The 55,500-nt window shown below is 40.8% G+C and overlaps 3 protein-coding genes across 6 annotated transcripts; 2 read left to right on the top strand and 1 right to left on the bottom strand.

Moving 5' to 3' along the window:
• The first annotated feature begins 13,931 nt into the window (after window positions 1-13,931).
• lgi3 (leucine-rich repeat LGI family, member 3) lies at window positions 13,932-24,226 on the top strand. Its single transcript, XM_005926975.3, has 9 exons — window positions 13,932-14,693; window positions 15,469-15,540; window positions 16,152-16,223; window positions 19,807-19,878; window positions 20,020-20,091; window positions 20,388-20,557; window positions 20,667-20,831; window positions 20,927-21,017; window positions 22,151-24,226. The coding sequence occupies exons 1-9, from the start codon at window positions 14,491-14,493 to the stop codon at window positions 22,878-22,880; spliced, it is 1,647 nt and encodes a 548-aa protein (XP_005927037.1). The 5' UTR covers window positions 13,932-14,490; the 3' UTR covers window positions 22,881-24,226.
• A 246-nt stretch (window positions 24,227-24,472) lies between these two features.
• On the top strand, window positions 24,473-28,171 carry chmp7 (charged multivesicular body protein 7). The gene is made up of 10 exons (XM_005926974.3): window positions 24,473-25,081; window positions 25,170-25,341; window positions 25,660-25,845; window positions 25,942-26,075; window positions 26,222-26,270; window positions 26,386-26,505; window positions 26,589-26,687; window positions 27,451-27,508; window positions 27,607-27,822; window positions 27,902-28,171. Exons 1-10 carry the CDS (start codon window positions 24,819-24,821, stop codon window positions 27,955-27,957), a joined length of 1,353 nt encoding a protein of 450 aa, XP_005927036.1. The 5' UTR covers window positions 24,473-24,818; the 3' UTR covers window positions 27,958-28,171.
• Window positions 28,172-29,620: 1,449 nt separating this feature from the next.
• Window positions 29,621-38,496, bottom strand: ccdc92 (coiled-coil domain containing 92). Of its 4 annotated transcripts, none has more exons than XM_042222807.1 (5): window positions 37,691-37,800; window positions 37,321-37,508; window positions 34,534-34,706; window positions 34,007-34,048; window positions 29,621-31,471 (listed from the first exon to the last, which is right to left on the bottom strand). In XM_042222807.1, the coding sequence occupies exons 3-5, from the start codon at window positions 34,667-34,669 to the stop codon at window positions 30,663-30,665; spliced, it is 987 nt and encodes a 328-aa protein (XP_042078741.1). In that variant the 5' UTR covers window positions 34,670-34,706; window positions 37,321-37,508; window positions 37,691-37,800; the 3' UTR covers window positions 29,621-30,662. The 4 variants fall into 4 exon arrangements, with proteins under 4 accessions (XP_042078741.1, XP_042078742.1, XP_014190563.1 ...); XM_042222808.1 differs by having other exon boundaries at window positions 37,321-37,511; window positions 37,691-37,767; XM_014335077.2 differs by lacking the exon at window positions 37,321-37,508 and having other exon boundaries at window positions 37,691-37,796.
• Window positions 38,497-55,500: the final 17,004 nt, after the last annotated feature.

The following is a 55,500-nucleotide window of genomic DNA, read 5'->3' as shown; positions in this document are numbered from 1 at the left end:
GAGAGAGAGAGAGAGAGAGAGAGAGAATGGTCTTTTCATTTAACTTCAAGGATGGTCACAACTGTAAATATTTCTGGTTGTATGCCATGCTTGTTAATATCAGAACATTTGCTTCAGTCATGGACTTCCACCGTGCGTACCTTCTCATGTGATGAACTTGTTTCCTACTGTAAATGTTTTAACAGGGGTTACATTTGCTGCCATATAACTTCTGACAAAAGGGTTGCAGAACACGTATGTCATCGTAAAAAAGAATTACATTAAATAAAAATGCTGTTGATAAACAAACTAGCGGTGCTTTCAGCGGTTGAACTCTACTCCATAAAGTGCTCTATAAATATCAACATTTTTATGCTGGTGATGTAAATTATGTTTACAGAGATGGAACGATGGCCACTTCAATCTCCCACCCAGTTAACACGGGTTGCTAAGGTCTGATTAGATATGATAATGCGCTGCTGACATCAGAAGAAATGTTGGAAAGTGCAGAGAGCCCACAGCCAGCAGTAAACATGTTATTTATGGCGGTGTGAATGGCTTGGCAAGTGCTGTTGCTGGTCTTCCATCCATCAGCCACACCAACCTTGGTGCCCGTGTCTGCCTCTGGCTTCCTGCCACTGGCTGATGCATCACCTGGATTGCAGTCTCCATGCAACAGGCTAAAATCGGCAGCACGGCACGGCTCATTCGAGCCTTTTTAAAAGCCTGCTCTTACAGTTCGGGTCACTGCCGTTAGCCTCCATGGCAATACTGTGCTACTGCAAAAATGTAGAGCAGTTTATTTGGTAATGGATTAAAAATCTATATTAGTTTTATTCAGATGCTTATTAACAGTTGAACTGAAATGCTGCCATTTATGATGGCTTTCAAGGATACCACCTCATCTTACTGGTGACGAGGTAGTATCTTTGTGCCCACTTCAAGGATTCAAACACCTCATTGTTTTTCTGACAAATTTCATTCACTCCTGGAAAACTGTCCTTGTATCCATGTGCTGTGGCTGAGGTGATCCTGAAGAGCTGCATTTAAGAATATAAAGAACGTGCAAGGATTGTCATTATAACCTTCTAATGGTGCTGAGTAAGGAGCAAGGGTGCCATTAGGTGAAGGGCATTATCGCGTTCTAACAGATGGCACAGGAAGAGTTTTGGTAAATCATCCATACTCTGGTAAAGCAACAGTTAAACTCTTCAGCGGATGACTGTGATTTACGATCGCCATTAGAGCGTGTCCATATTTTGCTCTAATGACACACGGGAAGATGTTTACCGCTAGTGTCACATTCTTCAGTCATAACAGCTAACATCTAATTAAATGGCTTCTGAGATGAGTGAAGAAGGGGTTTGCTATATCCTGTGTTTGCCTTCGCGGACTGATTTGGGGGGGGAATACAAACTGATTTGGGAATACCGGAATTTAAACCATCTAAGCACTGCCCAGCTGGAACTGGCATGTTAAAACTCCAGCAACACTGTTGCACAATTCTGGACAGCCTGATGAAATGCCTCCAGTTACACCAGCTGCTTATTTTGAAGACTTTTTGCTGCAAACATCCTGTCCTTCCAAAAACAGATTAAGTACTCATTTACACTAACTGCCCTCCTCATTAGGTATACCTGCTCGGTCACTGATTAACACAAATGTTTAGCCAATCACATGACAGCAACTCAATGCATTTAGGCATGTAGGTCAAGACAACCTGGTAAAATTCAAACAAAGCATTTGAATGAGGAAGAAAGGTGATGTAAGCGACTCTTACATCACCTTAGCCAATTTTTCCTGCACAACCTCTCAATCTCTATGGTTTACAAAGGATGGTCCGAAAAAGAGAAAATATCCCAACTCTGGGAGAAAATGCTTTGATGAAGTCAGAGGAGAATAGCCAGACTGCTCCAAGGTGATAGGAAGGTAACAGTAGCTTAAATAACCACTACATACAGCCAAGGTATGAAGAAGAGCATCTCTGAATACACAACATGTGGGCTACAGCAGAAGAAGACCACACGGTGTCTGGTAAGAACGGGCAGCTACGGCTACATTTCACACAGGTTCACCAGAATTGTACTATAGAAGATTCAAAAAAATATTGGCTGCTAGAATAAATCTTGATTTCTACTGCAAGATGGGGATGTTAGGGTCAGAATTTACCCTAAATGATATGAAATCATGGATCCATCCTGCCATGTATCAGTGGTTTAGGCTGGTGGTTGTGGTGTAGTGGGGTGTTTTCTTGGCACACCTTGGGCCCCTTAGTACCAAATGACCATCATTTAAACACCACAGCCCTATCTGAGTATTGTTGCTGACCATAACCATCCCCTTATGAGGACAGTGTACCCATCTTCTGATGGCTGATGCCATAACGCACTTTGCCACAAAGGTCAAATAATCTCAAACTGGTTTCTCGAACGTGACGGTGAGTTCTTTGTGCTCACGTGGCCTCCACAGTCACCATATCTCAGTCCAATAGAGAGCCTTTGAGATGGTGAGCGGGAGATTCGCAAGTCAAGTCTGCTGCAACTGTGTCATGTCAATATAGACCAAAATCTCTGACAAAATGTTTTCAATGCCAAGTATTAGCACTACCACCCATTAGCCATGTGTTAGTCGAATTACTAAACTAAAACAAGATTTAACCCATTAGCCTTATAAGGTAAATCTAACTTTTTAAAACTGTGAACTTTAAATTTGATTCAAAACTGCAGAGTCTGTCTGCTCAGAACCTCTTTGGAACATTACATTTCTTTTACTTAGCTGAATACTTCAGTTAACAGCATACAGACACAATAATGTGTGGGCCTTTGTGAACATAGCCATCACATCTTGAAACTGTATACATTCTCTGAAAGTCAGTAATATAAGCAAGCTGACTTTTGCGCATATTCCCTTGGTGGCCTGTTAGATGAATTGCACCGCGCTCTTGTTTACCAGAGACGGTTTGATTTATTCCAGCTCGGGATTATCATCAGCAGGAGGGGGGGGGGGGAGTCTGATCATCGCCATTAATCTCCACCCTGTGTGTCCCTTCAGCAGAGACAGATGACCTGCCCTTCACCTCTCCGCCACCTTTGCGGAAGAGGAGATGCCATGTCGATCGGATCATTTCTCAGCTTTGCAGGGTTGGGTAAGAGGGTCCTGGGACTCATGGCCCTGATGATGCATGTGTGTGTTTCTGCTTTCTTAAGCCTCTGGGAAACAAGGGACTGTGACACATCAGGTTCTTCACAAATGAATTGATTATTTATGGGAGCTGTCAATGCACACGAAAAAAAAAAAGACTGATAGAGGGGTTGAGCAGTACAGTACTGGAACTCATGAATATCATTCTGGCCAGCATCCATATGCAAGGTGAAGGAGACGTGTCTCTTGTCCTGACATTCCTCCTTATGCCAAGTACATAAAAAAAGGAGCTAAGACAGTTCAGGCACTAAGTGTGTGGGTAACCGCAGCAGACAGGCTTAGCTCCAGAGCACCACAGATTGATTTCAACATGGACGTGGATTTTAAATTTTCTTGTTGTTTGCTCGCTGTGACAGATTCCCCACCCTTGGAAACAATAGTGAAGATGGCGTACAGCTGTTTTGGGTCTTTATGTGACCGCTGTGGTTTCGGGTGTTGTTTGCTTTTTTCTGCAGAATCAGAAATCTAATATTGATGTAAATATTTTGTCAACAGATTGTGAAAGCACGTAAGCCTTCTCCTGGCCTTCTCAAGTAGAAATGACAGTCAGAGTCCTCATCCGTGCACTTTGGTTGTTGATGTTCCAGTATCCATGGAGGATCGGGGCCTCTGTTTGTGAGAAGACTTGTCTTTATGACAGGTCCCCGGTGCCCCAGCCGCTCTCGGGGACAGACATGACAGACGGGGGTGAGCCCAGGGCACGCCCTGTCACTCACTGCGTGTTTCACTATTTTCTGTCTCTACATCATAAAAAACATTAGGAAAAAAAGGTTCATGGGGAAGTATCTGTTTCCTATGTGGTAATTACAGTTATAATTATGTACTGCAAGGTATCATTAAAAAACTATTTCTCATCTGGTATAATAAACACAGGGAGAATGTCTAAAGGCTGTTTTTGTGTTTTGACTTTTCATTTAGTAACTAAGCATTCCTACTAGTACTAAAAAAGAAGGAAAACTGTGGGATAATATTGAGACAGGGCTTTTTAATAGCGTCAGTTATTATTTAAATACTGTTACACTTGAAATACTTAAATGTTGGCTAAATGGATGAATGGATTGATAGATGGACAGAGAAGGAAATGATAAAAATAATAATATAATAAGAAAAATAAGTTAGAACAAAAAAAAATGCTGGAAAGTTTTCAAATGTCAATAAAATGGCTTAATGATTTGTACTATGTATGCAAACACATCAAGACAGCCTGCTGAAGCTCAAACAGAGCATCAGAATATTGAATGTGTATCCTAAAACTGTGAAACGTCCTTTCAAACCCAGATTAAGACTATTTGAAATACTAGCACCTTTGGGATGTGGTGGAAAGGCAGATTTGCATCATGGATGTGCAGCCAGCAAACCTGCAGCAACTGTGTGAAATCTCTGAGGAATGTTTCCAGCTCAATGTTGAATTTTTGCCACAAAGAATTAAGACAGCTCTGGAGGCAAAAGACAGTCCAACCCAGCACTAGCAAGGTGTACCTAATAAAGTGTCTGGTGATTGTAGGTCTGTTGCCTCCTGCTCTTTAAGTATCTAAATATCCTGATAACTCTGGAGAAATACGCCTATAACAGCACTTTCCTGCAATTTCCAGTCTGACCTTTTGAACCAGCATTGTTTACATAAATGACCCAAAATACACACTGCTGCATGTAAAATGACAGCAACACACTGTATTTAAACAAAAAATGTAAAACACTGACAGTATTCATTTAGGATCTGCTACAGTGTTTTTACTATATCTATATATTTCATCTATTTTTAACAGCTTCCTGATATTATTTTTAACTGCACACAGGCTGTAAAATAAAACCAGTCTCCTGTTAGCCCATTTTTCAAAGCAGTTATAAAGTGCTCCGTGTGTGGGCTACAGCACTTTATAATAATGCCGTGATTTACAGTATCACTTTGATGTATGGATCGGGTACTTACTTAGTCCTTGGCGGTTGTTACTGGTACTTAAATGTAGGTGCAGAGGATCACAACAAGACTAATGGCAACAAGTGGATGAGTGCAGGGTTTTAAAGGTAAGGAGAGAGAATGTTGTACACTCAAAAAAATAACTCTTCAAATGAACATAAAAAATCATGGAAAGAATTTCCACGTGATTAAATTGCTTTATTTTAGCACTATGCAATTCTGTTACTCCAACTTAATGCACTCATGTTGGACCAACTTAATTAAAGATTGATGAATCAACGTATTTACTGCATTTTGATCCAATATATTTCAATAGTGTAGATCCAACTTGAAGAGTTTTGTTCCAACTCAATTCAGTAAGTTTTCTCCAACTAATTTACTAAATTTGGTCCCAGGTTAAGTTAATTGAGTTGAACCAACTCATACAAATTAAGTTATTCCAACACGTCTTTAATGCTAATAGAAAGCAATTTAAGCACATGGAAATTCTTTCCATGATTATTTTAAGTTAATTTAAAGAGTAATTTTTTGGAGCATTTAACAAAGTCTAGAGTCTGGTTAACATAGATTTCACTATTACATATCTAAAAGGTAAATAAAAATTTGTCATACACATCTTTTTGTTTTCTCCAATTTATTGAATTTATAGCAAATTTCACATAACGTATAAAGAATACATGAAATGCAAGTGCAAGTTACATACCAGAAAAAAAGTAGTGGACAAAGCAGAAAGTTAACCTGTTAAAACAATTTTTTTAACAACAATGAATGGCTGAATCAGGTGATTTTCTGATGACCAATACAACTACTTTGAAGGTCAACAGATGCACTTTCAAAAAAGAAAGAGCACCAATTTTGTGTTTTCTCAAAATCAATAAAAAATGCATGGTATCATCTATCTGCAATTATTTTAGGTTCATGGTCCAGATACATGGTGTAGCTGTTGTGATGGGAACATTTCTCAACGAGAAAATAGTGTTTTGAGAACCTGTACTTTGTGTGCTGTTGGATAGTTCGTGTGCATCTAATTCCATAAGAATCTTCTGCAGGACCTCAAAGGTGTACCTGAGTTCCCAGAGGGTAGCTCAGGTTCAGTGAATAGACCAGACCAAGCAACATTGTCACTGCAAAAACTACATTGCCCAACTCACCCATCACTTCCACCCCCTCTAGAACAATGATAACATCCTGAGGGTCATCGCCAGGCTCCGCATTCTCTGATCGAAAGACACAGATGCTAAAGACTGTCTCTGATATGGCAGTGGCGATGCTTTTATCAACTTCCTGTAACAATAAAACAAACAAACAAAAAAGATAAGAATTTCTCACTAATATCCATTGCAAACAGTTTTAAAAGTAAATATCTGTTTTACATTAATGTAAAATACCTAAAAGCTTTATTCATTCAAGCTTTATAATAATGTAAATGTAATCAAAAATGACTGCCCGATATTTTTCCTGACTCAAGAGAAGTTCATTCAATACCTCAACAATGTCCTGTCTTTCAAAATCTTGTGATAGGGGTGACTGTGGCACAGGAGGTAGAGCAAGTTGTCTACTGGTTTAATCCCTGGCTTCTCTAATCTGATACTAAAACTATCAATGGGTAACATACTGAACCCCAAGTTGCTCCTGATACATCCATTGAAGTGTAAATGTTACATAAAAATCTTGTATGAATGTGTGTATGAATGAGGTTATTATAATGATATTATAATAAGGTTAGTATAAAACACTCAAGAATGGTGCGTGTAGTATCCAGTGAGAAACATAAAGCTCTTACTTTTCCTATTTTAAAAGGTATTTTTTACAGCCACCGGTAATTTACAGGAAAACCCCATCCCCTGAAACTTTTTGTATGTAGTTCAAGCTTATCTTTGATCATCTCCTTAGTTAAGGATACAGGCAAGTTAACATACCAGGTAATTCTTCACCAGCTTCTCAGGATCTTCATTCAGGTACACGCAAAGACCTTTGGCGATGTATTCTCTTCTGATTTCAACAGCATCAGTCTTTATACACAGAGGGGGAAAAAAACAAATATATACGGAAATCCATCTCAACGACCTAGCAGTGGGATTAAAGAACTTTTAGTTGAATTACCAGGAATTTGTGAGAAATACAGAGGCTATTGTTTTACAGTCTTAATCTTTTCAAATAGTATTTATGCATTTTAGACAAGTCTGTCATTTTAATATTGTTTTTTACTTTGTGTATTAATTTAATCATGCCATACCCCCAATTCAAGAAAGTTTAGATGATGTGTACATAAAATCAGAATGCAATGTTTTCTTGGTCTCAAAACTATGTCACTTACAAATGAATACATTTGTAAGTGACATAACATGGGAATGTGATCATTTTTAAGAAAAATATTAGCTCACCTTGAATTTGATGAACTGGCCTGCCAGCTCTCCAGACCTTTCACCACCTGATAAGATTAAACATTTATTATCTTTACAGGAGGGAACTGCAAGTCTCCAAGTTTATTAAGTAGAAAAATATTTAATTTCAAAAAAATTAAAAAACAGGAAAACACATCTGTTCATGTTTTGTCTTTCCTCCTGAGTGTACTAAAAACACATAAATTGTTAAATAACCCACTGTCCATCAGTTGCAACTTACAAACTTACAAATTTCAACAACCCACACGTAAAATGTAAATTTATCACAACAGTCTCTGTGGTAGAGCCAAACTAGCTTATGTGCAGAGGTTAAGTTATAAGCAATATCTATATTTGGAGTAGCTAAGTCTTTCATATTAGGCTATCATGCTAGCATGACATTGTGCTATATTCTTGCACTAACGTGTTAGCTAGCTAGAATGGCATAAACAAACAGATATTTGTTTTTTTTTTTTTTAAAAACAAAAAAAACAAATGTGAATAAATAGAACTGAAAAGAATCGACAAACTAATGATACCTTTGTGCAAAAAGTATTTTCATCAAGATGGATGAAGATAGATTCACTCTTACCTTTCCAAGATGACCACGAAGCAAACCATGTGCTTTCCTGCCTCTTGTTGTTTAGAATCTCACGTGATCTTGTGATATCGCGAGTCTTTAAGGCAGCTAACCACTCTTGTTAGATTTTATCATGTCATATCAACAAGAATAAATTTAAGAGGTGCTAAGTTGGTAAATTTCATGTAGATCTTATATGATTTTATTACGTTCACCTTAGAAACATAAATTCATTGTGTTTAAATTACATGTTAGAGTCTTGTAAATGCAATAACCACCAAATTTCACTTTTTTGAGTGTAAGTACCGGGTATGCCTGCACTATGTGACAGAAAGCTGGGAAGCATTATTAGTAGTTTTTCAAGTGTAAGCATTAAAGTCACTATGATTTGAGTAACTTTAGTCATAGTGTATACTTTACCAAATAAAGCCTGCATTAAAAAAAAAACTGAAAACAAACAAACAAAATGCAGTCTTTTGTATGTCTGTCATGATTTGTGCAAAGAATATTCATGGCGTCTTGAGGCACAGGTGTGGTCAGGTAAATGAGATGGGTGAGTGTGTTTGTTTGGTGTTAAGCTTGCAGAGGGGTGGAGAGGGGGTAGTGGCAGTGGTGCCTGCCTGACAAGGTGTGTGTGTGTGTGTGTGTTGGCGTCCATAGAAAAACTGACGCCTACAGGCATGGTCCCGCCTCTTTCCCACCAGATCGACTTTCTTCAGCACAGGAATGAGACACAGACACCTCCTCCAGGCTGAGACATATAATCTGGGCCTGTCAGGGCCTTTATCAAGCGAGATCAACTGGCGTGCCGAGTCTTCCTCCACAGTCCCCACAGGCGGCAGGATACCTGCACACGCATTCCTCCGACACATCCCTGTCCCAAGAGGCGTATCGCTTGTCTTTTATGGCAGCTCCGCTCGAAGGGCGGGGGTACGGGGTACAGTTGCTCCTCTGCATTGTGAGGAATGGAAACCAAGACAGTAGCACAGTCTTGAGTTTAAGAGGATTTTCCTGACGCTCAAGGTCTCAATATGACAGACTGATGATAAACTGAAAAATATGTAGCATTTTCTTGTCTGCAGCCGGTTTCCAGTGAGAAGACAATGACAACATGACGAGCTGATTGTAGGAGGTTAGCTCAGCAAGCCTTTTACGGGTCCACCTGAGAGAGCTTAGTTGTTTCAGCACCAAATACCCCCCCCCCACACACACACACACACTCACACTGTGAGTGACCAAATGAAAGAGGGTATGAATCAAAGCTGCGGCGTCCTCGTACAGAAGACTCTAATCATATCACTTGCCCCTGAGCCATATGTCTTTGTACTCTCTTTAATTGAATTGAGCCTAGGATGAGATGGGCTGACATACCTTCCAGCGACTGTGCCTCACTTAGAGATAGCAGGGCAAGGAATTAGAGCAATTTGGAATGGTTGTTTTCTTGGCACAGTTTGGGAGGAAACCTTGAAAGTATCCAGCCTGCTTGTGCTCTGTCCCTTGCTTTCCATTTCACTGGCTTAGTTGGAGTAGTAACACCTGACTGAGAGCTCTAGCTTTATTGTCTTATATAAAATGATTATCAGTTTTACTGGCATGTTTGCGACTCTGCGATTGGCCGTCGAAGACAGGTTCAAACGTGATATATTCGTGTGGCCTTTTGTGACAGACACTTACTAACTTATTGAATTTTTGGTCACGTGTGAATGCATCAATGGCTCCTGACTCACCAGGCCTGACGTCAGCTTGTCCTCAAATTCGGCCAACTCAGTTACTGGCATGAATCGGCCAACGGCCTCATGGAGACACCTGAAGATGAAGTTAATGATTTAATGCCTCAGAATCACCTGTTTATTTGTGCCCTTGTCTATCTCTGTTAATCAACTCGTGTAAAGAATTCCAGAGGAAGTGCACACGCTGCGCCGTGTCTGCGTGTGCGCACGTTTGACTGAAGCCTTGACAGTTTTGTGAATCTGCTGCCTGGAGCAGCTCTGATTTTCCCTGAAAAGAACTGAGGTGAAGCAAATTTCACCTCTCCTCCTACTCAGTTTTTTTTCTCTTTGCCTTTTCCTGAACAGTCACCATGCCAAACCATGAAAACCAAACAGAAATTGAAACAGAGTGACAGAGAGGTCTTTTCAGGCTGCTTGGCACATAATCAGAATGGGATGTGGGTTTGAAACGGAGGAGAACGGGGACGCTGTTCAAGTTGTGACGTAAAGTTCCAGTTGTCCAAATAGGGTTGATTCCCGGTAAGGCAGGGCTTTGGGGAGAAGAGGTGAAAAGTCTGGATTTTAGAACACCTTCGTGCCAGACAGCAGAGGATATAATGGGATGGTGAGAGTTTGGCAGACGAGAACACTTGTAATGTTCAATGACTAATTTTTGCCAAACTCAGCAAGTGTTCCTCTTAATGTTGAGCTCTCAGAGTGAGTGGTAACTTGGCTGAACTTTCCTTGATTGCCCGAAGGGCTGATATGAAACAAAGCAGTTCAAAAGGCACAGCTGTTAATTCCATATAATTCCTGACTGAGAGATGTGCTAAGGGTGCACTGCCTGTAGAAGCACAGTCCTCGAAGTTTATCCTCGGGGCTGTTAATGCAGTTACAGAATAAGCCTTGGATTATTCATGTTCTACTCGTCTTATGAGAAAAAAATATCAAATTATTTATTTCTGCTGGCTATAACTAACTAATTGAAACAAAACTATGAAGAATTAAAAGTGAAAATGATGCGACAGTGTGCAACTTTTTTCTGTTTAATAGTGTTTTATAGACAGTTTTTGCTCAGTGTTTGCTATATAGGCCACAAATGTTATGCACAGCTTCATTTGAACTGCTTTAATCGCAGCCAGAAACAAGCAGACAGGGATATATTCCTCTGGAATAGGCAGAGACCAAAAGGAGGGCTAAAAATGGGTAGAGATGCGATATTAAACAAATGATGACACACACACAAAAGCTGTAGTATTATTTGCTTCTTGTTGAGATTCACAGTGCTGTGTAACACTCTTGACCCACCCCTCGTTTCTTTATATTTTGCTAGGGAAATAGGAAGTAGGTGCGGCAGTTTACTGAAACATGCAAACATACACGGATTTCCATGTATGTATACAGTATATATGTGAAAAAACAGAGTTTGCAAAGTTCTAATAAGCTTGAAAGTCAATATTAGGTATGACCACGGTTATTCTTCAACACAGCCACACTGCTTCAATAATACGTGTGTGTATTTTTCTATAGGTATGCTTTTCCTGCATTAGCAGTATGTTGGGATGATTAGCATGCTGAAGGATGAAACCACTGCCAATCTGACACTTATTGGTACTACATGGTTAATCAAAATCTGACTGCACAAACTATGACAGAGCCTCCACTGTGTTTTACATATGGCTGTAGACACTGCTGTACCTCTCCCCTGACCTCCTCTGTAAATACTGCTGACAATTTGAATGTTTTAAAAACACACTGCACTCCACCCTAAAATCCCGAGCCACGTTTCTGGCTAATATGTCCTCGTGAGTAATCTTGTTGATAAGAAAATAATATTTTAAAGCTGTCAGACTGTGTTATCTTTGGCATTTTTTTCATGGATTAAACTAAAGAATTTGGAATAAATAATTTAGTCTGCTAACAACAAAGATACAATTTAAATTAGCTTCTTTGCCAATCCCTTGATTTAGGTGCCTTTTTTAAATGCTTGATTGATCCACAGGTCAGTGTTAAGTGGCTTGACAAACAAAAAAGATTCCTTTGAGAAAGGGTCAGATACAAGGACCGGACTGACGATGAGTGAAAAAGCAGCCAATATCCAAAGATCAACTTTGCAGTACACCTGGAGAACTATTGCTCAACATCACTTCTCAAAGCAAAAGAAATGAGGGGTGACTTTTTTTTTTTGCACAGTACTGTAGATTGTAAGCTCGGTGCCACTTTGATGCACTTCTAAAACTGAGTGATACTTTGTTCTAAGCCAAACTAAAAGCCTGCTGTGGGTACACTCACATCATGACTAAAGCTGACTGGAAGACTTCTCATCTATGTCTTGGCAAACAAAGCAATTCAGTGTTAAATTTTTTAAGGGTTCATTGTTTAAGACACTGAAATCATGCATGCTCTGATGTCATGATCGACTGAATTCACACAGCACATTTTTCCAAAACAGTATTTAAAACCGAGACCTATGATTTACTAAGTACACTTGTATGGGGAGAATTTTGTGGATTAAGCTCAGCGGCATTTCAGATTCCTCCGCATGGGCAATGTTAGGGTTTCCAGCTGCTGTTTCATGCTCCCTTCTTTATGCCATGCAATTATGCTGGTTCCCACCGGAGGTTTCGGATTGGGTGGAGCTCTGCAAGGACTTAACTGCTCCTGACTTGGCATAACTTGCATAAATCTACAAATACAGTTAGCACAAAAAAAATGAGACAAGTGCAAACACGCCACATGGAGTACAAAAGAAAATAAACAATAAAAATAGCTACTGTACAGGAAATGGCATTCCTAAACTGGATGAGGCACAAAAGAGACACCACCCAACTTTGTAACTGCTTCTCGAAAGCTGTTGCTGCAGCTTCACGAGTTTGAAGATTTCTTTTCAAAAACACTACACTCTTTAGAAGCTGCTCATAGATATGAATCAGACTGTCCCAAGGCAAAACAAATATATGCCCCATTCAGACATTTTTTGGTATTTTCTGCTTTTGGACATCAAGTAATGGGTTTGATTGTGTTTCATACAGTAAATCAGAAGAGAATATGGGACTGAAAAAACAAAAGCAAAATCACACTTTTGGTTACATGTGTCTGTTAAGAGTTACCCTCTACTTAAAAAAAGTACAAAGAGCTGCTGCTTTGAATCAGATGATTAAAACCACATGCTGTGCGTCTGGGTTGGGAACAATGCGCTGAGACCTGGACAGACAGCACGTCGCAGGGTCTCTGCACTTGTGACAACAGAGTCGTTGTGCAGGAAAGCTGGTAATGCCTGGCACTGAGGTTGCAGCCCCTGCCACCAGCTACTTGGCCACAGTGCAGCTGACAGCCCTAAACATGCTGTACATTTTATTGACAACAGCACCACCTAGTGTCTGGAGGCAGTACTGAGTTTGACAGGGTCTAATTCACGCTGGCAATTTGATGTTTATCAGATATTAGATGATTATCTTCATAATCCTGTTGCTACTTCTTTTGATAAACAAAATGAAAATATTCTAGAGAAAAAAATATTTGTTTTTGTAGAAAGGCACAAAGAGAGACTCTTATAGCTCCCATTGTGCATTTTATTGCATTTAGCAGCATGTGTTTTACAACATTTAAGCAATCAAGATTTCAATTTATTATTTAATTGAAAACGCTTTTTTGAACATCTAAAGCTCACCTAAAAAAATAGGTGATGGAACTTACTTTTAGGGTAATTGCTGTGTAGACAGTGGTTTTAGTTGTGTCAACACAAATAAATAGTACATTTTTCTTATATTTGTAATTGCACATTTGTTTATTCTGATCCCCATTACCTGCATTATGTATTTGAATATATTAAAGCAACGTGTATCACCATATAAACAATCTGTAGCAATAACACACAAAAAACAAGGGTTTGTTTTTCAGCCATTGTTGTTACTGATTACACTTTTTCCTGTTTACTTACACATTTGACTGCCGAGATTGAGAAACTCATTTCAGATTATTTCATAACATAATAATACACTTCTGTATATTGGGTAGCATTCATATTCTCCTTCTCACTTTTTTCTTCCTTCTTTTTGAGTCATGTTTATTTTAATACCTTCAAAATAAGAGAAATCTCAGCACTGGCTGCTGTTTAGAAGCAGACAGAATAAAAACACCCTCCCACACATACAACCACTGACACATGAAGTCATGCACGCACATATTGCCTGTGTCTTTGATGCCTCCTTGTCTGCTCTCCTGACTGCAGAAGCTTGACAGGATTCTGCACCTGATGAGACGTCTTCTACAAGACCCTCTCATCTTTATCCCGTCTCTCCCTGCTGCTGCCGCTGTTTTAGAGGTTTTCTGCATGCGTAATAGTAAATAATTCACTGTCAGCGGCACTGCAAACAGGTCCTGGTGGAGAGAAAGCAGCCTCGCTCATCATTCCTGCAGTGTGCATCCTGGCAGCAGCTCCTGACAGGGACACAGAAAAAGACTGCACAGATCCAGGGAGGCTGCAGAGCACCCACGCCCACCGAGGATACACAGGCTTACCCTTATTCGCCCTCCTTTCTACCTTCCTTTCCTCTCTCACCCACATCCCATCTTATCTCTCTCTCTCTCTTTCTCTGTCTTTTGTGCGCTTGTGTTGTAGGCAGGCTGACCACCGCCTCTCAAACACGCCACTTGCTACTGATCTAAAACTTTAAGAAGAAGCTCACTCAGACAGCTCCCCTTTCCTCCCGACCAACGATGCTGGAAATCGGACCAAGATGGGTGAGGCTAGCCTGCTTGTCGGTTCTGTGTCTGTTTCTCTGCCTGCCGGGGCAGTCAGACAGCAGGAGAGCCCCAAAGATACCCCGCTGCCCTGCAACCTGTTCCTGCACCAAAGACAGTGCCTTCTGTGTGGATACCAAGGCTATCCCCAAGAGTTTCCCCCCTGGAATCATCTCTCTGTGAGTTCTCTGTTTATATGTTTCCCTCTCGCTCAGCAGAAGCATCTTTATCTTAACCTGTGTGAAATCTCGGCAGTCTGCAGGCTGGCACCGACGGCTACATCACTGATGTCACCCTGCGTTATGTAAGGATGCATGAAAAACCCCTCGCTTGCCTTTTAGTTACTTTAAAGTGAACAAAGGTGCGTCTCCTGCTGATGTTTTCACAATGCAGCACGCCTCTGCATTGGCAGTATTATGTAACAGTGACAATAATGTCCCTTTACGGCGAAGGCATGGTAAACTTAGTTGAGGGAGCATGGCAGTAAAAATCCTATCAAGCTCCAGGGAGGAATACTAACAATAGCTCCCCTCTCTCACTGCAGGAGACCTGCTTCTCCTCTGAGAGATTTAATCTTGAAGAGGGCACAGAGAGCTGCTCGGTAAATGGAGCACAAATAATGAGGAGTGAAAGCTTGACTGGGGCAAGGTTATGTTTCACCGAAAAGGTTACAAGGCGCTGATGATGTTAACCCCCATCACTGGTGTTTGACTGTTGGGTCAAGGGAATTGAAGAGCACGGGCTGGTGGTGGTGCCCTCATTTAGTAAGAGAAAAAAGTAAAGTTCTGTTGGCCTATCGAATGATGCAGCCACGACTGCAATTCAAGCTGCAAGCACATGACAGGCAAAGATGACAGGCTTATAAAATGACAAAGAAATATTAAGAATATGGTGTTTTCAACCCTTAGACACAAGCATGGCGTGTGACACATCTGCTGTTGTTTGTCTACACAGGACAATGGTGAACGCAGCCTTCACTACGATCCCTGAGGGAGCCTTCTCACACCTTCACTTGCTGCAGTTCCTGTGAGTTGCCTGACCACGCTACACCCTTAAAACTGCACAACATTGCAAACTTTTGACTCACAAGCTCTCAAGCAACCAGTGTACAGCTATTACCCCCTTTATAAAACGCACACACGCTGTCACGGCGCTTTGTCACACAGGTACGCTTTCATACAGCACGCGGGCATCTTTTGTTTAGCAGGGACAATGAAAGGACTTGAGCCACTGTACTAGAAATGAATGGTTATTGAAAACAGTGGTGACAGCGCAAGTAATAAGGGTTAAGTGGCTCTGTATCAGTGTCATTGCCAATGACTGACTCCCTTCACTTGTGCTCTTCTAAACAAAAGGGCCTTTATGTCCTCAGATGCAATCATAAGTAAGGCGCTCGTGTGCACATCTGCATTTGTGCGTCTCCTTATAGTCCTAATGTGTTATTGTTCAAAACATTTGCCTTGCATTGAGATTTACACACTGAAATTGTGACAAATCGTTTTAGGATAGCAGGACATTGGCTTTTTTTGGTTGTTTTTTTTAACACTTTAAATGGCAACCAGCTGCTTTGTGTCTTCTGTTGTTGGACATGTAGAACTCTAACAGTAAGGTGATTTAACTTTTCCTTCTTTGCGCAGACTCTTGAATTCCAACACCTTCACTACTATAGCTGATGATGCTTTTGCTGGTCTGGCTCACCTGCAGTACCTGTGAGTGTCTCACTTTCCTCATTTGCAAATTACTTTTATTTTATTAATTTAGTCTTTAAGGCAATAAAATTCATTGTAGTATCATATTTCAGTTTACTGTCTTATACGCACTGATAACAAAAATAGTATCTTTGGTTTTTGTTTTAAAACAAGAGTTTGTATAGTACAGAGCAAAAATCTCCAGTCACCCCTCATTTCTGTATATTTTGCTTCCAGATTTTCTTGTGATTTCCCAAAGTGGTCTTGATCAATAGTTCTCCAGGCTTTCTGAAAGTCTTTTGAAAGTTTCTTTGTTTTTTTGGACATTGGCTGCTTTTTCTCTCATTTTCAGTTCAGTCCTTGTACCTGAAATATTTTGTTTTCTTTGTTTAGTGTTTTATTACCAAACTCACTAAACAATTTTGCTGACCTTTATGTAGTTACTCACAAATATAATTTTAATATTAATCTTAATAAAGCTATTGATGCTTCTGGACAAGATTTTATTTTCACCCTGGATAGCTTCAATCTTTGTTAGATCTGTTTGAAAATGTGTTCATCTTCCTGCCCACATTAAGGGCTATACGCTCGATTTAGTCTGCCGTTCTGGGGTCACACCTTTTCATTTTAATGCTGTGGAGTTTCCCATCTCAGATCAAAGCTTACCCTCTGTGACAATATTTTGCCTCTAAAAAATCTCAACAGAAACATGATACTTCCCCCTCAAAAGCATTAATCTCACCACACTCACCAGTTTAATTATTTCCTCACCCTTTATTTCTGCTGCTGCTTTGGTAAATGACTATGATTACAGTTTAACCTGTGCATTCAACTCGCTGGATCTATTTAAAACCCGCACTGTCAGAGTCTTCTTCATGATAAACCTCTGAGCTCTGCCAGCCTAAACCTGTGGGATGACTCAAAAGGCTGTCTAAGAAAATTGAATTGCCTGTGCATGTAGATTGGCTCAATACTTACAGATACTGCCTAATCAACAAATTACTCAGCTTGGATGAGACAAATGGAATAACCTTATATTCAATAACCTCAAACAGCTCTTGTTAAAATCACTGGTGACCTCCTTTTTGGATTAGATCCCATGCTTCTCATCATCCTCATCCTCCTTGACATTCAGTCCCAATTTTGATATAATTCTCCATCCTCTGTTAGAATGACTGCCAGCATTGGAATCCAGGACACAGGACTACATCCTACTTTTCTAACAGGAAACAGTTTGTTCAAGGCTCTCTATCAGCCTCATTCACACATGGTGTCCCTCAGAGATGCTGGGACTCATAATTTGTAATACTTTCATAATTTATTCATAATTTATTTATAATTTATTATTTATAATTTTGGAATACAGTTTTATTTCTATGCTGATGAAACACAACTTTATGTTTCCAAAAACCCAACACCTATGTTCACCCTTTTATCCTCACCACCTGCCTATAAGCCATCACCACTTGGATGGCAATCAATCAGGTCAAACTAAATGGCAATAAAAGTGAAGTTATCCTTATTGGCTCAAAGTTATCTCTTTCAAAAATCTACCCTTTTGTTGTCTCTATAGATAGTTGTTGGGTCCACAATTGTACAAGTGTCAAAAGTCTTGGATTCATCTTGGACAATACTCTCTCGTTTGCTGCCCACCTCAGTGATTATTTACTGTCAGCCTTCTTCCACCTGTGTAACATTTCCAGACTACGCCTTTTTCTTTGGATTATTTTTAATGCCATTCTCGTCGGTCTACTTAAAAAACTCATTCATCAGCTCCAAATGGTACACAACTCTGCAGAACAGATCATCACTAAGTCTAAATTTAATGGATTGCCATTGAACTAAGCGAAAAAAAATATTTTGCTCATTACTTTCAAAGCTCAAAGTCAGTTGGTATCCCAAAATCTCTCAGACCTCCTTTTTCTCACAAACCTTTCTATATTCTACTTTCCTGACTGGTCCCTGTGTCAGTCATAACACTGTGTGTTTCCAGTCATCATAGCAGACAGTTCAGAAAAGAATTAATTTCAAAATATGACACTTCCAATGCAGTGAAAACATACCTGGACAGGTAAAAGATACTGCAACAGTATCGGTCATGGATTGGCCTCCACTGAACCTCAACCTTATTGAATCAGCATGGGATCATGGTGACAGAGATCAGAACAAAAGGCAGCAAACATCCAAAGAAGAACTTTGAATGTCTTTCAAGAAGCCTGGAGAACTATTATCATACCAAATATTGATTTTTCATTGTATAAATATATATTGTGTTTTCCTTATATACTCCATTTCCATATTTCTTTTATGTTTGCCCATTTCAATAAATCGCTGCCCCTCCCATTTCTTGGTAAAACATAAAGAAATGAGGAGTTTTGCACAGCGCTGTATTTTTTAAATAGAAATAACATATTTTCCAAACTAATAAACTGAATCTTACTGTGCTACTGTTACATTATATTTAAAAATAATTATTTCATTGGAGCTGTCAGGGATTCATTAAACTATGTCTATAAAGTAAGTCTTTTATATGGAGGACCACAACGGCAAAACTAACAAATAAATAAATAATTTTAAAAACCCAACATAAAATGTAGGAGACATTAGCAGGTTTGTTTCAGTTTCTGTCTATATTTCTTTATATTTGTATTCATTTCCATATTTATTTTCACACTTTGATTAAAGAATTCATTTTTCTCTTTAGATAGCAAAGCAAAAGTGTAAAAATAAAACACAGAAATACGTTTTATTAACAGTTTTGGGGAAATAAAAAGGCAATGTGAAAATAGTACATAAGTAGCTACGTAAACAAATTACTTTTAGATAATAATTTGATGGATAAAAGTCAATGGAAAAAAATATATAGCTAAATAAATACAGAAGCAGTTTCAATGTTATACAATAATTAACTAATTCAATCACAAACATATTCATTTAGTCAGTAACGGTCCTCCATAGAGGGCATCTTATTTCTCAGTGAAGTGCATAACAGTAATCTGCACAGAATTCTGCAGTATGGCAAAGAATGCCAAAAGTAAACCAGAAAATAAATTTGCCCGCGACAGCAAGTGTTTTGCTTCTGCAGTGTGATCAAGCTGAATATGCCATCTGTGAATTGATGAGCTTTAGAGAGTCGTTAGCCGATGCTCTGGGGTGTGCAGCTTTCCATGATGGCTATGCCTCAGGCTGCTGGCCTGCATCAGTGCCAGTACCATCGCTACCCGCTGTGAATTCTAATAAAGTAATAATATCATATCCAGCCAGAGAGTCTGCATATGATGTACAGCATGTCCTCGGATATCAATAGACAAAGACAGAACACAGAGCTCTCTGTAAGACTGTGGATTTTAATCAGATAAAGCTAAGACGGAAATATATTTTTTAACATTTAGTGTTTCAATTCCTTGCAGTTAATACAAGGACCATTCAATAAGAATACATCCAATACAAAAAATACAACACAAAAGAAAAAGTCAGCCCTTGAAAAAAATTGACTAATCCCTGAAAACCCTGCTGCTGCTACAGCCTCCATCCAATGACGAATGGCTGAATTTCAGAGTTTAACATCACTGTGTGACATATGAATAATTTGTTCCTTCCTCAGGTTCATTGAGAACAACGACATCCAGGCTCTCTCGAAGCATACCTTCAGAGGACTCAAATCTCTGACTCATCTGTGAGTACTTTTCTGGTAACGCTTTCCAATAAAGAACCTGTTACTTAGCAACACGACCGAGCTAATAATCTATGCATTTATGCAACTAACGCAGCCAACTGCTTACTACAAATCACGACACGATGACAACTGTTTTTTCAGCTCTCTCTCAAACAACAACCTGCAGCAGCTGCCCAGAGATCTCTTCAAACATCTAGACATCCTCACAGATCTGTAAGTGCGCCCACACTGAAATCCGCCTCAACATCTCGAGTGCTTTGACCCTACAGTCTGTCACTATGAACAGTGGTTTGCTCAGATTCCCCCGAGGCCTCAGTGGAGCGCCACAAATGGTCCACAGAGCTGTCTGACTGGAGCATGAGCTTTGTTTCTATTTCGGTTCTTGTTTGAAACACACACGTGTTTTTAAAAAATGAACTGTTTGATTTGCACTCTTTGCTGAAAGATTTAAGTTTGAGCTTTCAAGACTGAACTTCACATATTTTCCCTGATCCCCACCTGCTACTTAGAGACCTGCGTGGGAACTCTTTCCGCTGTGACTGTAAAATCAAGTGGCTTGTAGACTGGATGGAGAAGACCAACACTTCTGTTCCCGCCATCTACTGCGCCAGCCCCTTTGAATTCCAAGGACGCAGAATCCGCGACCTTACACCACGAGACTTCAACTGCATCAGTGCAGGTTTAACCTTAATCTTTTATTAGACTACTAAGACTGAACTCCTGACTGAGTACTTAGACTTCTCTTATGTCTCTGGCCATGACGCTGCCTCTGGTTTCTCCTCCTACAGATTTTGCAGTGTACGAAACCTTCCCTTTCCACTCTGTGTCAGTTGAGTCCTATGAGTTCAATGGAGATCAGTTTGTGGCCTTTGCTCAGCCTGATTCGGGGTTCTGCACCCTGTATATATGGGATCACGTGGAAATGGTTTTCAGGAGGTTTCACAACATTACCTGTAAGTTGCTGAGGATGAAGGCATATGAGTGTGTACAGCGCTGTGTTAAGGAACGGGTCCTGATGTTTTTTGACTTCCGTGTGTCTCTCTTGAAGCTCGTTCCGCCGTGTACTGCAAACCCGTGGTGATTAACAACACACTTTACATGGTCGTGGCTCAACTTTTCGGTGGATCTCACATATACAAGTAAGATTTGTTAGTTATTTCTCACATACCACTGGTGACCTGTAAAATGTCTCCAGTATATTAAATATGAGCAGCTAAGTACATAGTCCTTTATTTCCCTTTATTTTTGAGAGAGTAACTCCACTCTAATATCTGCTGGGTAAATTTGAAGCTTGAGTAAATACAGGGAAACAGAGAGAATCAGTGGAGTTTTAAATAGTGCAGGAACGCCACAGATCCACACACACAGGTCAATATTGTCTTTAGAACTTTATGCCAGGTTTTTCTGACACTTGGATAAGAGTGTGAATGGGGTCTGTTTTAGCCCAAACAATGATTCTTTCTTAACCCTAACCAATAGTTTTGTTGCCTAAACTTATCCAAGTACTTTTGGTTCTTAAACTGTGTCTGAAAACTGAAACACAGATCTTTTGGAAAAAAAAATCAACACTAAATTTAGGTTTACTGTGGAATTCAAACCCGCATTTGCCATTTATCCACTATTATGTCATTCTAATGTGGGCACGTTTGTCTCTTTATGCACTACCTCTCCTGTCTTTGCAAAGCCTTTCTGGCAGAAAGCCTTCACACAAGTGAAAAAGATTTCTGAGAGGTAGGTACAAGGATGAAGCTTGACCAAGTTCAGAGTGCAAATGGAGTAGCTCAGGCTCCATTCATTAGACTCTGCAGTCCGCAACACTTGCCAAGAGGAGCAAACAGCTGATTGTTCTCACCTCTCAATAGCCACACTGCACCCTAGCTAAGGCTGCGGTTAGTGGCTTGTGGCAAGAAGCAGTCGTGTTAGCAGTAAGCTGTCAGTTACAGTGAGCGTTCAGCAGTACAAGCTGCAGTTTGTTTGAAAAATAAATACTGCTTGGCAGGTGTATTTTTACCTTTATAATGTAAAACAGACTCGTCAGATCTGTGATCTGCTGCCAGATGAAGCAACCAGTCACACAAGGTTTTATCAAAATATTTTCACCTCATAGCCTAAAATTACTGATGCTTTGCAGCTTTTCTGCAAGGCTAAGCTGACCTGCTGCTCTTACCTTTATCAAAGATGTGATAAAAGAGTCAGTGAACCACTCATCTAACTTTTTGAGCTAATTGTTTAAAGTTTTGGGAATGCACTGACAGCATTTCTGCTAACACAGGTGGGAAGAGGACCCGCAGCGCTTTGTAAAGATCCAAGACATTGACACCAGTCGAGTAAGGAAGCCCAACTTTGTGGAGACCTTCCAGCTGGACGGCGAATGGTACTTTGTGGTAGCAGACAGCTCCAAGGCGGGCTCCACTAGCATTTATCGATGGTACAGCAACGGTTTCTACTCCCACCAGTCCCTCCATCCCTGGCATCGAGACACCCACGTCGAGTTCCTTGACGTTGGGGGAAAGCCTCATCTCATCCTCTCCAGCGCCTCTCAACCACCGGTGGTTTACCAGTGGAACCGAAGCCAAAAACAGTTTGCTTTCCACTCGCAGATCACAGAGCTGGCCGATGTACAGATGGTTAAGCACTTCTGGGTGAGGAAAGTTCTTTACCTCTGTCTAACACGCTTCATCGGTGACTCCAAGATCCTCCGCTGGGAAGGGCAGCGTTTTGTGGAAATCCAGACTCTCCCCTCCAGGGGCTCAATGGCAGTGTATCCTTTCATCGTGGGCCTTCGCCAGTACCTCATTCTTGGAAGCGATTTCTCCTTCTCCAGGGTATACCTGTGGGATGACCTCACTCAGCGCTTTCAGCCCTTCCAAGAGCTCAACATGAGAGCCCCAAGGGGGTTCAATTTGGTGTCCGTGGACAACAAGGATATCCTGCTTGCCGCCAGCTTCAAAGGCAACACCCTAGCCTACCAGCACCTGGTGGTGGATCTCAGTGCCAAGTAGACACCTTCGAGCAACAAGAGGTGTTCCTGGATATGTGCCAAACGAGTAAAAGACTGTTTTTGCCATGGAAATAAAAGTCTGCTGTTTCCTCTGATGTTTTAAGCGAGGCAATTAATTAAAAGAGTATTTAAACTATTTTTATGCACTATCCCTTGATATCTGAAAGAATAACATGTTCTTTGACTTAATAACACAAGTGTCATGTCATTGCTGCATCACTGCTCCAGGTAATGTTGTTTTTGGATTACGTTGTATATCATACTAATGTGACAATGAGATGCATGTGCATCTACTGGATCATTCACTGGTAATTGTACAATTGACAGTAAATCTTCATCAGTTTTCTAACTTCCAACATCTTGGCTAGCTGATCTGAGTAGCTACTTGCATGACATTGTATATCTCTATAAAACAATGCAATAACATAAATCCTTGACTATCTTTATCTTTACAAATGAGATATTCATGGATCTGTTTTGGATCTGCATTTCTAACAAAGTGTCAGAGCAGATCTGAGGACGCATGAGAAACAAACTAAACACAGAAACTACGTAGACCTACTTGAGCATTGGGCAGTTCGGTTTTCTTATGTTGTTTATAAGATGAGTTTACACAGACATTCACTGATTTTGTTATGCTGCAGATTTCCCTGCTTTTCATGGCTGACTTGGAGGTCATGTACAAAACTTTGGGATTTGTGGGAGCAATACCATACCGTCTTTCTTTCTTCTTCTTTTGGCTGCTCCCGTCACAAAAGCAGCTCATCTGCCTCCATTTCATCCCATCCCTAGGATACCCCTCTGTCACACCAACCCTCTGTTTTTTTCCTCTTTCACTACCTCTGTGAATCTTCTCTGCAGTCTGAACCTTTCCTTCTGGCCGGCAGCTCCATCTTCAACATCTTTGTCCAGTATACCCACTATCTCTACTCTACACATGTCCCAACCAGCGTCGCCTTTCTAACTCTGTCTCCACGTATTCATTTCTAATTCTGACAGCTTGCCCTCCTGTCTTTCTGTCATTTCTTGTCTCCAAACTAACTGCCTCTCACACCTCCACCCGCTCCACCCTGCCTTCACTCTCTTCTTTACCTCTCTTGTGCATTGTCTGTTGCTTTGGATGGTAGATCCCAGGTATTTAAACTCCTTTCACGTTTCCCAACTATCCGACACTCTCTATGGAACTATAACAAAATCACTGAATTATAAGACAAGGTCAAGATCCTGTCGCAGTCTATGCTTTGAACAGTCACAAACTGTATTAATTCTTGCTGTGTACATCTGCACATGACTGGGATGGCTGTATAATTAAATCCTATAATTAATTAAATATGGGCTCCAAATAGTCTTGTGTCTTGTATTTTATGTGGTTATGCGTTGGGACACACCTTCATTTACACTGTGAAATCTGGTCCATGATGGGTAATGTCCATAGACTCCATTAAGAGACGTTGCGTACCTCTCGTATGCTCATAAGCGGCGCAACCGTAGCATTCATGAGCAAGTTGAAGGGGCGCTTGCTTTGTTGTTCGGGGTGTCCCTGTGGGTCGACTTGACGTTTTTACGCAGTGGAACGACTGTTGCCGCCTCTCCGTACGGCTGAGAATTGTGAACTCATGTTACCACACATTGTTGTTGTTGGAATGTGAAACGATAGCTCGCGTTAGCGAGATATTTTATTAATGGTTAAGCAGCTCAGTTTGCTGTGGCAGGTGGCATGTGAATGGTAGGATTAACCCAGCAGGTGACATCTGGACTTACATGTTATTAAACGTTGAGCGGTGATATTCTGGCTCTTTTTAAAGGGCTCCTGGTGGATGTTGCTAGCTAACCAAACGCTGCTTCGGTTTTAAGCTAGCTGCCTCAGCTGTCCGATTGGCAAAAACAGCAAGCTAGCCGATAAACAGGTTTACTGAAACTTTAGCTTTGTGTGTTACAAATGTCGAACTCCGCTGAAATTACGCTCCCCCTCGAATGGGACGACGATGAGCGGATGAATTTTATGTTCTCCGACTTCAAGGAGAACCGAGACGTCAACACTACGGACTGGGACAGTAAGATGGACTTCTGGACGGCTCTGATCGTGAAGAGCTGCAAGGACCGCCGCACCGTCTGTGTCAATCTGCAGGAACTGAACAAAATCTTCAAGAGAAAAGAAAAGTCACCGCTTGGCTTGGCTACTGTCATCCAGTCCATGGCCACGTAAGTGAATCTCTGCCCCCCCTCACTAAGCCTGCCAGTCTGGGTCAGTCTACTTAGATTGTCTGTATTTTTCTTTTTCGGCGGACAGATGCGGGAAGATCCAGAGGGAGTCGGAGTTTGCTGCTAATGTGGACTGTGGCTGGTTGTCCTGGGGTGTGGGTCTGCTGCTAGTGAAGCCTCTAAAGTGGACCTTCTCGGCTCTTTTGGGTAGCAGCCGGGTGCATTTGGAGGAGTCTTTTGTCATCATTGAACTAGTAAAGGTTTGTTGTTCTCATTAAAGTTCACATATTCATAGCAGCTGACATCCATACATTCAAGCCACTGAGATCTTTACATTTTTAGTTATACTGTCAATAACTTCTCTAAGTTAATACTGTGCGCATTTCTTATCTTGATCTCCCATAATGCACGTTAAGTTTCATATTGCAGTAGATGTCAAGCCCTGATGCTGCATATTAGTGAGCCAAATTAAATGCATCTTGCATATTTTGAATTGCAGCTAGGATGAGGGATTTCTCTTTCCATTTCTCCAGTATTTGGCAGCCATTAAAATACAAAATTCTCTTTTTGTTCCCCAGGAGAAAGCAGCAGAATTACTCAGGGTCTACCGCAGCAGTGAATTTTCAAGCTGCTCCATTGTGTCATTTCAAGATCTCTGCACCCTCTCCTCTAACATCTGTGCTGATGAGGGCACCCTATGCATGGCGCTCCTGCAGCTGCAGAGGGACAAGCAAGTCATGGTTTCGTTGCACGAAGGCGAGAAGGTAAGTCTGCCCACCATTAACAATCTGCACATTTAACATTTTCAGCGACATCTTTATGTAAGGAATCTCTCTGTCCTTGTGTGTTTTCTCTTACAGATTGTTAAGTTTTGTCTACCTGGACAGGACCGCGTGTCTGCGGTTAGTGACGTGGACATAGGCATCTATCAGCTGCAGCGCAGTGAGAAACTGCTTGGAGAGCGGGTTGAGAAATTGGGTCTCGAGGCTGACAAGTAACTCACATTTTATAATAAACGATTGATTTGGTTTGTGTGCTACTCGTGTCATCAGATTTCTTTAAATTTTATTTTATTTTTTAGGAACAGTGATTCAGAAAGACAGATTTTTGCTGAAATTGCTTTACGTGATCTAATTGCAGGTGCAAAGAGGAAGCAAGGATTCTGCTGCGGGAAGGGAAGAAATCACAGGTTATTACTAATGTTGACTGTTTAAAAAACAAAACAAAAAGTCATTTAAGCACTTGCAACCAAATATGCGATGGCAGTCACAGCACCTATTTATGTTTGCTGTCAATCCAAAAAGGCACTGAGGTGTTTGAGAGGTCGCAAGAGGGTAGAAAAGAGAGCAGACAACTTATTTGCCAAGCTGGAGTCCATCAGGGAAATCCTGGATCGAATAGCCCAGTCACAGAGTGATAAGATGGTAAGGGCAACACTAACAGGAGCTGCCACAGCCTTATTGTACAGCTGTTTATAACCAAGCTGGTTGTTGTCTCATGTCTTTAGGTTATGCAAGCATATCAGGCTGGAGTGGCTGCCTTGAGGCTCTCTCTCAAAGATGTGACTGTGGAGCGCGCTGAGAGCCTTGTGGATCAAATCCAGGAGGTACACAACTTCTTTTTATGTTCAACTTAATTGCATGTTTTATTATTTTTAAGTGGGACTCATTATGATGTGTTCAGAATTTGCAAACTGATGATGACACACAGCTCTCCCCTACATAAGCTGCCTTTTATAGGTTAAAAGTAGTGGTATCAGTGCTGATATTAGATATACTTAGGGATGGGAATTGATAAGAATTTAGCAACTCTGATAACATTATCAGTTCTCATTGGCTCCACTTTGACAGTCACCATCATCTCTAAAGCAGCATAACAAAGCACCTAAAAAGGGAACTGCTTCAAAAAAACCTCCAACAAAGCACAATTCCTGCTAAATATGAAAACAACAAGTAAATGTGTTTTCACTGTACAAAAAACATCTCTGAGTACAAACAGGCCATGGCGGAGGAGATGATAGCAACTAGGGATGTGCAACTCTGAAAAATTACTGATGTGATCACATGGTGCAAAAACAGAATACAAAATACAACAACTCAGGTAGAAAATACTTTTCAGTGTTATTATATGACAGCATGGTTAAGTTACTTTAATTATTGTTGGACTAAAGTCTTAAGTGGTTATTTTATACTTTTTCTTAAAATTTACATGTGGACTGACCTCATAACTTGAAACTTTAGTCATAATTAATATGAGAATGCATCACTCTAACAATATATGAATGACAAAAACATAAGGAGAAGGCATAATAGATCCACTTTAGTTAACTCCAGCATTTAACGATCTTCATGTATCCTCTCTGTAAACAGTTATGTGACACTCAAGATGAGGTGAACCAGACTATATCCAGCGGTGTGACTGCTGCAGGTAAGTCATTCTGTTTGAGCTGTATCTACAAGATGCTTTATATCTGATTTTAATAGAGCTCTAAGTTAATCATGTCTTTTTGTGTTTTTGTTCTGTAGATGAAGACATGGATGAGCTGGAGGAAGAACTGAAATCTTTGTTGAATGATTCAAAGCCAGATTCCGTCTCAGGTTTACCCACAGTCCCAGCAACCAATCTGCAGCCCTCTGCTGAGTCCATCCTCAGTTCTCTGCCCGACATACCTCAACGCCCCTTGAATATTAGCACCGAGCAGCTGGAGGAAGAATTAAATCAGTTGACTCTTACAGATTCAGGTTTGCACTTTGAGTTTTGTTCTCTGTCCAGCTTTGTTGTAAGTTTTTTGAAATAACACACAGTCATTTCTCTGTCCAGGCTTTCAACAGAAGAAATTGACATCGCCAGCCAAGATATTAGATCCTGCACAATGACGGAGCAGGCAAGACGTGGCAAGCCTGAAGGTCTTCATCGCATATCAAGACAAAGTGAAGCTCTTAGAAATTAAAGCGAGTTCGTACAAGTTAAAATAATACTCAGTAGTGATTTGAGGGATTGTGAAGCCAATACCACGTTGACAACAAAGCACTTTCTGTCATTTGTCGTTGAAAAAAAAAAGATTTCCTTATTGTGGGGGCATGCCAAAAAGGACTTTAAAAAATATATATTTCCCCCTCTGTGCACTTTTTAACTTGAGCGCTTTCAAATGCTCTCAAGTCAGGAGTGAACGTTTTAACCCCTTGAAACAGGCTCTTTGGTATGTCACCACTAGGACATAAGTTTATGCTATTTTTGAGAAGAGTAAGAAAACAAACTGTATTTGTTGTTTATTGTGTGTTTATTATTGTGTGTAAATGTCCATCAATAGCAGTCCTGTAAAGTGCATTAAGTGGCCTTTTGGATTGTAAATATGAACCTAAAAGGAAAGAGAATGTTATGCCAAATGATTTATAAAAACTGCATTTAGTCTCAATACAGAGTACCTGTAAAGACTGAGAAAAGCCTACCTTAAGTGAGTTTAACCAAATATGCCATATCAAAAATAAAATTTATTTTAATCACTCATCTGTGGTGCTCGTGCGTCGGTCCCTGTGCTCAGGCTGTGCAAAGGAGACAGTTAGTAGTTGTTTGGAGCCACCTCTGGAATAAACGGAGAATAAACAAGTGTAATTTGAATTGGGCAGACATAAAGCATTTTTCTATTAGAATTGATCACAAAAGCACTCTGGACTGGGTAGGGAAGCCCGCACAGGAAGGCCCACTAGGAAATTTACTTCTTGCATCAAATGTGACCCTAAATATAGTTGTACTGTAAATATTTAGGAAATTACTAGCTTTTCCAAAACTTCTGTCACACAGTATCCACTCGTCAGCCACTTTAACAGGACCTCCTTTGAGTACAGTGAACCTGCTGGAGGCAGCCATCAGACTATAGGTACACTGTGGTCCTGGTCAGCAACAATACTAAGGATAGGCTGTGGCACTTAAAGGATGCTCAGCTAGTACTAACAGGCCTAAGTGTGTCAGTAAATATCCTGCACATTTTCACACCACCACAGGCTCAATGGATATATTCATGCTTTCATGTCTTTGTGCCAAATTCTGATTCTATTATCATGTTACAGCAAAACTCGAGACTCGTAAGACTAAGTATACATTTAATCTTAAAGTAACATTTTTGCCCTAAGAACTGGTTCTTACAACCAAATCATTGAAGTAAAATATTATGTTTTACAAATGTTTTTTATGTTTTTAAGGTACTGTTTACATGTAATGCAGTCTTTGTTTTCATACAGTGACTAATATCCCTTCAGTGACATTTTCTTTTAAAAATTGGGACACCTAGTGTCTGGTAGAAGTACATACACAGGTAAGTATAAAAAGGCAGATTTTTTCCTGATGTGATTCAGTTTTTATTTTTGTTTAAATCTAAGAACAACAGACTCTGTAAATGGGTCAAGCATAACAATGGTATTGTGAGTTATAGTCATGTGACTGCATGGCTGCTGGTGTAGACAGGTGTGCAAAACAGCCACAGTTTGGATCATGGAGAACACTTTCAGTGTGGCCCATCAGCCACTAACAGAAACCCAGTAACCCTTTGAAAAAAATCATTTATTGTTTATTGTACTGTTTTGTATAGTACACCTTACAGTGAAAAGCAGATTATTTAGTGATTTTAATTACCGTCACATTGGTGGTGTAACTACAGTGAATATCTGAGGTGTTGTTGTACTTTCTATTGAGTCCTACAATCAATAATAAATAAAAAAAAGGAATTCATTACAAATGTACAGCTTTTATAAAGTACAATTAATAATATCACAAAAATCCTATTACAGCAGTGTTTTTGAAAAAAATGCCCTTGCATGACAACATCAATGGATAAATGTTGAAACTAAAATTTAGTTGTCACAGTGGCTTACACTGTCTCTCAGAAACACGCACTCGCTGTCGCTCTCTCTCTCACGCCTATTGCTGTTTCTCCCAGTCAGCAAAGGAAAAGATGAGAGTCCAGTTTTCACCTTCGCAACTGCCAATCGTCTGATTGCATATTACACAGCTCATACCTACAGGGCTGTTATTATACTGATATCACAAGCAGATGAAAGACATTCAGGGAGTAATAGTTTAATTATTTCAGCTCTATCCTAAGCAGCTGCACACAGCTTGTTATACAGTTTGTTGATATGTCCAGAGAAGATGAAGAAGACAGAGATATGTAAATATAACTATTAGCCATGACTACATTATGGAGCTCGTGTATGGTAACACTGGTTCAGCAGGCACTGATGCAGATATTTGGCTAAGAATTTGTTGTGTGCACCATGTAAGACAGAATGAAGTGAAAGCCTAAGCAAAAAGTCAATGTGTGATAGTACAAGGACTCACTGGGGTGTACAGTAAATAAACATTTGGCATGCTTTATAGTAGTCCATTTCTACTGTATATGAAAAAAAAAACAAAAGTCCTAATGGAATACCATCACCAAATCATAATATATTTTCATAGTTTCTTTTTTAATATTGCAGTGTTGCGTCAAAAGCAGGCTACAAAGTGGTTCAGGCTGCTTCTTGTTCTTGCAGTGTGGTGTGTATACAGTAGATGTGCATTTAAGGTGCAGGTTTGCAGTGCAGTGTTAAACTGTCCTGTCGGCTCCCGAGCGCTTCCGCACAACCTTCTCCTCGTTGACCTGGTCCACTGCCAGAGTCTCCACGTCCGCCTGTGGCGGAGCCATGGGAGGAGTGCCATGTGGAATGCGGTGTGCCACGCCCACGTGAGCCCTGTACTGACGGTCCCGTGCGGGGCTGTGTCGCGGACTTGCCATAGCGCCAAGTGGAGGAGCATGTGAGCGCTCAGGGGCAATGGGAGGGATGACAGCAGGCCGCTCACGAACTACCTGTGGTTCAGGAGACTCTCTGCCTGCCTGCAAGAAGGGTGTTGGGTCAGGCATGGCCTCCACTGTCTCCCGCAGCACCATCCGTCTACCGTCCGCTCCAAGGCGATACACCTCTGTCAACTCTGGATGTAGAGGCTGGGAGAGGCTCTTCTTCATGCGGCGACGTGGGGTTTCAGGCTGCCTGTCCTTGGCCGGTGGAGGCGTGGGCTTGTACGAGGTGACAGGACTGGCGTTAGGGCTGGCCTCAGAGGAACTGCTGGCTAACAGCTTTTTCTTAGTGGCGTGTAGTTGTGAGGTAAGGTAAGCAATGGTACTGGCTCTCTGCTCTAACTCCCCAGACAAAACAGCCAGTTTATGGCTCTTCATCTTAAGCTCCTCCAGGTACTTCTTTTCTCTCTCTTTGATGGTGTTTTCCAGGACAGAAATCATGGCGTTCTTTTGCTCCAGGTCCCTGAGAAGCTCTGTGTTCTCCTCCTCTTTCTTCTTCAACTGGGCCTCCAGCTCCTCACACCTCCTTTGCAGCTCCCTGCATCGGGCCTCGCTGCTGTCTGCACACACAGAAAAAACCCAACAGCTCTTACATGGAGTACTGTGCAAAAGTCTCAAGCCACCCAACATTCCTTTATATGTTGACAGGAAAATAGGAAATAGTGCAGCAATTACTGAAAGATGCAAACATACATGTAAATACAGAATAAAAGGAAAAATAGTTTGATAATTCTAACATGAAAGTCAATATTTGATATGACCACCTTTATTCTTCAACACAGCCTGAACTCTCTTAGACAAGCTTTCTTGAAATTTTCTTTAAGCAGTCTTAATAATGTTGAGGTCTGAGCTCTAATGAGGCCAATCCATTCTATGTTTTTCTATCCAACTATGCTTTGACTGCATTAGCAATCTGTTTGGGATCTGAAAAATAAAGAAAATAAAGCTGTTGCTAGTACGTTGTTACTCCAGATGGTGCTGCAATGGTATTCTACTTTTCTGCTTTCATAATTGCATCAATTTTGATGAGATCCCGAACTCCACTTGCTGAAATGCAGCCTCAAACCATGACAGAGCCCCCACTGTGTTTTACGGCTGTAGACAATTTCTGTTGTCCCTCTATCCTGAATACCTCCGTACATACCGACAATCATTTGAACAAAAATAAATAAAATAAATTTTAAAGAAATTTCAAGTTTGGAATCATCACTCTGTAAAGACCTGTTGCCACTGACTATCAGTGCAATTCTTCAGCCTTTTGTCCTCATTTCCCTTGCTTAATAACAGCTTCTTGACAGACGCACTTCCACTGACATCATTTCTGATGAAGCTTCAGTGAACAGACGATGAATCAAATGAAGGGTCAGATGCATATCTCAGGTCTCAAGACAGGTCTTTCTGTTGGAAACGACTTTCAGATACTGTTTATCTAGTGTAGGTCATTTTTAAAACCTAACATTTCTTCTATCTGTCCTCTGCTTGTTCAGTTTTAAGGACACTGCACACCATGCTGAGACATGCCAAGTTTTCAGCTAACAGCTCTTTGGGAATCACTTTGTTGGTGCAAAAATACTCATGTAAATCTTAACTCTCTTAAACTGTGTAGTCTTTGGCATTTTTCATTTACACAACTAAAGAAACTGGAAGAAATTTTGTGTTGTTGTGACTGCTAGTAACAAAGTGCCTAAAGATACAATTTAAAATAGCTTCTTTGCTGGTTCATCCCTTGACTTAGCTACCATTTTTATGCTTGAATGATTAATGACAAAATAAACAAACAAAAAAATAACAACAAACCACCACTTTAAAAAACTACAAGAAAGTCTGGCTCCAAAGACCACCGGACTAATCATTAGTGCATTAAGTGCAGACGCTGACTATAGGCTGACAGAGATGGTATGATCCTACAGAGACTCATCTGCAGTGGGCAGAGAGCTTCTGTCTCACATTACATCTGTGGTAGACAGAGTACTCCCATGTGATCTCCATCACTGCTGCCCCCACCCAGCCTTGCCCCACCCAGGTACAATCAATGTATAGCTATGTTTGTATATGTGCAAAAAATATGGAATGAAGCACATTTGTGTATTTTTTATTCAGTAGAAATCCTCAATCCTTTGCAATTCCTTCATTTAGTCTAATCAAATACAGGGGTGGTTACAGCAATGTTATATAATTTTTTTCACTTTCTGAAGGAGGGGCTGGTACATGTTTGCTACAGCTAGAACAGCTGGGCCCTGCTAAAGTGAGCATTTAGCAGTGTGTGCATTAGTGCTGTGACACATAATCTCATTTCCTGCACTCCAATCTCTGAGATGTCCCCCACTAACATGATAGTGCTTCTGACTGGAGGCCTTGACAATACTGATTGAGGCTGGGCCTTTAAGGACACCAACTACGTAATGTGCTCCTGGTGACATACTCACTTGCACACATCAGTGTGGCCATCAATAGTTTGTACATAAATTAAATTGTATTCCGCCTATCAGGTGCCTTTGAGGCTGTGCTGTGGAGCAGCATGTGATTCAGACCAGTGATGTCACTCCATGTCATGGCCCTGGTTTTATGGGGGAGGGGCAGGTGGCAATGAGCAATGGGAGCTGCAATAAACAGCAGGGAGGCCCACACTGCAATACTTCTTGGGTGGGAACAGGGAGAGTGCTGTGCTCCCAGGCCTGTCCACTGACACAGACCTCTATTTCAAAGGAAAAAACACTGATTTACAGCCTTTACTGCTGTGGGGGTTTTGTGCTGCACAGTTTGAAGTAGTTACAGAAAATGTAATATATCATTCTAAAACCCAAAAGACAAAGAATAAAAAAATATTTTACCTGGGGGAAGTGAGTATAATTTGAAACAGTTTTTTTAGCTTCTCTTGTCAGAATACCAGTGTCATGTCAGAAGATTGAACTAATAAGACTGACTGGTCTAAAAAGAAAAGGGCTAGACCAAAGGGCTCACACTGGGCAAAACAGTGTGTAAAGCATTAGCAGTAATCACCTTTCCACAACAAATTAATGGCATCGCTAACTCATGACAACAACGCTGAATGCCAGTGGTATAACTGGTGCTTGTGTACTACAAATGATGCTTACCTGAGGGATCGGAGCTTCTGATAGTGAGCTCATACGTCAGGTCTATGAAAGAAAAAGAAGAGGGTTATTTATAATGCCTGCGCTACATGAGGCTAGAACAGGGCAGCTATCTAACAGCATGCTCCTCACATACTAATTAACAGCAAAGCAAGTTTGGGGAAAACATGTCTGTGCTTTCCATATGGCAGTGTCCATTTAATAAGATTAGTGAGAGCTCATCGTCAGCTTTAGTAAACAGGTTAGCCCTGGATACAGGAAGTCAGGGGCAGATCATGCTGTTTTCTCCTTTTCCTGGGCGACCATATTTATGTCTGCTGCGTGTATCTATTACTGCCAGTAAGTCGCCATATTTTTTCAGACATATTTAGCACTGGAAACGCATCATCTTGCTGACCTTTAGTTCCAGGCATAAGCTTAGGTTCAGCAAAAGCCTCTGTTTTAAATTCATGAGCACTCCCTACCACAGTTGAGATTAAATGTGTTGGTCTTCCACAGCAGCGTGAAGTCCTACTTGTGGCCCTTCTCACCTGTGCACTGCTGCTGTAATCTGCGGATCTCTGCATGCAGCCCCTTTAGCGTGTTGGCGTGGTCCTGCTGGAGGAAGAGCAGGTTTTTCTGTGCACTCTGCAACTGATTTTCCAGTGTTACATTTGCTGACGCCATGGTGGATTTTGTTCGGACACACAACTGGCCTCGCAACCTCCAGGCGGACATGACAGAAAGGAGACGAGGTAGAGACAGAGAGAGTAAAAAAAAAAAAAGAGAGACAGAGAAGAAGACCATAAAAAAAGTAATCACATCAATTCTCACCCATTTGGCTGTAAACGTGAGATTTAGGATACGGTCTAACTTTGCTTTCTAAGCAAACCAGCCAATACGGGATGATACCATTAACCCCATTTACAAAGAAGGGCATTTTACATTTAAACTGATCATCCAAAGGCAAAAACGGCAACTCTGTTTGTTGTTTGTTATGCACAGTAGCTGTGTCGGATATCATTATTGCCTGGGTCAATGCTAGAATAAGACTATAGCAGAGAAAGGCCAGTAATGGCTTTCTGTACTTAACGACCAATCACTGAAATTAGGCTATTGATTTATAATACAGAGTGGGCCCTGCTGGCCTTAAAAAAGGCATCTGAAAGGTAACACTAATCTAATACGTACTAATCCAATTTACATATTATCTTGTAATTTGATAAAGCGACGCAGTGGAAATATTTTTCCTCTGTGAGAGTCTTTCAAATTCAGAATATCTAACAGACCCCAACAGTGAAACAGCATAACATATGTCTCTATTACATAATGCTCTCATTAAGTGTCCATAACACCATCAGTCATAACACTAAATCAAAGCTGAACACATTAACAGATGTCACGGTGAGTGACACTGGGTGTGGCTTGCCCCACCTTCTTCCACACTCTCTTCACTGAACATCCTTGTCTCCAGAGGCGAGTCTCAATATCTCCACCCTCTGTTAAACTGTGCTGAGGCTTCAGAGAACACTGATCTCCGCTAAAATCCCCTCCTGTATACAGAGGCAGCCTCTGACTGCAATCATAAGTGTGTTTCAATAAAACATCTCTGAGCTTCCCACTCTTACATCATCTAACTTATATGAATAATACATCCCATGCACCTGACCTAACATGCTCCCTAGTTTTAGCTCTCACGCGCCTGTGTGTTTTTGCCATGAAAACATGTGATAACCAAAACACAGCCTGGCACATACAGCTGGGGGTGTGTCACAAAGGCTGAGGAGATAATCTATTATTGATGAGTAATGTGCGGTCCTTCCGGTAAACCCTGCGCTGCAAGCATATCTCTCATCCCATCTCCTTCCTAGAATAGCTTTGATAGCTTTCCGCTTGCAAAGACGTGACCTCTGCCAACTTTAGTAATATGGCTCATGCCATAGCATGGAGGTGATTCAAAAAGTGTATGGATGCTCAGTGAATTAAAGAAAGACAGTTCCTCTAAGATGTAAATCCTTGCCATTTGAGCGTGTTTACTTGACTCTCTTTTCCTAATGTAGCAACCAGTATTTCCCCACACAGAGAATATAAATAATCAATGAACTGCAGCAGCAGAACGAAACATTAGCAAATAGCTACTATCCTCAGCCACAACTCCTTCGCTGTCACGCCCTGTAATGACGCTGAAACTGCACGCAAACGTGCATCCTTCAACCTTGGATTCCACACTGTAAACAGAAGCTTCCCTTCCAGCATCTTCTCTAAATCTGTTGCTTGTATTTTATGGAAAGATGCAGTCTGGGTTACTCTCCACAATAATCACGTCCTCACAGAGAGTCATGTTTATGTCATCAACAAAAGCATTAAAAGGAAAGCAGAGGCAGCTAAAGCTTAAGTGGTCTAACTACAAACAACGCCTGCAACTGCAACAGGACAGATAACGCTACGTGTTATTAGACTGCGCTCCACTACACTTTTTCAATTTCAGCACCTGCATTGCGGACAGCACCCCGAAATGAAGCCTCCGCTGGTCCTGGCGGTAGTTGCCAGAGGATCATTGTTTTAACGTTAATCTTCATCCAGAGACTTAATTCTCGACTTGACCTTCTTTATCTGTACCGAAGAATAAGAGAAAGTCGTAAATCAGGCCTGGCGAACGGTGGAAGTGAAAGGCTTCAAAACACCCCACTTTCTGTGGTCTTTTTGACTCCGCGTGCTGTTGGATGCCATTGCTGCGTTTCAAGGGGTCATTACAAAGGCTGTCCTTGCAACCAATGCTATGTGCGACTGTGGTCCAGGGAGGAGCTGACCAGTGTCCAGCAAACAGTACATTTTCTTTCTCTGGTGGGTCACACCAAACCACACTTTACAATCACCCAAAAACAGCCTGCTGCACGCACAAAGCAACCGACCAATCCTAGCATGAAGATGGGGTTTTATTTAGCTTTGTGGAGGTGGTCAGGTAAATTCGGGATACACTGAATACATCCAACAGGGCTTATCCGTACTTTCGATGAAAGTCCTGCAGCAATGCGCACACATTAGCAGGTGCCATGCCATTATTAACGACATTAAGGCTTTTTCTGACGTGGAATAGACAAAACAATTTAAAAGTTAAAATGTAGTTTTATTGAGTGTGTTTAGATTAATCCCAAATAAAACTGAAGCACACAAAAATTAGCTTCAGATAAACGAAACATATATTTTAATGTGCCGATAGCCTCCTTCGAATAAAACGGGGTAACTACGTAAGCTATGAGGCTTTCATTGATGCTAGCCTAGCTTAACTGCTAATAAGGCTACAACAGTACCTTGACGTTATATGGCGGAGAGCTTACCTTACAGCTAAAAATACTCGGCCGTCGAATATCTTCTAAAATATCGGGAAATGTGGATAAACAGACTAGCCACACCGGCTAAGCGCAGTCCGCCTTGTGGGGCATGTCAAGGATGCTGCTGTCAGGGGTTCGCCTCCGCTGGGTTAAAGAGAGGGGTGGCTGTGTCAGTTTCCTATCATCTCCCCGAGCTACTAGACAAAATAAAGCGGTGCATCATGGGAAACCTGAACGTTAAGCGATACAACCCTAAAATGTTCCAGACCAGTGACTTTTGACCAGTTACATTAAAGTTAAAGGTTAGAATCACAGCTTGAATTTACGTGAGCTGAAACTAAGCAGCTCACGTAAAAGTAGAATAGAGTCTACTAACCTTTAAACGTCATTAAATGTGGAAGTAGCAGCTCTTACGGACGTGCCACCGTTTACGGGGAGAGCGTCGTCACCATAGCAACAGAAACTGTCACTTGTTAAGGGGTGAGGCGTACACGCCATCTAGTGATAGAGTCGAAGTAAGTAGTTGTTATGTCAGGTGTGACGTGTCATAACCTTCTTGATGCTTATGATAGTTTATTCAGGCGCTAGGTTTGATTTTTAGTTATGTCAAAGCGCCTGGAATGCGTGAAAAAATAAAAATGAACGAAAGCTGTTGGACAGTACAGCTGCAGGGCAGCAGGGGGCAGTATTGCTCCTCAATTACTGTGTAGGCGGTAAAACAACAGCAACCGTTTTTTTCCTTCCACTTATTACATGTTTTGACATTACACTCTCTCTTTCTCGTTTTGGCTGCACTAACAGAGTCACACTCTCTAATCAACAATTAAAATGATCACTACCAAGTTCATCACATTAACAAATAAAAACAGAATAAAGGTAAATTAACAAATATCTGTTCAAATTAGGAGAGAGCCAGTGGAGATTAAATGTGTTGGTCTTCCGCAGCAGCGTGAAGTCCTACTTGTGGCCCTTCTCACCTGTGCACTGCTGCTGTAATCTGCGGATCTCTGCATGCAGCCCCTTTAGCGTGTTGGCGTGGTCCTGCTGGAGGAAGAGCAGGTTTTTCTGTGCACTCTGCAACTGATTTTCCAGTGTTACATTTGCTGACGCCATGGTGGATTTTGTTCGGACACACAACTGGCCTCGCAACCTCCAGGCGGACATGACAGAAAGGAGACGAGGTCGAGACAAAATGATCACTACCCAGTTCATCACATTAACAAATAAAAACAGAATAAAGGTAAATTAACAACTATCTGTTCAAATTAGGAGAGAGCCATTAATATCAGATCTGATATAATGATTATCAAAGTCAAAGTCAGTGCTTCATGTAGCTTTGTCTGTCAGATATTTTGTCAATGAATACAATGAAACAAACATAAAAAAGTATTGATAATTCTATAAAATATATTAAATAATAGTTAAATAATAATCTCTTTTTATCCTCAAAATTGAGATCATGTGCATTCCTGTTTCTGATCATCTCTCAGATGTTTGTAAAACTTGATTGTGGTAAATTCGGTTAATTAGACATGATTTGGAAAGGCACACACCTGTCTATCTATGGTCCCATAGTTGACAGCGCATGTCAGAGGGCAAACCAAGCCATAAAGTCCAACAGTTGTCTACAGACATCTGAGTGTATCAAGGCACAGATTTGGGGAATGATACAAAAAAGGCCCCATTATCTCTAAGTGGAAGAAGTTTCGAACCACTAGGACTCTTCCTAGAGCTTGGCTGCCCGGCCAATCTGAGTGATCAGGGTAGAAGGACCTTAGTCAGGGAGGTGAACAAGAACCCAGTGGTCATTTTGACATTATTCCAGCATCTGTGGAAAGAGGAAAATCTTCCAGAAGGACATCTAGTTCTGCAGCACTCCACCAATCAGGTCTGTGTGGTCGAGTAGCCAGACTGAAGCTCCTCCTCAGTTAAAAGCACATGACAGCCCGCCAGGAGTTTGCCAGAAGCCACCCAAAACACTCTCAGACCATGGTCACCAAATTTGTCTGGTCTGATTAAACAAAGATTAAACTCTTTGGCCTGAGTGCCAATCATATTTGGAGGAAATTTGGAGGCATCACTATCATCTGGCCAATGCAATCCCTACAGTGAAGCATGGTGGTGGCAGCATCATGCCATGATGTTTTTCAACAGCAGGAACTGAGAGTCTAGTCAGGGTTGAGGGAGAGATGAATGCAGGTTCAGCAAGACAACAACCATACAAGCTGCTGCAGTGTGGGATTTTCATGAGCTATTTTTTTATAATAATAATAATAATAATAATGGATTGCATTTATATAGCGCTTTTCAGGGCCCTCAAAGCGCTTTACAATTCCACTATTCATTCACTCTCACATTCATACACTGGTGAAGGCAAGCTACAGTTGTAGCCACAGCTGCCCTGGGGCAGACTGACAGAGGCAAGGCTGCCATATCGTGCCATCGGCCCCTCTGGCCATCACCAGTAGGCGGTAGCTAACATTCTCTTGTCTCCCCAGCAGGCAGGCATGATTTGGGTTTATTTTCTTTCTTTGAAAGGTCTAACCCACTGTGCATTTATCTGTGCAGACTCCACCAAACCCCTTCTATTGTCTGAACTTTGAGTCAGTTCATGACACCCACTTTGACTGATGTTTCTACTCTCACTAGCCACTTTATTAGGTACAGTTGTTCGGCTGCTTGTTAACGCCAATGTCTAATCAGCCAATCACATGTCAGCAACTCTAAATATGCAGACATGGTTAGAATGTGGAAGAAAAATCATTTAAGTGACTTTGATTGTGGTATGGTTGCTGGTGCCAGAAGGCTGAGTGTTTCAGAAACTGCTGAACTACTGGGATTTTCCCACTCAATTGTCTCTAGGGTTTGCAGAGAATGGTACAAAAAACAGAAAATATTCAGTAAGTGGCAAGTCTCCAGGTGAAAATGCCTTGTTTCCAGATTGGTCAGACTGCTTCAAACTGCAGTAACACAAATAACCACTCGTTTGCAGAAGAGCATCTCTGAATGCACAATCTGTTGAACCGTGAAGCGTCAGCAGCAGAAGATCACACCTGGTGCTACTCCTGTCAGCTAAGAACAGGAAACGGAGAATACAGGCAGCAACTTGTTGAATCTATGGAAGCAGTGCTGAAGCTAAAAATCCAGCCCAGTACTGGTAAGGTGTACCTAATAAAGTGGTCAGCAAGTCTATATTATATTGGCAGAACTGGCAGAATTTCCATCAACCTAACTGCATTTCAATGGTATGATATGTATGTTTATTTACAGTGCTATACCGATAGAAAGTGTGGTTGGTTTGTCTGAAAGAACTAACTGTGGAAACTGTTGTACCAAGTGTGAAATAAATGAAATAAAATGAAATGAAATTTAATGTATTTTGTTTCATTCGTTAAAATATAATTTTCCAGAGGAATAAATGAACCTTGTCTAATCCCACGTGATATCAGCAAGTTTGACTTAACTTTGCCCAGGGTGTAGTGGGGAAACAGTAGCCTTTTCATTAGTGACCCCAAATATCACTTTAAATTATTTCTGGCTGGGTAAATTCCTCAGTGACACAGCTACTGAGTGAAATGATACAAAACAAAAGCAACAATTTCCATTCCCGACCTGAGAATGAGTCTCGCATGTACAAAAACAAAATATCGTGTGGTATAACTGAAATTATTGTCCAACCTCCAGGAATGTTATTTTTTCGGAAGCGGCCTTTAATATCTCCCTGGCTTTGGCGTGTTTGCGATAGGGATTAAATTTTTCTCATTTCTTTATTTTTAGTGAGTTTGGCACGCTTCCCAGCTTCCCACAGAAAGTAACCAATTTAAAAGAAGCAAAGTTATCCTCGCACCAGCAAAAATAATGTGAAAAATAATTCCCCAACAGAGACCCCTATACCTTCTATGTGATTTGTTTTACTTGCACATTGCCTGAGGCCTCCATACATCATAACTGGTAGTTAAAGAAGCTCGTTGAGAGAAACTAACCAAATAAAACATGCAGGATTGACTCGGGACTCCTGCAATTCTAACCGCTGTTTTTCTTTTTGGCCTTTGCCTGCGGGGGATCCACTGACCAAGGCGTCTCTCCCACTTGAGGCGTCCACAGTGGCTTTTCCTTTAACAATCATCAGCTGCAATTTCATTTTTTATTGATCATCTGTTTTGTTTTTTAATGACAAAACCTAGGAAATGCATTCTTTCAAACACAGTAATATTTCCAAGTGATGGTGCACAGACAGTACTGGAAGGTACCCAAGCCCAAAATGGCATACTGATGGAAAAGCAATGAACTTCTTAGCACCAATCACACTTATGCTATTTTTTATACAGTGGACAAAGAAATGATACCATTCCTCATTCTTACACGTGTGTTGTTGGTAATGCCTCTGGATTATTAACAGATTGCGCCGCTTCTCATCAGAGAAATACAAATGAAACGTCAACCTGTCTCAAATGGCACTGTTTTACTGCCCCTGCTCTGACAAGCTGCCAACACCAACACTTCTCAGTTTGTAATAGTTTTACAGTTATTATATTGAGGTTGGCAAGGCAAAACGCAAAGCTCTGAAAACCTAATTTGATTTTCCAGGACCCTTTTTTTTCTTTTTCTTTCTTTTTTTTTTTTTTGCCTGCTTAAAAGAAGACAGTCATGAAAGTGTGATTTATGTAAATGCTTCCAAATGTGCCAACTGCACTTTTATAATGCTACATTTAACGCTTGAGATAACAGCATCTGAACGTAAAATGCAACCACGCTTATAGTCAAAAACTAGTCTGCATACAGATATATGTAGCCTTACAAAAGCAGTGGTGCAGGCCTTTTTATGGGGCAGATCCCTGTGTTTTACTCATCTATTCAGTCATTTAAAGATATTTGCACTGTTTTTTTTTAATCACTCGGTCATAGTAAATGGACCCAGAGGTTTTCCTGCTCATACAGAATGTACAGTGTGAAAGTGCTGGTAGCATCTGGACTTTATATGAGGCCATTTGAAAATAAAGTGGCAGAATATGTGAAATGAGCACTTAAAGTAAAGGTTATTTCAACAGCAATCAGCTTCTCTGACAAGTTTAACCGTCCAATTTGTTCATGACAAATTTACTAGCTGACAAAACACAGGTGAACACAGAGAGGAAATTACAGCCAGCACGTTACATAGGACCCTCATGGAAAGCCCTGCTATAGAATCATTACACAGCCACTGCCAAAATGTCACCGCATTCATTCTAGTAATGAGGCTGGACTTCATAAAACTATGTTTTCTATGCAACCTTTTTTTTTCCTTTTATAGTCCAGAGAGAGCAGCGTACTCAGTGCCATTTAAAGTGATACTTCAATTACCAATGGTTAATAGACCCTTACACCAGACTTTGAAGTGGCTGTAACTCACAGTGCCAACTTCAGCAGGAAAAACGTGGGCCATGCATGGTTTACTCCTCCCACTCACACACACACACTCACACACACACTAGTACGAGACAGTGTGATAAGATACAGATGTGACTAAAATGAACTAATGAGATTGCGAGGGCTCACTGGACAAATCAGAGGACAAATCGCAGTTATGGAAAATGCCCCCCGGGAGTTTTGATGTTTTTTTAACAGTTAAATTAATACACAATATAGGAGTATTTAAAGTTAAGGAAGTTTATTGTTTATAAAGCCACTTTATGGTCATATTTTGTAATGAATGATGTACTGTATTCCAAAGTTAGAATAAACTTCTTTTTTATCTGCAGTTCTCAGACAGGTCACAGTTATGCAGTGATTCTCTGTGAAAACACAGAATCGGTAGCTTCTGAAGAGTCTGTGGTTTTGTAGATAAAATTTAGGCCCCAGAAACTTTCTGGTTTATATTCATAGTTTGTTCGTAAAGCATTCATATTCGGGTAGACTTTGGCCGAGTGCAGATTAACAAACAGATGACGACAAAAGCATGAAGGGACTGCATTACCACGAGAAATCATCTAACGATGATGAAGTTCTTTTTTAGCCTTCATTTTATTCAGTGGTTTCAAACATCAGGCCCAGAAGTCAAAACTGATCCAACAAAGACTCCATTTGAGCCCACTGGACAGCTTTATGCTTGTATGAATGGGTGAATTACGCATGTTGTGTGAAGTGTTTTGAGTGCACAGGTAGAGTAGAAAAGTTTTACAAAAACCATTTACCATTACCATCTCTCGACAACCATTCATATCGACCATATAAATGTATGGATCCTATATGTTACACCTCTGTGATCGGAATCTAGAAATGGAAATCATGGCCTGAATATCCATTAGCTACAATGAAAGCTTCAGAATGCTGCACTGTGTTATAAAGTAAAAACAACAACAACAAAAATTAGAGTACTTAAATAAAGCTTTATCAAACATAGAATTTATTTGCTTTGTCACATATGAAGTAGCTATTTAGAAAAAATATAAGCAGTCTATAGGCTAACTTTTGTGGCGAGGTTATGTGCAAACCCTTTGTTTGTGGTGGGTACACACTGCTCAGATTATCGCCGTTTGAGTCAACAACCAAAAGAGAAGCAGAAGCACACATGTGTTTCCTGTATTCAGAGCATGTAAAAAAAAAAATCCCCCAAGCTCCTATTTCGACCACCTCAGTCATTCACTGTACCACCATAATCACTGCTCCGAGATAGAGCTCAGAGATTCTGTTTTTCCAGAGACATAGGAGACTGGCTGTAGGTTTTTCCTGTTTTCAATAGAAACTTTTTATCCTGGTCTTTAGTCACAATAAGGATGAGAATTGTGCTGACTTCTTCATTTCATGTGCCCACTTCTATTCATCCTCAAACCACTGCTGGGGTACGCCAAAGGAGCTCTTACAACACTGGACGTTTATATGCAAACATCCAAATCTTTACCAGGACTCAACTAAACACATCCCCAACACCTCAAAGAGTGATTTCACATGTTGGAAAGTGCACTTATTTGCTCCCTTGCTAAAATTTCTAGAGGTCCACTAAGGTCAGCTGGGGAAGAAAAGACTGTTGACACCCAAATTCAGGTGCGTATACGTGGTTTTGAAAACAACTTTCCTCAGACAGCTGACATAAAAGGAATGACTGCAAAACAAAAGCGTAATTAATGTGAAAAGACATATGCAGACCAGAACAAAGCGTTAAATCCATAAAAATGGATAAAATGGATTTCACTGGCCCATTGTCTCACCAATAAATATCCACTCCTTCTTCTAGTGACATATTTTAGCACCTACAAGGTCCGCTACTTTAACTGTTAATTCAACTCAAAATTAAGAGAAAGAAATGACAACTTAAGCCAAGCTCAGGCAACAGTTTTGTAATTTTGTTGACCGACTCTGTCTTTGTCATCCTCCACTTTTCCAACAATTTTCAAGAAACGAAAATGTTTGTTTTTGCACACAAACAGCAGTGATCCCACAGAATACTGGGTGAATAATCCTCTTTTTAAACCTACATGTAAAATCACTCTCATGCTCCCTGAGTCTTGGTTTGAGTTTCTGTTTCTTTATTCTCTTCTGGTTCTTTGTGAAGGGAATTATGTTCAACTTTTGTTTGTATTTTTGTTCCATTTTTCTTTAAACTTAGTGTCATATTTTTCCTGGTGTTATCTATCATTACCTTTCCAATGCCCTGTTTGTATTTTCTCAGTTCCCTGGACACTTTATAAGTCAGCTTCAGAATAGACAATGGTGAAAACTTAGCAGCACCAACATAATGGCTAATTTGCAACCTTTGTTATACATTACAAAAATACAATCTAGGAAATGTCCATTCATCTTCTTCCACTTATCCAGTTTAGGGTCTTGGGAGGGGTGGAGGGCTACACCCCGGACAGGTCACCAGTCTGTCACAGGGTTAACACAGCGACACAACCATTCGCATGTTTGGAGCCCGTTGGAGGAAACTCACAAAGATAGAGGTAGAACATACATACTCCACACAGGAAGGCCCCAGACTGGATTATAAAACCCAGGACCTTCTTGCTGTGAGACACCAGTATCAACCACAACAGTTCCGCCAATAAGAAAACTTTTTCTAAAAATATCTAAGGCAATAATTAGGACATCCAGCTGCTGAATTTGTTTTCCTTTTAGATCAACACTAAACGATTTTAAACGTTTTCAAAATTTTATGTTACTCTGGTAATCTAAGGATCTTGGAAAGAAAAGCATCTGGACTACACCTGGTTTGAAAGAGGAGTGAAAGAAGCCATTTATGTCCACTGTGAGCGACCATCTTTGAACAGAGGCGGTGGTTTACGACACCAACTGTCTGCCATCTATAATCCAGTTTTGAGATCCCTTCTCAGACGCCTAAACACCTACTCACATGCTGGGCCATCTGACCTCAGGAAATCACATGATAGGGTGGGGCCAGGTTTCACAATTAGCTCACTCGAAACCCTGGCTGATTTTGATCCACACCCATTTTCACACCTTGGCTCATGTGATTAGGTAGAGGATCATCAGGGGGTCCTTTGTCCCTCTTTGGGGGGAAACTCCCATTGGGTTTAGATCTGGGACTCTCCACCATTTGACCCTTAAAACTGAAGAAGCTTCTCGGATGAGAGGTGAAACGTCTTCAAGCAACTTAAGGAAGTCCAAGCTCCTTACGATGACCTGGATGACTGAGAACCTTCACAGACATGTTACTCTGGGAGGGGCATAAAATAGCCTAGCGCTCAACTTTAACCAAATAAGGAACAGGTGCCTTGCTTGCTGCAGTGCACAGCTCATGCAATTGCTAGATGCTGTGGACTCGTAGCATAAAGGCTTGAAATGCAAAAAGACAGTTAGTCTAGCTCTACTCAAACATAACAAAATCCACCTAACCACACCTCTAATGTTAACTATTTACAAATATTGCTTGTCTAATCCAGTGAAGACTTCCATAAAAAAAAGGTTAGTTAGTTTAACAGGTTAGTCTGACTACCTCTCCTTGAGGTTTGTACTAAGCGAGGCAAAGCAGCTGCTAGTTGTAACATTATTAACCTGACATTCATGTGTGATAGTGAGCAAATGAGCACATTTGCCAAATTGTCAAACATTCCTTTAATCTCCACGGACCCTGATGTTGGCCAGAACCTGGCTGCTTGACGTGCTTACATCCTATAACCTCAAAATCTGCAGTAAAATAAGAAGAGCGTGATCAATTATATTCTGGGGAAGTAAAATGACTAAAATGGCAGTGATGTCTGTAAACCTTGCCCCAGCTTATGGTTTCTGCATGTGTTTCTTTACATTACAAAGCCTAGATATGTCAACTCCTCTTTCCAGAGTGTGGCTCTAAGCATGAGACACATGCTGAAAGATCAAATGCTGTAAATAAACACTGTCTGCTGTTTATACATCTCACATATGGATTTTAGTGCCTGTGTGATCTCAAAAGGCCTTGGGCTCTCTCCAGTCAAGCTGGGCTACTCATCCTTTAGTGCAGGACTCCAAATAAAACAGAGCTGCTTAGCCAAGCAAAACCCACTACAGAGCTATTTTCCACCATCTGTGTGGCCAGGCAAAATACGAGGAAACCATTTACCCAGGCCTTCTCAGATCAAGGAACGCTAGATCAGTCGGATTGACGAAAAGGCCCAATCAACGCACTGTCAAGGCCCTTCCTAAAGTTGTCCACTTCCTCTGTGGGGGTAAATGAAAAGCTTCGCCTATCCCTGTGCCTCTCCCAACAGGACAGCTGCTTCACCACGTCTGAGTAACCCTTCTGAACTAAGAATATTTGCTTTTGAACCAACGTCTTTTATTTCTTCCCACCATTTGAGTCAGACGCATTTCACCAATATTGACGACATCCTGAGTTCCCACGTTGGGTCAAGACGTTCCAGTCCACTTGCCAGATATTTCCCTTCATACTGGTCCTGCATTCACCTGCTGCCAACATCCCCACGAGTCTCCCAGAGTCCCTTTCTGCAGGCCTGTTTTTACATCCTTGCAACAAGGACATCTCTCCTCAGTGAGGCTGCAGTGGGTGTATTCTCAGGGACTCACAGAGGGACTAAACTTGACTATCCTCTTTCAAAGAGGGCTGAAGGAGACCACAGAACACCCTAGCCCAGCTGCTTGGATGGAAACTCAACAACAGCTGGCCTCTGTGAGACTAGTAAGCACAGGAAAGCCATGGATTACAGCCTCCACTGCCACCACCGTCTTTACGAACATCGCTGTCATCCGTGGCTATCAGTCCACTTGAACTCAACAATGGAAAATTTCAAGGTCTAAGTCAATATAAACTGGGGGGGAAAATGTAATTTTGCATTGCATGTAAGTAAACTATCTACTGAACAGAGCTGCCCTGTATAATTCTGATTGTGCCTCCATTATTCTACAGAATTGCTTTTAATAAGCCCCTCCAATCCAAGACTTTGCAGATGATTCCTCCAGTGCATAGTCTGCTGTTTAGTGGCAAAAGTGATTGAGTTTCATTTCAGGAAATTCTTTCCATTCTGTATTTTCATTCAGGCAGGGGCACAGCTCTGCCTTCAAACTCTGTGACTGCCCTGCTCCAGTGCCCCAGAGAGTGCAATGAAAAGAGTCTTTATGTGCCACTCACTCAGACTCATTACCATAAGTGACAACATGTCAGCAACGCTCAGACAAACAAATGAATAGAGCATCTCTTTGGCTTCACAAATAAACGCCTTTAACGCCGTTTGAAAGCATTTAAATGAGTCTTTAAAAAATTGGCTGTGATTTTAAATCTGATGACGCAAGCAGCTGCTATACACGGACAATAATTTTAGAATTCCATTCGATTTTTCCTGGAGCAATATTCCTGATAAACACACCTTAACATAAATCAATCCGTTAACTGTTATGTTTTGTTTTTCTTGGAGGAAGAGCACTCTTAATGAATCAAATGCTTGGCAGCGTCTCCTGGCTTCGATAACAGCACCATCAGATGGCTCAGTGTTCTGACTTGCCTCTCTAAATACCAAAACATGAATATGCCAGGGTGACATTGCTGCAGATCTGTATTGGAAAGAAAAACTTCAGTAAGGTTGACTTAGCACATGGTGCAAGCACAACAGGATCTGTTATGTGGTGTGAAGCAACTGTGGAGAAAACCGTACAAATCACTCCACAGAGGTGTGGAACTGTGACCATCTGTGACCAGAGGTCTACTGGTGTGGTGTGTGCTGAAGGAAATTACACTGACATGGGTGACACGCATGAAATAAACTGCACAAACGTGATGCAGGGAGAAATTGGAAGTGGGGGTTTGTGTAAACAAAACTGGAGGTTGCGCTGTCAACTCAGTGCCGGCTGAGCAGCTGGTAGGCCATCAAGGTGAAGTGAACAAGGCAGGAGCAACAACATGCTGCCAACCCAGCTCCTGCCCCAGGAGAGGCAATTACCAACAGAGCAAGGTTAGACCAAAAGTTTGGAGAACAAATTTTAAACATTTACTGTTTTTAATAATATATTTATTAACAATAAATTATTGTCAATATGAGTCTTAAGAGTATGGTGAAACTCTAAAGAGTTAACTTGAGTTTCTGTTGTTGGTCCAAATTCTGTAGGAAGAGAGTACAAATAGGTTTTTCCTGCCCACTGTCACCAAAGCACTTAATCACAGGGGGTCAAATGATTGGTGGGGTTTTCTCTGTTTTCTCTGTATTATTGTAGCGCCCTTACCTTACAATATAAAGAGCCTTGAGGCAACTGTTGCTGTGATTTGGTGCTATATAAATAAAAGTGATCTGGTGTCAAGATCCTGTGGCTGCAAAACAAGCCCAAATCAATCCCTCTCCACCACCATGCTTGACAGCGGGTTTGAGATGTTTGTGCTGATATGCCGTGTTTGATTTTCTCTAAACATCTCCACTTTGCTCTCATCTGTCCGAACACAGTTCCAGAAGTCTTGATGTTTGTTCAGATGCAATTTTTTAAATCTAAGCTGTGCTGCCACGTTCCTTTCGGAGAGAAGAGACTTTCTCTGGGCAACGCTTCTGAACAAGCCACACTTGTTCAGTCTTTTTCTAGTTGTAATTGTCCTGAACGTTAACATGCTACCTGGGGCCTGTAGAGTCTGCTATGTGGCTGTTGGGTTCTTTGCTGTGTCTCTGAGCATAGCATGGTCTGACCTCAGGGTAAATTTGTTGTCTTTTTGTTTGTAGACTCTTCCAAGTTTATTCAAATTTGATTAATTTAAAATACTTTAAAGACTGAATAAAGAGAGTCGAGTGTGAGAGCGTTTTTCAGCTCAGAGATTAACTGACCGGCACAAAAGTATCATTTCACTTAAATTACTTTCTTTTTTGTTTCTGTGTCTATTAAAATTTGTGAACTTGAAAGGTGCTTCTGACTGATCCAGACTAAGCTATACTAGGACAAACTAAACAAGAGCTGGTTACTTTAAGTCTTAAAAAGAAACCCGACGCATGTATTTCTCCAAATGCTGAACTTTTCATGCAAACATCTTAGCACTAAATATTTGCATGCAACATTTTTCAACTCAGAAATATTAGTTTCATCTGTCAAATGTCTGCAAGCTGCAGGTAAGACAAATGCATTGAGAAAACGGGAAGAATCGGATGATACTGAGAACCAAAGCGAGGCGGAGTGTTTGTGCACATTCCTGAAAGCCACAACTCCTGTTGGCAGGTTGTCCTCCTGTGCCGGTTAGCCCTCCCTGACCCACATGTTTATGTCTAGGGTTTCTCTCCTTCTCCCATAGTTTCCAAATATTTTCTGATGCCACTGAGGAATGCTCTGATGTTATTGAAGCTCAAACTCAATGAGCAGGATCCTTGTTTTTATTTCAGAGGACTCTTTATAAAGAGGCCGCACTTATCTTTTCTAAATCTAAGGACCAAAAGCTCGTGTGAAGAGGTTCTTTTTTTCTTTTAAACTGATGAAACACACACACCAGTGCAAGACTGTACAGTAGCACAGATGTCAATATGTGACATGGTTTATTTCTATAGCTCTCTGAGAAATATTTGCTTTTGGATTAACCTGAATGTCTTCTTTGTTGAGTTGAAGAATGCTTGCTAAAAATAAAACTGTGGTGTAATGGAGGTTTCTGAGGCCCAGTTGGTTCTCCAGCCAGTGGGCTCACAGTGGGTCTGCAAGACCTCTCTAATTCAGCCCACATATATTTCTGCATTTTTCATACATAAATAAACAGAAATCATGCAGTCTGGCAGCGGTGTGACAGGGGAGGTGTAAACTACACAACCACAATATAGGGGCTAGCCTCACAGAACTTTACCATGCCACTCAAGTTAGACTTGGTGGTAGCTGTATTTGCAGCCTGTAGAGGGTAATTACAGGTAAAGGAATATTTTCACATTGTGGAAAGAAAACACATACACTCTGCCAATGAAATTTAGCAGATCTATACCACTCTTTTATCTGTGCATTAAGCCATAAACTGAAGCCACAGATGCATTTAGCTTGGCACAAAGCAGAGGCTGGAGTCATTCACACATGTGCAACTCACAAGTCATAACCTGACAGTTAGAGAGTCTAGCTGAGCTGCTGGAGCACTTTCTCCTCCAATTTCCATACAATACAACTGAAATCTCAGTTATCCTTCCAGGTGTATGTATTTGATCTCAGATGATTTGTTCTGATCAAAATATCTTATTTCCATGCATTTCTGCAGTCCCGCCTTTTCAGGCAAGTAGTCATGTATTTGATAGGGCACAATCCTAATAACTCAAGAAATGGAGGAAAAGCTTCAAACATAATGCAATGTGATGTTCCCGTGTCGAAAAGGTAATAAATCAGGGTGCACTTTATTGCATTAAATTTTGCTTTGATATGAGCATGTACTGTTTTTGGTTTCTCAGTCTCAGTTATATATAGCCAGTGATAATAAGCACATTTTTAATAAATCAGTTAAACTTCATTAAAAGCAAATGTTCTTCAAGATTATTTGAAAAGTTTTGGAGGCTGTTCACATCTTTTGATATATACATGGACGTGCACATTATTGTGGCATCTAATGACGTGAATGATAAGTGATGGCTTACAGGTGCAGTACATAAATAGCCACAGCTATGCTTGCAGCAGTGGGAAGAAGTTTTAATATGCAAACAGGGCAAATCAGGTAATTCTGTTCATGGCAAGTTGCCTCTGCTTAAGTCTGTTTGCTGTGTTTTTAAACAGGACAACATGCTGGTGACATCTGCCCGCTACTCTATCACATTATGTGTGTGCACACAACATACATAGCCGTACCACCCAATCCACTTTCTTCCACTTTTCCTTTTCAGAGTCGCCAGAGACTTTCACAGCTTTCACAGGTTACACCCTGGACAGATTGCCAGTCTACTGCAGGGCTAACACAGAGAGACAGACAATCATTCTCACTCATAGCCAACTTAGAATCACCAATAACCATAACCCCGTGCATGTCTTTGGGATCACCTGAGAGATCCCACGCAAGCAAAAAACATGTGCGCTGTACATAGTTGGTGGATTCAAACCTTGGTACTTCTTAATGTGAGGCAACAGCGCTAACCACTGCACCACCGTGCAGCCCATGCTGCTCCATAATGGGAATGTTAAATCTTTTAAAAAAGACTTCGTTGAATCCACAGATTTGGGAATGTTCCCATTCCCCATTCAGTGGAATAGGTACATTACAACATTTGATCACGTCTGACTCATCCATTTGATTGAAGTTTACGGTCACTGAAAGTCATGATTTAACTAAATAAAAAGAATTATGAGCTTTTCATTCCAGATGTTTTTCTTTATGAGTAACAGCTGTAATATCTGAAAAATTCAGATGATCTATTCTCCATAATACATTCAATAATCTACTTAAAGTTTCAGTTTTCTCTCTGGATGTGTTACTGGATGTTATTTAAAAGACCCAGCAGATTTGCCTGCTTCAAACAAGCTTCTCCCTTTCCCACAGTAACTCTGTCTCCCCTAAACCAGCAGAGACGGAGAGGACACATCTGCTGCAGCTGTGCAGATACAAAGCTGCCTATTACGGCAGGTAAACTCGCTCATTACAGCACCGAAATTGAAGGGCTGTGGCTGCCAACTACAATATTTCAACACTGCACAGTAGTTTCATCACTTGTGATAAACAATATAAAAATGTTTCAAAGGGATAATATATTGAGATATATAAACTGTGCATTTGAGGTTGATTGTATGATTTGTGTTCGCAGCTGGCAGAGTATATTTAGACCTATATGCTTGGCAAATTGTACCAAAGGGTGTCTGCTCTGGAGTGTTTCAGGTGCACTTGGATATTTACCTTTCACCCTTAAGTCGTGGAGGAGAAAGCTTCCACCCAGAACAAGCTTCTTTAATCAGGAGCTGTTTGGTCAGGTGAACTAGCCCCAACTGAGATGTTTTCTGTGTAATCAGTGAACTACTAATAAAGAGCTGTAAGCCTTTGAAAGCTAGTACAAAACAGACGGTGCAAAGAAAATCATACCTATAATGTTTTGTATGTGGAGGAAAATTTGATATCTCCAGCATTAGCAAGAAATATAAGTTACATTTGATTTATTTACAGCATTTATAGTTGCATCTCATTTATCCTTTGTTGATGCAACATAATGACCTGTATTTTTAAATTAAAGCTCCCTAATTAACCAGCAGTTTTAAGACTTTTAATTAACCTCTTTACGGGAGCTTTTCTTTACGACTTTCTCTCAGTGAGAAGAGATGTTGAGACCGGCCCACAGGTCCAAGCACTTAAAAAAATCCCACAGAATTAAAGAAATGTTTTATGAGAACAAGCAGATTCATAACAGGCAAGCAGTCAGGGAGTTTTTCCACTCGGCGCATGAGCAACGCAGGAAACTGCAATGAACAACAAAACAGCTGTTAAAGTTTATGGGCTTGGAGCAATTTATTCATACTGTGCATTAAAAGAGCAAAACTTTGAAGAGGGTGTTTACTTGCGGTCATAGAGGACAGCCCATGCGGTAAGAAAAAGACAGACATGGGGGAGAAATAGCGGGGAACCCACCTTTTCATTTTTGAGATCACAAAGATTCAGACAGTGTGAGTAAACATGTAAAAACATTTACTTTTACTAAGGTAAAGGTTTTAAAATCCTAACAAACTAGTGCCAGTCAAGATGCTGGCATACAATGCTACACTTACCAGTGAGTGACTTAGTTTCCTTCCACGTTTTAAATACAGGTTAAAAAAAAAGAAAGAAAAAAAAAGCCATAATTCTTTTGCCAAAAGAAAAATGAGGCCCAAATTTAGATTTTCTGAACTTAAAATTTGTACATGCCACACATCGGCTATTTACATCCACTCTTGTAACACCAGGGTTTCTGCGGATTGACCCCAGGTATGAATATGACCATTCCCCTGGTATGATACTTTCCAGACCAGCAGACTTGTCTGTGACACCCACTGGTCTGAACTATTTGTTATAGTTCCCTCAGCGGTCTGGAATTCATCAGGCACTGTCCTGGAGTGTCTATCATCTATACTTACTTGTGACATTTAATAAACAAGCATTAGTCTTGCACCACAAGCAAGCCAAAATGTTTGATTTATCCAGTGGCACAACTTCACATCTACAAAACAGACTGGTACAAATTTTTTGGATGGACATTCACAGTTTCCAGAATATGACTCTATAACTGCCTCGAGTACAATCATCTGTTCAGGAATTTAATTTCCACAATTCTTTTTGTATTTCTTTTAAATAAAACACATGCTGAACTAATGACATTAATATCACAGACTGTATAAAAAAGATGGACATAGATTTCAAAACAAAAACGATGCATAGGGACACTCTCGTTTTGAAGCCTCAAGTGGAGTTCTTTTACATTCTCGGTGGTTTAAAGGTGAATCCATAGACCATAGACCAAGTGTGTCACGGTCCTGGGTCGGATTGACCCAGCATTTTGAATTCCTTATGTTTTGGTTCATTTTTGAATGATGGATTGTTCTTTATGTTTCTCTGGTGCTTTGTTGATTTTTATTATGAATCTGTGTTTCAGTTATTCTGGTATGTTTCTGCATTATGATTAAGGTTCGGGTTGTATTTGTTTGTTTTTGCCGGTTTAGTTCAGCGTCTTGTCTGTCTCACTCTGTCGAGTCCGTGTCCTAGTTAAGTGTGTCTTGTTTCCTGTTTTACTCTGAAGGTTCATGTTCCTGTCTTATGTCAGTGTTTCTAGCTTTGTTCCTCCTGTCTCATTAGGTCTTATTCCTCCCAGCTGTGTTCCCCTTCTGTCTCTAATTCCTTGATGACTTCCTCAGTGTATTTAAGCCCAGTGTTTCTTCGTGTCAGTGTTGCATTGTACCCTCACTTCCTCTGTGTTCTGGTTGCTAGCCTGCCAACCTGTCTAGTTATTCTGTACTCCCAGTTTAGTTAGTGTTTTTCCTGTTCTGCTTCATCCCAGCAATAAAGCTGTTTATTTTGAGTTTCTTCCGCCTCCGTGAGTCCTGCATTTTGGGTCCTCTCTTCCTGCCTGCCTACACAGAGACATGACAAAGTGCTGTTTTTTTCAAATGAATCAAATCAAAAGAACCAAAAGTCAACAAAACAACAAACATGGTCAGTCCTGTAAAGGTGAAACTTAGCAGACAGGGACAGACTGCAACAGCTGTGTGAGCATTTACTTACCAGTAAAGCAGCTACACATTTAACTTAAGCGTATATAATATTTTAACAGGTAAATTATATTAAAAATATTAACCTTGGTATAGCTGTCATGAATGGGGGATTAGCTATGGAGAGAAAAACTGTTTTTATGTGCTCTAAACAGTTGTCTTCCATCGGGGCAAGCACAGCAAATACTGCTTGCCCAGTGAAATCTAAAAATAGAAATCTAAAAATCAATTAATCCCAGAGTGAAACCTCTCTTTCCATCTCAACAGTATTCTGTGCCATTAGCATCTTTCATTGCGTCCTTTTAATTGCTGCTATCATGTGGCCACAGTTGGATATTGTCTCAGAAAGCAGGGTTAATTCTGCTTGCCTCCAGTTCCACTGAAATCTGCAGTGAAGGTTGATTTCATGGGCGCATCCATTTCCTTTTAACAATGGCTTGAGGACTGAGCAAAGCATAAAAGCTTGTTTACTAGCACAAGCAAGTAAACAAGAACATTGTGCTACAAATTATTACCTTTATTTTTTATCATTTACAGTGGGGCAAAAAAGTATTTAGTCAGCCACCGATTGTGCAAGTTCCCCCACCTAAAATGATGACAGAGGTCAGTAATTTGCACCAG

Source organism: Haplochromis burtoni, unplaced genomic scaffold, assembly GCF_018398535.1.
Source record: "Haplochromis burtoni strain Fernald_Lab_line unplaced genomic scaffold, NCSU_Asbu1 Contig_95, whole genome shotgun sequence".
NCBI classification, from domain to species: domain Eukaryota; kingdom Metazoa; phylum Chordata; class Actinopteri; order Cichliformes; family Cichlidae; genus Haplochromis; species Haplochromis burtoni.
The sequence above is the reverse complement of the archived record's forward strand: the minus strand, read 5'-3'. Positions and strand labels throughout refer to the sequence as shown.

Bases quoted from the DNA above. Each gene is read 5' to 3' on its own strand.
- lgi3 (XM_005926975.3), top strand. From the start codon at position 14,491: ATGCTGGAAATCGGACCAAGATGGGTGAGGCTAGCCTGCTTGTCGGTT. The intron at 14,694-15,468 runs GTGAGTTCTCTG...TTGTCTACACAG, and splicing joins CCCCCTGGAATCATCTCTCT to GACAATGGTGAACGCAGCCT. The intron at 21,018-22,150 runs GTAAGATTTGTT...CTGCTAACACAG, and splicing joins GGTGGATCTCACATATACAA to GTGGGAAGAGGACCCGCAGC.
- chmp7 (XM_005926974.3), top strand. From the start codon at position 24,819: ATGTCGAACTCCGCTGAAATTACGCTCCCCCTCGAATGGGACGACGAT. The intron at 26,506-26,588 runs GTAAGGGCAACA...TCATGTCTTTAG, and splicing joins AGTCACAGAGTGATAAGATG to GTTATGCAAGCATATCAGGC. The intron at 26,688-27,450 runs GTACACAACTTC...CTCTGTAAACAG, and splicing joins TTGTGGATCAAATCCAGGAG to TTATGTGACACTCAAGATGA.
- ccdc92 (XM_014335076.2), bottom strand. From the start codon at position 38,478: ATGTCCGCCTGGAGGTTGCGAGGCCAGTTGTGTGTCCGAACAAAATCC. The intron at 34,049-38,291 runs GTGAGAAGGGCC...TTTCTTTCATAG, and splicing joins ATTACAGCAGCAGTGCACAG to ACCTGACGTATGAGCTCACT. The intron at 31,472-34,006 runs GTAAGCATCATT...CTGTGTGTGCAG, and splicing joins CAGAAGCTCCGATCCCTCAG to ACAGCAGCGAGGCCCGATGC.